At 42.5% G+C, this 72,089-nt stretch overlaps 2 long non-coding RNA genes across 2 annotated transcripts; one reads left to right on the forward strand and one right to left on the reverse strand.

Annotated features, from left to right (window-relative positions):
- Positions 1-45,623: 45,623 nt before the first annotated feature.
- LOC141774876 (uncharacterized) lies at positions 45,624-51,294 on the reverse strand. Its single transcript, XR_012595494.1, has 4 exons — positions 51,149-51,294; positions 47,564-47,658; positions 47,212-47,363; positions 45,624-45,862 (listed from the first exon to the last, which is right to left on the reverse strand). It is a non-coding gene; the product is annotated as an uncharacterized LOC141774876 (long non-coding RNA).
- A 17,304-nt stretch (positions 51,295-68,598) lies between these two features.
- Positions 68,599-70,002, forward strand: LOC141774877 (uncharacterized). Its single transcript, XR_012595495.1, has 3 exons — positions 68,599-68,649; positions 68,766-68,838; positions 68,973-70,002. It is a non-coding gene; the product is annotated as an uncharacterized LOC141774877 (long non-coding RNA).
- Positions 70,003-72,089: the final 2,087 nt, after the last annotated feature.

Here is a 72,089-nt window from a genome sequence, read left to right on the forward strand (position 1 = left end):
TCCTAGGCAGAATAACCAGACAGTCCTCTCTCTCACTCACATTAGTTTCAGCAAGTCACTGATGTCTGGTTTTACTGGTTGGAAAAAAACACATCCGAGCCAGTCGGCGTTTTGTCGATGGAGGGCAGAACCGTTTGCACGAAAAGGCGTATGAATACCACGATAATGCGCAAGGTGTCATTTGAAACACTGGACTTTTAACCAGGAGACCAGTGTGTAACGTGATGAATGTTCCGTGTCTTTTAGTAATATTTGTGAGTGTTTTCTATAGCTATGTTCGGTTGTTTCCGTCGTCTTTTAATTAGTTTAGTGCTTATTTTAAGTCCAACCATGACGTTTTCCCTAAACCTAACGAAGTGGTTTTGATGCCTAACTGTGGAAGTTACCATAGTTTAGTTGTGTGGTGTACAAATGACACGCGGAAAGGTTAAAATGCGTCATCACGACACACAGGATGTCTGTGGGACGTCGTGGTGTTTATACGCCTTCCTGTGAGACCGGGTTGCGGAAGGATTTGTCTTCCTGTGCCAACATGGCAATGAGCATGGATGAGATTGATGCAGTTGTACACCTCCAGAGATAAATCCATATATTTCTTTAAACAACAAAACAAGAAAGGTTAAGAGCTAACATCTCTTCTGTTAACAGCACAGATACGTCAGTCACTGCTGATTGGTCAGAGCAGAATAACACCCCATCCCAAGCAGAGAACAACTCACACAAACACGACGTCATACTGAGTAACGACATGACGGCTAAAAGCCAATTAATGTTAAAACATACTGTAAACACAGAGGGAGAGCCCGGCTTTAAACTACACTTCAATCTGCCAATCTCCTCCCGAACACATGGCCGACGGATTCCCAAGGTGTTCTTAGAAAAACCACTAATGAAAATCAGATAAAAAAAAGAACCAAACTCAACATGTTGTTGGATGAGCTCGCCAAAGAAAACAGATGCTGCAAAAATAGGATCAAAAAGAAACTGACATGAGAGATGAATCCTGTTCAATATTCACGGGAAACGTCCATTAGATAATTCCTGGTTGAACTTTGACCTGTTGAGAGTAGTCGTGTTTGAAACGAGTCCATTAATTTAGAAGAGAGAAAACAAAACGGCCGTGTTGCTGATGGCTCATGTTGTGATGCTCCGATGTAAATATGAGCTGTGGTGTCTCAGCAGCTGCACAATATATTGTTGATGTGATGCATAACACTATGACGGTGTATTGGGGCTGTATAATAATAATAAATAAAAAGCTGGAGGAGGGGGGCAATATTCAGAGAAAAACTCAGAATTTCCAAAATTAAAGTCGTAAATTTACAAGAAAAAACTTGGAGATTAAAGTAGAGAGAAATTTAGAGAGAAAACTCACAAATTTGCGAAATGAAAGTCATAAATTTATGAGAAAAGAAAATAATGGACTGCAAAACCGTGGTAACCAACGGCAACCAACGTCTGAATTCTGTTAGTGTTCTGTTTGTTTATCTTTATTTGTTTCACACAAATAAAACAAACGACAATAAAATACAATTCACATTAAAAAGAAGACGTGTGAGGGTAGAAACCTATAATGGCTTATATAAGAAACCACAAAATAATATCTAAAACTGTTAGGTAAATCTGCATCCATATATCTCGCCTTAAAGACAAATGTACAGGTTTGAACAATTTGTATGTCAAATATGGTCATTAACTGCAGGACGGCCTCTGAGCCGAAAGATACATATACACATTTATTTTCACGCTCTTTCTGTGTTCTTATATGAACATAAGTAAATACTAATATCGTAGAAGATACAGGAAAGTATACGCCGTTGTATAAAACTGATGATATAAGACAATGGGAATCTATTTGCTAGTGTCAAGGACCAGACCAGTCGCACAGCAGTTCGTGAAATAGTCACAAAATTAAATGTATTGATTCGTGTACGTAGACAAGAATTTCACTTTTGTTTCGGGATGGTGAGTACCGGATCAATTCGTATGAAATCCACGTAACTGTGAAACGGGGAGTATAGACAGCGGCGGATGGGTGGGTAAAAAAACACAGAACTTTCACCAGGAGCCCGCTATTCATGTCCCAAAACACAAGTCAAAGCTGATGTGTTTGTCACGTAACTTCCGTACTTAAATTACGACACTTCCGGAGTTATTTTAAACCAAACCACCATCTTTTCCTAAACTTACCTAAGTAGTTTTGTTGCCTAAAGCCTCGTCCACACCAGGAACGTCAGCAGCGCGTGGCGGCTGCATTACCTGTTGTTTTTTATTTTAGCGTCCGTGTTAACAAGTTAGAGCAGCCACACTGCCCGCCTAAGACACACGTCACATGCACATCTCAGCTGTGTCTCTTCTAGAGAATAGAGGTCCCGCATATTTTTGACGCGTGCTGCGAACGTTTTACGGCAGCAACAGACAGCGAAGGTGATCTATTGACTGTATATTAACATCATACCAGCTACATTACTACAGTTTCAATGTCTCTATCTGTAGAATATGTTACGAACATGAAAAAAAGTAAAGACTTATTTTTAAATCAACACTTCTTGGATTCATTTCAAAATAAAAGCCCTGAAGCGTTTTTTCTGTGGATAGAATTCCTTCATTTGTTAACATGAGGCTTTTATTCTGAAATATGTGCAGGACAGTCTGGTAGAACATGCAGTGACTTGGAGAGCTCCATAAATGAATAAAGTACGGGGATTAATAATGGATTATAAATGTTTCTTAACCTTTCTCTGTCTAAAATAAATATAAATGACATTTATAATGAAATGAAATGGTTATTATGAAAGGCAAACTCTATGTAGAAAGAAAGAGCTGACACGCGACGCAGCCGCCACACGCTCCTGACGTTCCCAGTGTGGATGAGGCCTAAGCCTAACCAAGTCGATCTATTCCTAAATCTAACAAAGTAGTTTATTTTGAAAAGACCGGAGCAGAAATTAGTAGGAAAAAGTTGGAAAAAGAAAGTTGTTGAAAGTCGTAAAGGGAAATTTGTACACAAATCAAATAGATTAAAATAAACAATGTGTATGTACAAAACCATTACATGTATGATTTGTAAGTATTTGTTCTTCAACGTGTGTCTTGCATTTATATTATTCCGTAGTTGTGTTGGCCAACCGCATCATCATCATCATCAGCAGCAGCAGCAGCAGCAGCAGCACCAGCAGCAGCAGCAGCAGCAGCACCAGCAGCACCAGCAGCAGCAGCAGCAGCAGCACCAGCAGCAGCAGCAGCAGCAGCACCAGCAGCAGCAGCAGCATGGGTCAGAGATGAGATATATGTGAAGATAAATCTCAATCCCAAGTTAAATTCCTTTTTTTTAGCAACCTGTCTGACACCTCTGACTTTAATGAACAACCCTTAGAGCAAAAATTCAACAATTGCTTGACTTTTAATTGGACAGAAACCAAGAAGATAACGTACTGTGGGTCACTGTTCTCGGTCCAGAAGAAGTCGTGTAAGTTTGAAAACTATTGAAAGTTTTACAAAGTGGTGACTTCTCGGAGTAACTCGGCGCTCTCCGCTGCCGTCTGCGGTCGTGTTGAAGCCCTCTGTGATATTTGTATCATGTCCGGACGCCTCGGCGGCAGACAACGAAATAATTACATCAAAAGAGTTGTCGGCTGTATAAATGGTGTTATAACTCAAATCTAACAGATACCAGATGCATTATTATTTTTTTTTGTTGCACTACACTGTAGCCTGAAACAGAGGCAACAGAGTTACAGACGGGTGGGTGATGCAATTTGGGGGATTTTATCTGGGCATGAGCAGACAAGACGGAGGAAAACAAGATAAATCAGAGGAAGGAAAATGAATTAGAGAGAGAGAGAGAGAGAGAGAGAGAGAGAGAGAGAGAGAGAGAGAGAGAGAGAGTGTTTTTATCTGGAGGCAGAGCGAGCGCTCACATCTCACACTCCATCTCAGACTCAATCTTCACCCAACACGCCGCTGCTTCCACGCAACAGAAATGACACACATACACACACACGCACACACACACTGCACAGAATCTTGACTGTAACTAGAGTGGAAGGTTTTCTTGTACTTTAAATGTTGTTATTTCTCTGGAAAATATTAATCTTTTCCCCTGAACACTGGGAATTCTTGTCAAAAATGAGTACTGAGTTTAGTAGCTATGACAGCATTAATGAGGTTTGCAGAGAGCATCTTCGGTTCAATGCATACCATAATATTCAGAACGCCAACTAGCACATTCATGCTACTAAAATCCCGGCTTCCAACGGGTATATTTCCTGGGAATAGGGAGGAGATTTGGTCAAATAAATTCCCTGGAAACAACGATCTCAATTCCTAGTATTCAACCACAATACCAAGCATACAAACTACAGGATGATGCTAAACATTTAAAAAATTACAAAATTAATGCTGCAAACAACTTACATTTTACGACTTCTTACTAAAAAAAGTACAATGGAACGCCACTCAAAGTCGGAGATCCTACTTGTAACCTTGAGACAATTCCATCTAACTCAACGTATGACGTCACATTGTAAATGGTAAACCGTCAACTAAAAGGCAACGTTTTAAATTAATTAATTAAAATTAAATTAATTAATTAATTAAATTAATTAATTAATGAAGTATTTAATTAAAATAATACATATGATCCTGTACGTAGAACCTGTTCTGCATGTAAACTGATGTCAAAATATGTTGCTAACGTTATTAGGTAGATGGTTACGGTAAATAATTGTGTTACTGATGAGAATCAACAATACAACATAAAGAAATCATGAACAACATTGCTGGTAAGAAACCCACAGTAAACTGCTCTATACTTAAAATCACACCTTAAAAAGAACCTAAAAGCTGTCTATAGTTGGAAACAAGACTAATCCAACACTATTAACTTCTTCCAATATTACAGCTGTCCCTCAACTCCTGCTTTGTGTTAAAGAGGCAACAACAATAGTTCGGTTTACATTCAGTGTTACTTACCAGAGCACATTGTGTATCCTTGAGGTCTAACGTGTGGAGTGAATTTCTGTCCCCATAAAACATTTGACACAAAAACTTGTATGTTGACATCCATGTTTCCTAGCGTGCAGCGTTCTTCCTGCATGTGACCGCCACCTGTAGATCAGTGGAATAGTGTGACGCCATCGGCAGAACCGTGCATCACGTCACCCACGTGCACAAACAAATCAGGGACCCGCTCATAGAAAACCAGCTCCACATCTAGAGGTCTAAATCAGCGATGCAAATGAAAAGTTTGGCTTACTTTGAAGAGAAACTGTTTTGTATAAAACCTTCTGCAGTGTTGTTGAACAAGTATTGTTTTGATACCAAACCTCAGGCATCATACTGGCACCGACACCCACAAATCTGAAATGATACCGGGCTTTACAAACAAATCACGCGGCTAAAAGCGTCTGAAAGCTGTCATGTAGCTGAGCTTTAAGTATGCTATGTAAGCACGGGGGGAAAGTTCTCAAGTGAGTTTCATCACTCCTCTCTTTTAGTTCTTATATATTTTCTTACTGACACACCAAGGACAGAGAACTCATTCTGTTGCTGCAGAATTCCCTCCGCTTTGGTTAAAAAGAGGTCAAAACATCCACATCAAGAATGTTTTTGCAAAACTAAAGAAAAAAACATGATTTTAGGACTCAGACTATCAGACTAAAAGACTAGCTGGGAGAAACGGAGATTTGTCTACAGTGTGTCTGCATGTGAGCGCGTACAAGTGGAGAGTTGGCCCTCATACATATGCAGGCATACATAGTGGTAGCATGAAACACAATGCATATAAGCTATGAAGACACACACACACACACACACTGAGCACATACAAACATATGCATGATAGCACATTAGCATGCAGTTTGCAGCGGCGCGCCCACAGAGCCACTCAGACGTGTCAATCTCCCCTCCGAGCTTTTCAAGCCGCTTCAATTTCGTCTGATCTCAAAGATTTATGAATTTGGAAGTCAGCAGATAACACATCCCCTCATATCACCGTTAAGCCTGTCACAGCGCAGCGTCGGAGGGGTGAGGGGGAGATGTTTTCCTCCCTTCATGAGCACGGATAAGCACGGCGGCTGGAGGACGGAGGGGGGGGGGGGGGGCGGCTGTCAGCCAATCAGACGCTGTTGTTGCCGCTGACTCTCTGGCTCAAGGCCACGGATTCTTTCAGCTTCTCAACGGCGATTTCCCGAAAGTGTCCACCTGACACCGAAGGAAAAAAAACTATCTGGATGTCTGCTGAAGTTGATGTGAGCTCGCCGATGGAGGTGAAAGTGAAAAACATAAATTCTATGGTTTAAATAAAAGCAATCCAATCTGAGGAGAGGACAGACGGAGACGGGAGGTCTGCAGAGGGAACTTTACACACAGTTCAACATTTGAATTTCAGCAAACACAAACGCGTATATTTATTTTACTTTACGGACATTTGCAGAATTGGCCAAAGGCGTAAGAAAAGTATACACCCAGTCAGGGCCTCATGGACACCATCATGGACACCATTATGGACACCATCATGGACCCCGAACCAGCAAGAAAACTAAACCTTGAAAACACTTTTCAACCATTTTCAAACCTTGTGCTTATGTACGTTGAAAAGAATGAATGAATAATGTAATTTAATGCAAACGTATGCTTGTCATTAACAGTTTTAGAGCCTTTTAAACAGAAAACCTGAACACCAACATAAAGCAGCCAGGAACACTGCAGTCAACATGAAGGATGCAAGGAGAGGAAGAGGAAGTGACGCATGAGCAGGTTATCTTAGTTTAGAATGATGCAGCCGTCTCATACTGGAGACGCTGATCTACTGATGAACATTCGACGTGAGTCTCCAGTCTGCGGTGTAGTTCATACACTGAATGGTCAGAATGCTTCCTACACTTCCCATAATGCAACTCAGTACGGTGTCTTCATTACATCCTCCCAGCCTGTTAAACCTGTCCGACCACCAACCCATCACCTCAGGTCTGGAACGCAGGCTTTCTGTTACACATCGTAGTCTGAACCAGAGATTTAGCCTCCAATCACAAATCTGATGACTTTAAACTCGACTGGACAAAAAACAAAAACTTGCAACTTGACTTGGACTTTAACTCCAATGACTCGTGACTTCACTTGGAGCCTTTTGACTTGGAAATACCTTTAGAACATCTAGCCCGTGACGGGAGACTTTGACCAATCACAGGTCATTTCAGAGAGAGGGAGCGTTCCTATTGGCTGAGCTCCGGCTGGTGGGCGGTGCTTGGTATTTACTCAACTTGATCTCAAAATGGCTGCCGGGTCACAAACTTTCTCATTTTCCAGCTAAACCGTGCTCTACAAGATGATTCTGAGAACATCTGAGGAGAGAAGACATTACAGTAACAGAATATTGATTCATATTTGATCAGCGCTGCCTAGTTTGACCGTTTGGTCGGAGTTCAGAGTGATGGACAGCTGCTCAGAGACGGCAGCTCTAATTGGTTGTTTTCCTCCAGTCTGTGAAATCTTGCAGATGCCGTTAGGAGCACCGGAGGACACCGGAGGACACCGGAGGACATCATGCACTACTGCCAGGATATAGTGACCGTTTTATAAGAATAACTTTTTTTAATCATGTTACTGCTGCTTTAATTCACCAGATCCACTTTGTTTGAACCACTCTGGTGTAATTGTTTTCATCAGTTCTTCGTGTTTCTCTCCTGCTTCTTGAATGGATGTTGTCAAAGATAATTTTGTCCACGTACAAAAGCAACGTGGTGGTCAACAAAAACAAAGTGCAGCATGTAAAACGTCTAAAGTTAAAGACGGACACAAAAATGGCACTAGATTTGGTGAAGAGTGCCATATGACTTGTTTAGGACTCAAACTCAAAGTTTAGGACTTGGGACTCTAGTGCAAAGTCTCGAGGCTCAAACGACGTCACTTGAGTAATTTTCTCAGACTTAAAGCTCTACCAGAACCACAAGAAGACACCAGTCCACTCTTTCTGAGATGACTTGTAAACTGACTTTGACATGTACATGTGATGCTGTGGCTCTTTTAACTTGGTGTAAACCCAGTGCAGATCTCCTCCTGAAGGCTGCTGCAGAGGATAGAAACTGTGGACACCAGTGTGAAAGCTTTATCTGTGTTTGGACTTCTCATATTGAGCAGTTTGTCTGAGCTAGTGTTAGAAAGCTATCTATTGCATTTATGGTCTCTTGCTTTTTATTCGGAGATCGTTACATTTATTTACTGTTTCTGTTTTATTCCTCTCATCTTTATGTTCTCTTTCATATCTCCATTTTACGGCTCTTAAAATGTGTGTACTGTTGTGAGCAGTAATGCAACGCTTGGTGCAAAATTAATCGTTTGTAATGGAGACAATAAAACTAAAAGTTTTTCATCCATTGTCTCAGTTGTAACCCCCCCAAGGCAAAGCTCGGAGTTAACAGTGTGTGGACGTGAATGTGAGTCGACCCTTCAGACAGACGGACAGCAGCTCCGTCCTGACAGATGTTTGAATCCTTCACCCGCTGCAGCTCTCAAACTGTCCATATCAACGTGTCTCTCCAGAGGTGACAGTTCACTTCTTTCTCCAGGACCTTCAGCTCAGAGCGGAGTGTGAATATCCAGCTGTTCGTGTCCCGCTGACGGACTCGCCGTCTGATCTGAGGCCTCGCCGCCGTCTGAGGGCTGACGCTGCACTTCCTCTCCAGCAGGAAGAAACACTTTAACGGGAGTTTTTCTGTTGGCTTCCATCTGCTCTGTAGCCCCGCAGACTCGCAGACTCGCAGCGAACCAGCTCAAAGCAAACCTCAACTTTTTCTCACGAAGATGAAATATGGCTCAACAACAAAAAGTTGTTACCTGCAGGAGCTTGTTTTCTCCTTGGTTAGATTTCAGTTTGAGGACTTTCAGCACCTTTACTTTTGCTTTTACCACACTCATATTTCTTGTAATATTTTCATCTCTCTCCGGTTGACAACTCGGAAAATGTAGTTTCTACTGTGTCAAGCACAAATAAGTAACAGCCGTGAATCCCAGAACGTTGAACGTGAACAGTGTGAGCAACTATTCTGGGATGTCGTGATGAGAGCTCACCTGCTGCAGCACGCTGGAGGAGTCCTGGATTAACAGTCAGGGGACAATTACAATAAAACCATCTTAGGTGTTGGTGAGACCTAAGAGACAGTGAGGACACAGTGAGGACACAGTGAGGACACAGTGACTTCTATCTGAACTAATCTGGTTTAGTTTGTTACTGTCCTAACAAGCTAACTAGCTAGCTGGTAATGTGCTGGTGCTACGGCAGCCGACATCCAGGTTTTCACTTCCTTATTCATTTATCCGTTTGGTTCATTTGGACTTTAATTAGTTTTTTGGACTTGCTGTTCATATATGATTGTTTTCTGGTTTGGTTTTTGGTTTTATTTTGAGAAATTCTTTCATGTGGTGGTTTAATTTTCAGTCATGGGATATTTTTCGTCAGCACCATTTAGGGTTCTTTCAATTTTGTATCACACGTAAATACTGTAGATTGATGAATGAGATGTTTGTGTATTTTTGATAATAAAAGATAATAAAAACTAGCCAGTTCAGTCACTCATGGGACAATAAGTTAACTGTTTATTTCAGAGGTTACATTAGTACATCAGACACTCCACTGGCTAGTTTGAAATGCATTGCATTTTTTTATAATCTTTTGGTATGGTTTGCTTGTCTCTTCTATTTTGCATCTTAATATTTCAAGTTCTTCTTCCTCCTGCAGAGTTATAATTATTCTGCTCAGTTTATTTTATGTATTCTGTTCAAATACATGCAGTATTTCATTTTCCTCTGAAAGCAAAGTATTAATTCTCCAACATGAGAATAGTTTATGGGAACAGTTTGTTACAGCATAACTGGAATACAATATTCATAACTATGTTTTCATTAGTTTATGATCACCTGAAACTAGAATATCTACATAGATATGAAGCCATGTTGCTCCTCCATGTTTCTACAGTAGCTCAGAACGGACAAACCAAACACCGTCTCCAGAGACAGACTAGCGTTTTTGCCACCGTAGTTCTCCGAGCCGCAAAACCGTGGTACCGCCAGCCGCCGTCTGACTTCTATTGTTCCTAAAGTAGTGTTACTATGGTATGGATGGCCTCTGAGCAAAGTGAAGGGCGTCACCGCGGTTTTGCACTCAGCGGCTCACGTTAATGCAGTCTTAGAAAGAGGAGGAGTGAGCGGAGGGGTGCTCAGTTGGTTGCAATCTGCAACCACACTGCTAGATACCGCCAAATCCTTCACACGGTACCTTTAAGATAATATAGCGGGCTTGTTAGCTGACAGTGGCTTAATTCCACATCCAGCAGTTACAGATGATTCATTAGGAGTCTTTGTGTTGGTGTCAGTCCAATATTCTCTCTCTTCTAGCTCTGTTTTTGGTCTCTACCAACTCCTGAGGGAAATCTGTTCACCAGCGAGGTGACAGAACTGAGTCTGTCTGCTGTTTGCTGCTGAACAGGAAGTGTTGCCCAGCTGCCTGATACAGGATCGGTGAGAGTGAACCAGGACAGTAAAGTTACGGACCGGAAAACCAAATCAATGAAAATGCTAAAAGACGCCATCTGTAATGAACTGCAGTCCGGTGATGATTATCTGTGGGTTTGCCACTACGAGGGACATCACACAGTCATTTTATACATTGCTAATTTAAACATGTTCATTAGTTGCTTTAACTAAAGATAAAAAACAAGAAACCCGTCTCTGGTAATAACAATTTAAAAACTCCCCACAGTCGCTTCTGTACTTTTCAACTCCGCCAACCTCTCAGTCAGAGATGATGTTGGATAATCTGAAGTAGATCTGTTCTGACTGCGTACCACCCAAACTGCAGAGTTTGACTGAGCTTTAGTGCTTTTTCACCGAGGCCCATCATGCACTGCTGCGGAGCTACAACACGCTCCCGCTCCTCCCGATCAAAAACAACTCAAGGTTTTCTCTTCAGTGTTCGCTGGATATAAACAGCCGTCTGATAGCGAAGGAGAAGTGTGAGGACCGGAGTGAAGTGAAGAAAACAGAGACTGTCAGCGCCTCGGAGCTGCACGCAGGTAACACCGAGCTTGAGCGTGCATCACGGCGGAGTTTACCCCCGCTGCTCTGACTGATGTCTCGACAGAAAGACGCTCCGCTCTACAATGACTGTTGACAAAGCAGCTGTTTGACCGGCCTCTGTTTTGACAGCGCTCACTGCTTTCAAAGAACAGCACTTCTTTTTCTTTTTTTCTCTTTCTGTGTTGAGGTAGATCTGTTTCTGCAGTGTCCTTCACCTTGTCTTGTCTTCCCCTCAGGTTCCCTTTGATTCCTGGGGCGGCGAGTGTTCGTATTACAGCTCCCCGACACGTCCATCGCCCTGAGCGAGCGTCCTGTTTGTCTACTGTACCTCTGAAACTCGGAGAAGCAGGCAGGTCCGGCCGGTACGCGGCATCAAATATATATAACCTGAGAGGTTCAAGGGGAGTTCAGGCCCAGACAAGCCTGTTCAAACATTTCCACATTGAAAAATATATGGTTGTTTACCTCCAGAAGAGTTATTACTGCTCAATTTATCGCCCCGGGTTAAAAAGGTTGCACAGTTATCACAACATGCTTTTCACCTCCATTCCTGCAGGGAGACTCTTTGTCAGAGCAGTTTCTCTCTGTTAGCTGACCACAAACCAGAGACTCATACCTGCTGCGTCTACATGCACAACGTAATCTGACAACGGACACAAACCACAAATAAACACATTTTTTATTGTTAACAAATCCAAAGAAAAAACACCAACAATGAACTGATAAAGAGTAAAGTCTGGTGTAGCTTATTCCTCTGTGGCTTCTAGACCTCCAGTGATGGTAGACTAAATAATGTCTAGCGTAGCTCCTGTACGTCAAATTGAATTATTGGATCCCACGTCAACAACAGACAGTGAAGGTGATCTATTGATGTCTCTATCTGTAGAAAATGTTACGGATATGAAAAAACGACACTTCCTGCTTTCATTTCAAAATAAAAGCCCTCAAGCATTTTTTATGTGGACAGAAATCCTTCATCTGTTAACACAAGGCTTTTATTCTGAAATATGTGCCGGACAGTGTTGTAGAACATGCAGTGACTTGCAGAGCTCCATGAATGAATAAAGTACGGGGTTTTAATGGTGGATTATTACTATTATTTACAGATTACCACACGTTTCTGAACCTTTCTCTGTCTAAAATAAATATAAATTACATTTATAATGAAATGGCCATCATGAAAGGCAAACTTTATGTAGAAAGAAAGAGCTGGCTGAAAATAAAGACAGATTTTGGTAAAGTTTTTATTTTTTTTAACTATTTTAGTCTCTTCTTTTTAGTCTCGTCTTAGTCATGTAAAAAAAGGTTGTTAAACATATTTAGTCATAGTTTTCGATAACGAAATGAACCCCTAGTTGGAAGAATGGAAGGTGTTAAAGCTCAGTTGAATCTGACACAAACAGAAAGAAACACACGGTGCATTCAACATCTGAAGTGTTCTCTGAATGATAAATATTTCACCGTGTAGTGGACTCCAAACCTCTCACAGAGCATCGAGTGAAACACTCACACAGAAAAGTGTCCATAATAAATATACAGTATATAAACATGTGTTTCATTTTGCTGTCTGACACTCGATGTCGTCCTCTACGGAGAGCTCTCTTTGGACTGAAGGAGTGAATGATTTCATACACAGGAAGTGTAATATGAAGGGCGGCCTGTTGTTTGTTTGTTGCTTCGCTGCTGAATAATTACAGTCCGACCCTGCACTGCTAATGGACACACACACACACACACACACACACTTTAGCAAACATATGCATGTGTTTACACGCACACACACACGCATGCAATTACAATAAGACAAGACACAAATGAGATGTCTGCCACACACATGAATAAATAAACAAACACACACAATTACAATAAGACAGGACGTAAATGAGACACACACACACACACACACACACGTATATCTGTATATAGATGCAGGCGCACACATCTCAATAAGAGGGAGGTTTAAATGAGATTCGTCTCTCTCTCTCCGTCTCTCACACACTCGCTCTCTTCCTGTCGGTGAGTGAAGTGTCAGGTTAAGCAGAATGAATGGACTCGCTCTGAAAACACAAATTGCAAAGTAAACAGATTAGAGTGAAAACAGACTCCTCCACTCCTCCGCCCCCCCCTCAAACCACTCCATCTCTCCATCATCCATCCTCCCCTGTCTCTCTCCATCTTCTCTCCATTTTTCTCTCACTCCATCTTTCTCTTTGTCTTTCCCTCTCTGCCTCCCTTTGTCTCTCTCTCTGCCTGTGTGTACAGTCACAGCAGCATTATAGCAGCAACATCTCACATGGAAATACATTTATTAATGTTTCAATGGAATCGCTGCAATCGGTGGATTCACTTCCAGAGGTGAACTCGAGCTTTCGGGGATCTTTGACACACAGATTTATGATGTTGACCAACAGTCAGAGATGCCAGAGAGCGAGGAAGCAGCATGCATGTATGTTTTAACGTTGTTTTTTTTATTTAAATAACGGTTTGTGTGCGTCCTCAACGATGTTTCACTGTTTGGGGGCCTGACAAGATGGATTCTCAGATGATATGTGATCACGCGATTCTTCCATGATATCTCGAGAATCCAGCTGCCGTGTGAGGTAACTACTGTTAGTGTGCATGAAGCAACCTTTTATTGTGAGTTTAATAAAAACTCAATGACGGATAACGTGGCAGCAGAAAAGAGGAGCGACAGAGAAAGCAGGAGTAACGAGGTTGGACCAAGTTTTGGATGCCAGAGGTCATTTCAATCGGGCCAAAGCTGTTGAGCCTCTGAAACGAAAGAAAATAAAGATATAGGAAGCAGCAAATGGTTGACATCGGGGTTCAAATGGAGCAGAACCTGAACCCTGAGGGGTGGGCTTTTTTATTTATTTTAAAACGGACAATAAACTGCTGCACAAAAGAGATGCAGCACCGTCTGCTGTCAGTCGTCTGCTGTCAGTCTAACATCTCTACAAGGGAACGACGTCGTCTACAGAAATACAGATAGCAGTTCACTTTATTGACAGACTGTACAGTGGTTTGTAATGTTTGACATGTATTAATAGTTGATTATTTGATTTGAATGTAGGATATCTACCCAGGACAAGGAAAGCAGTGATGATACTGAGTGGATTATCCTGGTGAAACAAATAAAAATAGGTAGCTCGCCAACTAGTTGTCACGACGTCACCAAGCCTCCATCATCACTGTCACATGATGAGGACATGCAGATTGTCTGAGCGGGGACTCTCTCGTTCTGTTACCGTCTGTCTTTTGCTTTGGATTGTTTCATTCAGGACTGTGGACGTTCAGGCCTGAAATGGGACGCTGTATCGTGGCCTTTAGTCCGTCTCTCCCCCCCTTATCTCACGCCAGATGTCTACTGAAGGAGCCACTCTTAGGTTGCACTTTAAACGTCTACTGGCAGCGTTTCAGAGGCGGAGCGTCTTCAAGCAGTCTGTTCTTCACCAAAGGCATTTCTAATATTGTTTGGAGTTGTTTCCCTGACATTGTGAATGTTTTAAATGCATATTGAGGACACGTTTGCAGCTCATTTAGTGGTGGTAACAGATGCTTTGTGGCCATCCTCAGTTTAATGACTGTACTGCTGCGTCTCTTTTATCTGCATTTCCTGTAAATCAGCAGCATGAAAGCCCTCTCTCTGCTTTTCCTCCCACCTCCTCTTTTTGTTTCTCTCCTTGGCTGTATCCAGCATCCCTCCCTGTTTACTGTAAAGTGCACTACTGTATATTTACTGGACGCCATTTTAGTGTCCGCATTCCCAGTGTGACATTTATTCTCTATATAGCGAATTCCCACAATGAAATGAAGAAAGTATAGAGTCAGTGGCATGTGTATTACTTACTGCCAACAGTCCCACAATGCAATGTGTCTCATTCTGTGCATGCGAAAATGACCATCGTGACAATACAAGTGGCGGTGTTGATGCCTGGAATCTCAATTTACTGCTCGCCAGAGAGTCTCTGTTATTTAGGGAGTAGTTTTGGGCTGCATGGACCTAAAGACAAAGTCAGAAATAAGCTTAACGATTCATGAAATATCAGGTAATATAGGAAGTTCTTTACACTCTCAAGGAAATTTAGCGCTTCAGATACGTGAGTTGCTCCAGGAAAAATAGACCTGAAGATAAACTACGTCCTCTCACAGACAGTCACATGATATGTTACGAAAAAGTCATTCCTATTTTTACGTTATTTTTCCTATGAATGTCCAGCAACACGTTACATTCACACAGTCTTTTCAAAATAAACTTCTGTCTTCACAGGAAACAATTTCCTTAAGTTTAGGCAACAAAATTACTTAGTTAGGTTGAGGAAAAGATCATGGTTTGGGTTGAAATAAGTAAGTTTGTTACATAATTTGCGTTAGTAAAGTACGTAAGTTACGTTAAAATACGTCAACATACGTAAATTACACGACAAATAAATCAGCGTTGACTTCTGGTTTCACACAGGACACGAACGGCGGTCTCCTGGTGAATGTAAGGTATCCACCCCGTCCTCCTCCCTACACGCCAGTCAATGCTGTTTTTAATTTTCCTGGTTCACCATTAGGAGAATTACACATGAATTGATTTCGTGGTATATACATGATTTACAGTGCATTACTTTTCGTAGCTATATAGCTATGAACGGTGTATGAGACCAGCCTGAGATAAAGAAGCATTAAGATGCCAGAGCAGAGAGAAGAGGCACGAACACGATGCTCTCTTCATGCATCTTGTGAACACTGACATATTGACTTGAGTGGACTGGACATTGGGGATTACTCTCTGTCTCTCAGCTCCAATTTTCCTCCCGTCTGTCTGTCTCCCTCCCTCCGTCTGTCTCTCTCTCTCTCTCTCTCTCTCTCTCTCTCTATCTCACTCTCTTTTTGGCTCGTCATCAAAACTGGCAACATGCTCCGACACCGGAAACACACACTTCTACACACACATGCCAGTAAACACACTCACAAACACGCACAGATTGCAATCAATATGCAATTTCCCCCTCCGTGTATAAAAGATGGACCTACTTGGAGGCTGTCCCGCCGCTTTTGAGTAACGACGCGTCCACATGAAGTGCCGCTATAATTCTCATAACTGCCCCGCTCGGCCACTAAATTGTGATAAAAAGGATTTCATCTTGTGGGCAGATGCAGACACATACGGCCGAGGGGAACGGCCGCTGATTTATCCTCGACTTCCTGTTTCATCTCTTCTCCTTCCGCAGCTAAAAACATGAAAGGAGAGAAACGGATTATTTGATGGAGCGCTTTCACAAAAAAGATAGTCGTTGCCCCCGACGCTTGAGACGCCGGAGCTGCTTTCTGGAGCTTTCCAGCTCTCATCTCGTCTCAGGGTTTTGAAGTGAAGACTTTGGGGTGCGACGATACCGAAGAGACGCCGTCTCACTCCTTTTCTCATTAGTCTCCAAGTTTGAATTCATGGAGGGGCGAGAACCGCTCGGCTGCGCTCTGAATGCAAATTCATTTTTATAGCTTTAAGATAGGCTTTTCTTGATTTTATAATGTATGTGAACAACAAACCATGGAAATACACACGAAGTTCACGACAAAAATGTCAGTTCTGAAGGGCATGTTAGGATTTTCATTGGCAAAGAAAAAGACAGAAAACTGTTAAAAACATTAAGAAATCTCAAAAGTCTGTTTCATTCAGGCCTGACAAACATGCTGATTATCTTTTATACCTCATAAAACACATGTTAGCTGCATTAGCATATGATCTTCTCCTCTTTTATTGGTGCATTGTGACCTTTTATGGCACATTACCACGACCAGCTGCCAGTATGTGGAACTACAGCTGTTAGTGACCCTTTAATCTGACATGTTTGGCCAGCAGCAAACCGCAGACAGACACAGTTAGAGAACATAGTGGAGCATTTAGCAGCTAAACAGACAGATGTTTCTCTCAGGAGTTGGTGGAGACCAAAGACAGAGCTTAAATGGAGAGAATATTGGACTTCCATTCATCAGGTGGACACAAACATAACTCCAATGGAGACGCCCCTATCGGCAGGAAAACGTCATTCGTGAGCACAAAAACACTTGGTCATGGTTAGAAGGTACCAACAATGCCTGTTGGTATGAGACGGCAACAAACAGGACTTTCATCTTTGACTTTGTGATGTCTTTTCTGTACTTCTGTTACGTTATTTCCCTCCGTATTTTACTTAGTTTACGTACTTAATTTAGGCCCAACCATGATGTTTCTCCCAAGCCTAACTTTTGCCGTTACCATATTTTTTTGCAAAAGGCTAAAATGTGTTCTCATGACACGCAAAATGTCCTGGTAATGTCGTGCTATTTATACGCCTTCCCGTGAGATCAGGTTGAGTATAAAGAAGGAGAAAGTGTGCGTAGGGAGGATGAGAGAGGAGGTTAGACGGGTCAAACAAACACAGGACTTTCACCCAGGAGACAGCGGCAAGTTAAGTCTATTTTACTGTAGTTTTGTTAAGTAACTCACGTAGACTACTTAACGGCAGTTGCATAACAAGCGTAATTATTTTACGTAACAAAGTCACTTATTTAAACCCAAACCACAACCTTTTCCTAAACATAACCAAGCAGTTTTGTAAACCTAAAAACGAAGGGGTGAGAATGTGTTGCATGAGACGGGATGTGAATAGAAGTATGACAGTAATTTATTCTATTATTTTTAATGTTTATTTTATAAGGAAAACCTGATTGAGATAAACACTCTTTTTCAAGAGTTCCCTGGCCAAGAATGGCAGCAATAACAATAATATAATAACAATAATAACAACGACTTACAGACTCACAAAGAATGCAAAAATGTGCCACAAAATCAGAATTATCCACAAATGTGATGATTACTTTGTGAAGAGCATTATTGATGCTGTGTCTAGAGCGTTGCATCAGAGTAAAGTTAAAATCTAAAGGGTTCATCCTCTGGGAAGCAGAAATGGGATCAGTGGAAATCTGTGTATTAGATTATGTCTTTTGTTTCTTATTTCTATTTTTCTTTTTTACTTATTTAGATTCTTCTTCAACCTCCAGCTGTGACAGTCAACACAATACAACACCACAGAGTTTCACTTATCACATAATGAACTGACTAAACACTAATGATCCGCTAACCTGTGAGGAGAAGGTGCGGACGGGTTCTGGATGTGAAAGTTGTGAAGTCGACTCTCAGCAGCAGAATCCAGTCGAAGCCTTTAAAATGAGACATTGAAACGACAGCAAAGCTCGCTCATTTGTGTGGCGCCCACAGGCAACATTTCAATTAAACCAAACAGCCCGACACACAGCGGCCCCCGTGCTTCCTGGCACCGCTCGCCTTCCACGATTTAGAGACGTCCTGCCTGGCTGGACGAGCCTCCGGGGCCGAGCTTTAGGAGCCCAAAAGTCCAGCACATTACATAATGGACCCGGCCGCGGGGAACGGTCCATTCTCATCTCCCAGGCAACAGGTGAATTTCAACAATGCACATTTGAGAGGCTCACAGATTTTCTGGAATACAATGCCCCCTCCTGCTGCCAAGCGTTTATGGTAATGCTCCATTCAGTGGAAGAATGGTGGATTAGTGCAGCGATGGAGCTGGATGAGCTCCACGTCCGTCCTGCTGCCGGAGGAGCCGCCCGGCCCCGAGGAGCCGCCGCCAAATCATGGCCCGGGGCCCAACCTGGCCGTGATGGGAGGGGCGGGGTCACAGGGTCATGTGGTGCTTTAAGATTTTTTATGTTTTTTCATTAACATAAATTTCTGCTTACTGTGTAGAAAACCTTTTGTGAGGTTTCTCCTGTAAATGTAATGCTCCTCTATATGAATGAATCGCTTCCTTTGACTTGTGTCTTGTCTTGTTTTAATTTAACATGTTGAACTGAAAGTAGAATATAAATTGCCCACTATCCTTATTCGGTTTAGTGATGAAGAACGTGTCATATTTAGGGTTATATTGGGTTTTACAGGGTCTATATACACATGGAGTGAAACCACACATGTGCACAGCTGCACCTCTAAACACCGTGTGCTCCTCGCTGTTCAGTGTCGACACAGTCGATAGAAACATGATTATTGTAATGAACGTGGCAGAGAACAGACTCGAACACACACACACACACACACACAGACACGTACACGCACGCACGCACGCACGCACGCACGCACGCATAACCCTAACTCTCAGTATTGTTGGACCAACTTTGAGGAAATGACAAATGAGTTTAGGAGAATGTTCACATCCATATATAAAGGTTAATCGTTTAACAAACTAAAAGAGAAACTGTATATGTACAAAAACCTGTAGGACCAACTTCAGTGGTCTCTGTGATGCGTGAACGATTGGAACCAAACATATCTGGCTAATGGGCATAGTGGAAGTGGAGCAGGCAGTCAGACCAGGTGAGCTGAATCCACCTGATGATCTGAGTCTGCAGGGAGACACTAAAGTCTGTGAACACGGACGGTTTTAACAGACAAGAGAGGACGAGCTGAGTTTTGGGGACCCAAATAGTTTTATGAATGAACGTATGACATTGATAAGAAAGGGTTTGGTTCTCAGATGATCCTCTCAGGTTGACCGCGCCCTCCTCCAGGTGGCAGCTATCACCTTGATTGGGGTATAAAGGAGGTTAGTCAGCTGTGTGTCTGCAGAGAGGAGCATGTTGATGAAAGCAGAGTGAGAGTGAATGTAGTTTGCAGGCGTTTGAGTTTGTTGTTCTCTAGTTTAGAGAAGAGTCACTGCAGCAGAGCTCTGACAACTGCAAACACATAATTAACCCATCAGAACAGTCTGTGTGTTTTCAACCTGTCTGGGGTGACCATGTTTTCAAGAAGCACACACATGTATGAGCTTATGCACGCACTAAAGGTGTTTACCAGGATGGGGACAGTTATTTCAGCAGTATGGACAGACAGCACCTCAGCAGACGGAACATTACGTTTTGTGTCCCTAAATCCACCAAAACAGTTTATTTGAAAACTATAAAAACACTAGTAAACACAACACAAGGATTGCATTGGTGTAATAATTATTGATTGTCACATGCTACCTAGAGGAAGAGAGTACGCAACATGGCACACTTTGTAACCTTGCTCAACACAGGCCAAGAAAACTAAAATACATTTAGTATTTGTCCGTGTGAACGAGCGCAGGCTGCCGCTAAACAGCCGACTGTGACACATCCTCTGCCAGCTGTTGTATGTTGTTATCTGGCCGTCTTAATATGATCTTTTATATTGATATTTCCACCATGTGCGACTGAAAATGTACTCTTGCAGTGTGCAGATAGCAGCATTTTTGTTGTCGGGTACTTCACAGAGGAAGGAGAAAGCCTCCTGGAGCTCTAGGTATACACACTACTCCATTACTCCAACCACACCAAATACCACTTTACAGCAACGAGATGTTAACCAACAAGTTTAGTGCCTCGCCTGCAGGGGTGCTGTGGTTGAAGTGCCTTACAAGCCTCCCAGCTGACACTATAACCCGATAATCAGCTGCAGAGTACGCGCCAAACAGGCAACTGAGTCCCCAGATCAGCAGCCCACCAGAGTTAGCATGCAGACACTTTAGTCTCCACTGCATCAATTAGTTTAGCTGCAAGACTGTCAGCTGTTTGCTTGGCATAATGTTAGCAAGTGTCCAGCCAAGAGAGAGAGTGAGAGCGTGTGTGTGATGACGAGTATCGAGTTAGCAGTAACGTTATAGCTGTTAAAGTAGCAGTGGAGTGTGTGTCTCCATTCTGGGCTCTTTGTTCCCTCAAAGGTCGGCACTGTCGAGACAGTTTGCAGTCGGTCAACAGCACAAAGTTCAACTCTTTGCAAACACAACCTCAAACCTCTGCTAGTGAGTCCAGTCACTGTGTTGATTCTACTGAAATGTGATTGAGTTTGTTTGAGGTGTTGCTGTTTCTAAATGTTGCTGTGACTGATGAACACCGATAAAGCAACAGGTTTCTACATATTCTTCAAGCACAAAGACATTTCCTTCACAACATGTAACCATTTTGAGTTAGTAAAAGCCCTCAGGCTGTGTGCATGTAGTCCACAGAGACCAGTAAATAAAGGATTCAGATGTAATATTTCCACATGCTCAAATAATAAGAGGCGTGACGCAGTTGGATATCCAGAGCTTTTTGTTTATGGAGACTAAAAGAAAGTTTAAACTTCTGTCATCTCTTCAGCAGTCTTCCCCTCGTGTTGTCATTCTGCGGTGCCCTTGGTATTTACTGTAGATGGATTTTGTCTATCAGAGCGGCTGAGTGATGGTCGAGACTTTTAACAAGTTAGTTTTCTGCTGTTATTGCTGCCAGGCGGGCGGCACACAGTCCTGGGAGAGTTGAGGCTCACTGTCTGTCTGGAGCGCTGCATCACACTGGAAATATAAAGAAGACGATTTAGATCTGATTCATTCCTTCAGCTCTTCATCCAGACGGAGGACGGAGATGGAGAACAGAAATGTAGCTGATAATCAGCTTCATCCCTGTGAAGTCTGAAGCACACCTGTCTGTCTACACCTGATGAGAAGTCATTCTCTAAACACTACAGCTGGCTCCAGATCCCAGAACTCACATGCTAAAGACTGGAGAACATACTAAAGACTGGAGAACATACTAAAGACTGGAGAACATGCTAAAGACTGGAGAACATGCTTAAGACTGGAGAACATGCTAAAGACTGGAGAACATACTAAAGACTGGAGAACATGCTAAAGACTGGAGAACATGCTTAAGACTGGAGAACATGCTAAAGACTGGAGAACATACTAAAGACTGGAGAACATGCTAAAGACTGGAGAACATGCTTAAGACTGGAGAACATGCTAAAGACTGGAGAACATACTAAAGACTGGAGAACATGCTAAAGACTGGAGAACATGCTTAAGACTGGAGAACATGCTAAAGACTGGAGAACATACTAAAGACTGGAGAACATGCTAAAGACTGGAGAACATACTAAAGACTGGAGAACATACTAAAGACTGGAGAACATGCTTAAGACTGGAGAACATGCTAAAGACTGGAGAACATACTAAAGACTGGAGAACATACTAAAGACTGGAGAACATGCTAAAGACTGGAGAACATACTAAAGACTGAAGAACATGCTAAAGACTGGAGAACATGCTTAAGACTGGAGAACATACTAAAGACTGGAGAACATACTAAAGACTGAAGAACATGCTAAAGACTGGAGAACATGCTAAAGACTGGAGAACATACTAAAGACTGAAGAACATGCTAAAGACTGGAGAACATGCTTAAGACTGGAGAACATGCTAAAGACTGGAGAACATACTAAAGACTGAAGAACATACTAAAGGCTGGAGAACATGCTTAAGACTGGAGAACATGCTAAAGACTGGAGAACAAACTAAAGACTGGAGAACATACTAAAGACTGGAGAACATGCTAAAGACTGGAGAACATGCTTAAGACTGGAGAACATGCTAAAGACTGGAGAACATACTAAAGACTGAAGAACATACTAAAGGCTGGAGAACATGCTTAAGACTGGAGAACATGCTAAAGACTGGAGAACAAACTAAAGACTGGAGAACATGCTAAAGACTGGAGAACATGCTAAAGACTGGAGAACATGCTAAAGACTGGAGAACATACTAAAGACTGAAGAACATGCTAAAGACTGGAGAACATACTAAAGACTGAAGAACATACTAAAGACTGGAGAACATGCTTAAGACTGGAGAACATGCTAAAGACTGGAGAACAAACTAAAGACTGGAGAACATGCTAAAGACTGGAGAACATACTAAAGACTGGAGAACATACTAAAGACTGGAGAACATGCTTAAGACTGGAGAACATACTAAAGACTGAAGAACATACTAAAGACTGGAGAACATGCTTAAGACTGGAGAACATGCTAAAGACTGGAGAACAAACTAAAGACTGGAGAACATGCTAAAGACTGGAGAACATACTAAAGACTGGAGAACATGCTAAAGACTGGAGAACAAACTAAAGACTAAAGACTGGAGAACATGCTAAAGACTGGAGAACAAACTAAAGACTAAAGACTGGAGAACATGCTAAAGAATGGAGAACATGCTTAAGACTGGAGAACATGCTAAAGACTGGAGAACAAACTAAAGACTGGAGAACATGCTAAAGACTGGAGAACATACTAAAGACTGGAGAACATACTAAAGACTGGAGAACATGCTAAAGACTGGAGAACAAACTAAAGACTAAAGACTGGAGAACATGCTAAAGACTGGAGAACAAACTAAAGACTAAAGACTGAAGAACATACTAAAGACTGGAGAACATGCTTAAGACTGGAGAACATGCTAAAGACTGGAGAACATGCTAAAGACTGGAGAACAAACTAAAGACTGGAGAACATACTAAAGACTGGAGAACATGCTAAAGACTGGAGAACAAACTAAAGACTAAAGACTGGAGAACATGCTAAAGACTGGAGAACAAACTAAAGACTAAAGACTGGAGAACATACTAAAGACTGGAGAACATGCTAAAGACTGGAGAACAAACTAAAGACTAAAGACTGGAGAACATGCTAAAGACTGGAGAACAAACTAAAGACTAAAGACTGAAGAACATACTAAAGACTGGAGAACATGCTTAAGACTGGAGAACATGCTAAAGACTGGAGAACAAACTAAAGACTGGAGAACATGCTAAAGACTGGAGAACATACTAAAGACTGGAGAACATACTAAAGACTGGAGAACATGCTTAAGACTGGAGAACATACTAAAGACTGCAGAACATACTAAAGACTGGAGAACATGCTTAAGACTGGAGAACATGCTTAAGACTGGAGAACATGCTAAAGACTGGAGAACAAACTAAAGACTGGAGAACATGCTAAAGACTGGAGAACATACTAAAGACTGGAGAACATACTAAAGACTGGAGAACATGCTAAAGACTGGAGAACAAACTAAAGACTAAAGACTGGAGAACATGCTAAAGACTGGAGAACAAACTAAAGACTAAAGACTGGAGAACATGCTAAAGAATGGAGAACATGCTAAAGAATGGAGAACATACAGACCAGTTTAGATGGTGATGTGAAAGACGATCACACGGGAAAGAAGCAATACATCTACATACGTTTGTATTAGCCATTGGGTTCTCGTTTATGGAGCTTCTCCATATTCCAGCCAGAATCACAGCCAATCTTCAGACAGCAGAGTGTCAGCGGCGAGGCTGTCGAGGCTGTCGAGGCTGTCGAGGCCGCCGCCGCTGTTCGTCGAGCCTGTCTTCGAGCCTCTCTTCGAGCCTCTCGTCGAACCTGGCAGCAGAATATCTTCGTTTGGTTCTTTTCCTCGGAGAAGCTGGCGGCTGTCAGCGCTGCAGACCGGACGGCTCTGCTGGCTGTCACCTCCGTTCTGTACAGGAAACTATCACTGACAGCTGTCAACCCCCCCTCCTCCTCCTCCTCCTCCTCCTCCTCCTGGCATCGCTCCTACCAGCTGACACTGCCCCGGCCACGATGCTGTTCTTGCACCTAACTTGCATGCAAAAAGTCTGAGGATTCATTTCCCCCCCTCTCCAACGCCCACGGAGAGTATTCTTGGAGGAACTCGGTCAGCGGATAAATGGTGAAAAAGTGCAGATTCAGGTGAGGGAGGACCGTCAGCGCTTTCTCCATGTCAGCAGTGATAAGGAGGCGTCAGGGCTTCAGGGCTGAGGTGTCACCTGCGGGGGGAGACTCTCTCTGCTGTCACCTGCTGCCAACCATCTCCCATCACCGGGTTTGTGTCTCCACCGGCTGTGATGGCGGCGGGAGGGGGTGAGGCGAGAGCCGGTGGCTGATGGCTTTATCACAGCAGGAAGTGGCCAAAGGGAGGCTTCGCCGCTGGAGTCACATGGACTCTGAACTGATTGGTCAGAGCTCGAGTTGGCTTATTGGATGATAAACCCGAGCAGGGCTGTTTCTAAAGTCTTCCAGGCCTTGGGCAACATTCTCTTTGGCGGCCCCATGGTGAGTTAATATTTACTCAGCATGGAGCTTAAAGGAGAAAGTCAAGTGAAAACTTAGTTCACTGAATAATCTCCATGTGTTTCTGCTTCCTTTGTGACAATATGAATCTTGTTTTTATTCCTCTAATGCTCTTTTATTGGCTGCCTTTTTAGTCTAGATTACTTTTTTCACCTGGTTTTCTAAAGTTTTGATGAAAAAGCAACATCTCAGATCTCCGGACTTCTAATCCAGCGCCATAATCAGGTCAATGTTTGGCCAATACTTTGATCTAATGACGTTCCTGTATGCTGGAGTTGTGTTTCATTGCAAATTAGTAAATGTTAGCATGCTAACACACTAAGCATTTAGCTCAGAGTAGTGGTGTGTCTCGCTGCGGCCTCACAGAGCTGCTACTGTTTCCTGTAGACTCTTCTTCTTCTTATTGCTGTGTCAGATTTATGTAGAGATGATGGCGGTATGATGGTGTGGGACAGAGGGCAGAAGGACCGGTTGGCTTTGGGCCTCGGGGCTCCTGAACACATCATATCTGTAACCTACCTGGAGTTCCTGTTCGCCGTCTGCAGGTTTACCGCCATCACTAAATCACCAGACGTCATAAATAAGCACCGCGGGCTCATTTGTTCCGAACGAAGCGGTGCAAACGGTTACTGCGTTGCGACGTGTCATGTTTATGACAGCATTACACCGACTTTATGATGTCAGGAGTGGCGGGGGGTGGGGGGGTGGGAGTTGTTTCCAGCGCCTCGGTTTATTTACCAGGGATAACAGACACATCTCAGACGCCGCTCCTCTGGGATAACACATTCATGGATGAGACACTCGGCTCATTTCACGGGAGAGGCGGATAGATTGCTGCTCTCCCTCCTAACTATCCAATCGCTCTTTGTTAAACAAGGCACAAACCCAATTACAAAGTGCCACACGCTGACAGTTTATTAACATCATCGCCGCAAGAGAGAGGCCGGGGCCGCTCGGCGGCGGCGGCGGTGGGGGCGTACTCCGCTCTCTCTGTTTGAAGTGCAGGGATGAAAGATTGTCCTTTTATTCAGAGAAGAAGGTTTGTGTTTGGAGAGGCCGGACAGGTAATCAGTTACACTTCATATTCATCTTCGCTGTTTTTCAGACAATGTGAGGGAAAACAAGCCTAATGCCTCGGGTCAGTGTTTCCTGTTTTGCAGAAAGCTGGGAAAGGCTAATGGAGTAATATTTCTGGGCTGCGTCTGATCTCAGCCTCTGATCACTTCATTAAACTGATGTTGATGAATGCACAAAGCGGGCTGTGGCGCGGGCAGACGCAGCAGATGCATCTTAATCAAGGAGAACAGGAGAGGAAGGTGGGATGCATGTAATCCCTCACTCACTTCCTCCCCTCCTTTCCGCCTTCATCCTCGCCGTAATGAACTCATTCATGACTGAGCAGATCTGACACAACCAGAAAAATGAGGATCAACAGGGTGCAGACCTGAGCTGAGACCACCACCGCTCTTTCACTGAACATCTGGGGCTTCCCACCCGTTCAACCAGGGGCCCTATGACTGAACCAAAGACGATTTACAGCTTCTCTGCTTTACTGTACACAGAACCTCAAACAGCCTGATCAATCAGGTTAAATGGGCTGAAACTGTTGGTTCTTTCCTAACAGTAGTCCCAGGAATTAAACCTAGAGGAACTAAAAGGCAGAGGCTGTCTGGAAGTCTTTTGGGACATGTCTAAATCAAGTCAATTAATAATTATATAGTCAACATTCAGAGACTGAATCAGTCTGTTGACTATAAAATGACTGGGGATCGTAATCTCCTTCTATTCAAACCTGTTACTTGCTTTTCTTCCTACAGAACTGAAACATGTTGACATCTTTGCCTCAGTTTCAGTCTCTCAAAGCTTCTTTTATTCTTGTTCCAGGGTGTTACCTTGTCCTAGGTTTTGCTGTCGTGTCGTGAATCAAATGTTTTGACTTGACTTCGTTAAGATCCGACTCCCTAAAGCCATCTAGAAGACATCTAGAATATTTCCATTTGATTGAATCATGCAGCCTTTAGATTATTGTCTTGGATTCAAATACTTCCATATTACTAAAAGGAACTTTAAACAGTTTCAGTTTAATCCTGACGCCTCTATATGACCTACATAAGTAAACAAGACCATCAGCGAGACGATTGGCTATTTCTATATAGTTATTTTGCATGCTCGTCATCGGTGCCACCGGGTCAGATCCTGCAGGTTCACTAGAAACTCCTTCAGCTCAGACTCCAGCAGCGACCGGCCCACCACGGACAGACCCAGATCCGGCTTTGCTGCCGCCTTTGACCTGCAGTCGGAGCTCCGGCAGGAGATGGAGAGCTCCTCCAGCCGGGAGCAGAGCTTTACCTCCCCGCTGGGAGCCAACACCGACTCCTCGCTGCTGGAGGCCCAGGCCGTATTGCTGGTTCTGCTGGAGGGAAGGGGGCATGGGAGAACCAGAACCAGGACTGAGCCGGGAAGACTGTCGGACCCTGCTGCAGTAAAATGAGATGTTTTCTAAAGGAAATCTGGTGCTTGTAAAAACTACCGCTTTTGTCCACAGGGATCGCCAAAATCTACACAAAATGAAGTCTCCAGATTTCTCATTAATAACTTTAATAACTAACACAAAAATATGCAGATTCTTGTTTGCATTTCACGTGAAGATTAAACAAATTACACCGACAACAGATTAAAATTTAGCCGCTTTGAGATGCAAGTGTTTTTTTTAAAGTGACAAGACAACGCAGCAACAGGAAATAAACTTGGATCCATTTACAGTGAAACGGTGAAATGGTTTACAGGCTTCATGGTTCACTAAACGGGGCAGAGGTCGGCTACAAGTGGAGAGAAACTGGGTCCCACGTGGGATATTTGCTGGTTACAGCTTCTATTTTATAGATTTAAGAGTAGATCAGAAGGTTGTAAACGCTCCATCATGCTGTCAGGTCATCTGAAACACTCTTTTTGTCTGCAAATATCAAACCATGTTTTTCTTGGTCTCTTATGTTTTGATATTATTGGAATAAAAGACCTCCTCCTCTCAGTCTCTGTATGTTAGCACACATGGACGCAGCCCCCCCGAGCGTCACCCCGCGGCGGGCAGCTCGTTTGGGAGACTCACCGTATCGCGGCCGGAGCTCCTGCTGCTTTCTGCTGCGGCGGGCAGAAACAAATGTAAACCATAAATCTGGCATATGGCTCGCCTGGGGCCGCCGGCGGGTTTACAGCCACTCTGGGGGGCCGCGGGAGAGGAGGGGGGCGGGGGGGCGGCACTTGGTGGGCTGGTCTAGCTATTAAAATAGGCCACATGCCATTAGAGTGGACACACTACGGCATAATGTTGCATCGTTTCCTTCTACTTAAGAGCGATTGATTATTCATTCTCTCTCCCGCAGGAGACGAGTCCTGGCCACGTCCACCAGGGAGGACAGACAGGAAGAAGCCCTAATAGGCTAGTGCGTATGCGTATGCGTGTGCGCGTGCGCGTGTGTGTGTGCACTTTAGTTACGTATACTCATGGTCTAAGTTGAAAACCACTTATATGTAAAACAGAATAATCAAAACACTGTTCTTTTAGAGTTCAGGGAACTCGTGACGAGAGCAACTCGTGGCTTTTTGCAGCTTAATTCCAGGTTTGTAATGTTTCTTTTAAACCTACAAAGGAGGTCATTTCACTCTTTAATTGATTTCAAGCTCACAGTTCCTCCCTGGAAAGAAGCTGAAACTCAACAAATCTAGTTTTAATTACTGTTTATGGACAAAAGTCAGAAACACTGAAACACAAACAGAACAATTCACAAATGGACGTCGGCATGAAACAGAGAAGGAAATGTTTGTTTGTTGTTGTTTTTATATATTTATATATGTATATATTAAAGCAGCAAGAGGTCACTATTCTTTACTAAGAAACGAGCCATTAAAAGAAAACGGTCTGGATCACAGCACATATGTGAGCATTATAATGAAGGTAACAGAGCCTATTAAGTGTAATGCAGAGGAGCAAATGAGAGGCAGGACACTGAAGAGAGGAGTTGGCTGGAAGCTCCTGCAGTGTGAGTGATCTGGAAATGTCTTTCAATACTTTGTTTGTTGTTGAATCTGTCCGCGCACAATTAAATTCTCTATTTTCCTCTGAGACTTTTCTTCTTTTGGGATTTTGAATCCATAGATTGACGATTACGCTATTGAGGTTCCACAAAATCAGAGGAGAAGTCGCCGGGCCGTAGACGTACGTAGGCTATGATGCACTTTTTAGTTAACTGATGAAATCATTTTCCTTAATTTTGGTGTATAGAATACATATTTTTAAAATCAGTTATTCATTACCATATCATTTTTTGATAATTAATTAGTAATTTAAGTTTATTAGCTACCAGCATGTTAGCTTAAACCCTGAAATCATGTTTGAAATGGAGAAACTTAAAAGCGTTTTGAAAGACAACCTTGTGAATCTTTTCAGATCAGAACAGTAAAATGTTTGGTATCATGGCGGCCTGTCGATCCCTCTGGGAGGTCAGAGGTCACAGTCAGCGGGGGGGCTCAGTGCCTTGCTCAAGGACACTCCAGCAGGTCGGAGGGCAGCCAGCTGCCGTCAGCTCAGAGCCATTCGTGTCTCAACAGTTTTATTCATTTACAATTATTATATCTGGCAGCTGAGCAGACTCTTGTTTTTTTAGATAATGTTGCCAGTTTGCCGTCATTAGTCTTCTGTTAGTGAAGAGAGACAATCAAATGAGACAGAGGACATTCAAGTAAGAACTTCCATCCATCACATCATAACAGGATGCAAACCTCCAAGAGAAGAAGGCTGCAGAAACTCAACAGGCCATTCGGTCTATATGTATTCTACTTGTTTCATGAAATATGTTCTACATCATCTTATACGTCCCCACAAACTTATGAACAGATCACACACATATTCTCTCTCACACACATTATATTCAGTTTGCTTATGGTTACTCAGTCTACGTGGCAATCACCAGCGGACAGTCCTGGCCAATCAAAGTCGAAGACGGCCGGACACCGAGGAAACATCGTCTTCATCAGACGAAGCCGGCGTCTCGGTAGGAATGGCCGGAGGCAGCGGCGGCGAGTCGGTGGCCGTAGCGGGGATCTTGGCAGCGTCTGACTCAGACTAGGAAGAGGCATAGGAAGCAAACATCCTGAAGATCCACCCTGGCGTGAGGCTGGGGCACGATGGTAGCAGCAACTCCATCCGATGGAGATGTAGCCGTCAGGGGGCAATCACCGACCGCTGTAGAGGAAAAAAGTATGCAGGCAGCGCTGGACGCCGCCTTATACACCGTGGTGACGCACGTATTTCGGTTGGCACGTCCTGATTGGCCGGTTACATTTATGCAAATCCCAGCGGGGAAACGCGTGCGTGTGATTGGAGAGTGTTACCAGTAGAGTCCAGTAGAGGACGGAGCCTTTGTGAGTTACAACTGTAATGTTGGACGTCTATACTGAATGTCAGCAGCATCTTTACATACTAATATACTTATAATTTCAGATTCAGGGGCTCAACCTCTGTCCTATTTCATATTTTGTTGTGCACCAATAAATGTGCAAAAATGAAACTAAAATGAAACTAAAATGAAACTAAACTGTAGAGTGGTTTGGACATAGTTTGAGATGATGGAGCTGTGTGAAGGTCCAGCAGGTATTAAAGGTGTAAAGTAAGATCATTATAACGAGCTGAAATCAGAAAGCTTGAATGTTATTTGTCAGTTTGGAGACTGGGAGGCCGGAGCTTTGCTATCAAAAGGCCTTTCTTCTTCTCACTTGGCCGGTAAGAGGAGGAAAATAAGTCCTGAGAGAAGCGATTGTTTGCGGCCTCGCCATCCAATCCCCAGGACCGCGGCGAGCGATCTGCCGCCGCTTTAAACCTGTAAGACGTTCAGCGTTCCTCCTTTAATCCTCCTGAGAAGACGGCCTGAGAGGGGAGGAATGTGCCGGATCAAACGACCCCTCCTCTCCTCCCACCTGAAGACCAGAACAAGGAGCGCTCTGTCTTCAGGGGGATTCACAGGTAACAGGAGCCTCCGCCCCCCCGCAGCCGCCCAGACACTTTCCCCCGCCGCCGGATCACTTTTCCCACCTGAAGCCTGGCCTTGTTCCGCGCTAAACGACCACGATGTAATTAGTCTCAGGGACACAAAGACTTCAACGGACCCCTCCTCGGCCTGCGCAGAGGGGACAGACATCTCAATGACTCATTAGGAGACAACAGATTAGATAACGGAGGGCTAGGATGTCCTCCGCCCCGCCGTCCACCTGCCGACAGGTGAGCTGGACGCAACTCCGCCCCCCCACTTCTCTACAACTCTCATTACCTGTCGGGAGCAGAGGTCGTGATCCCTCCCACGGGACCTGCTAATGGATGTAAGGAGTGGGGCGGCGGCTTGTCGAGTTTCAGAGGCGAAGAGGGCGAAGCAGGCTGCCCACCTCGAGGCCTGCGAGGGAAGGAAGAGGAAAGGAAAGAAAAGGAAACAAGCTCAGGATGAAAGAGGAGATGAGAGATGTAATTGGATGGTGATGGATACCGACCACACACACACACACACACACACCCTGACCACTGCCCTCTGAAAATAGACACTGATGTATAAATGATAGTTGATCCAGGATTTGACTTTCTGGAGGATTATGATCCTCAAACCACACACTCACTATGAGAAGAGTTGATTTCAGTGTTTACCTTGAACATATAATCTGGCGTGAACACCAGAGTTGGCCTCTATGTTTCTTCCATATCTAACACTTGGCGGGTGTATTAGTGTGGACCCGAGGACGTTCAGTGTCAAAGGTGGTTCAATGTGGACGTGTTCGTCTTCGTCTGTCCTCTGCACTAGTCAGTATGAAGTATTTGACATCTGATAACGATGAGGATTACAATGATTGCTTTTTTCACTAAAGAAGTCCACGACGGCACGACGGTAAGGATGCTTCAATTGGATACAAATAAACTTTAGTAGGTTTCTATGGCAACAAACAAACATGGCCCACAGTGGTAAAGGTCACGGAGGAATCTCACATCAATAAACTGTAAATAAGACCGAGAACAGAAACACAACCGAACGGCTTCACCAAGTTTAACCTGGCAAGAAACCAAATAAAAGGTTTGTTTGTGCTGAACTCTGATGGAGCATCAATGACCCAAATATCAATAACCCAGACTAATAACAACCAAACACTCCCATCCAGATGAAGAGAAGCCAGGTACCGATTAGTTTTTGTGCCGATTAATGACGACCTTACACTAAATGATCGAGATCCTGAGAAAAACTCTCGTATTCCGACATTGGTATTGCGATGGTGAAATCTCTTAAAAAGTCATTTGCGTAAGGTCGGCATAAGCTGCAAACATCATACGGTCATATGACGTATAAATACTGTTTTTATTTTATTCGTGCAAAACAAAGACACATCAATAAATAACAGATTTGACAACTGCAGAGTTACAAGATGTGAAATAAAATCAGGTGATAGGAAACAACTTCTTGGGTTTTATTCATCATTTCTTTCTTTTTCTAAATGTATTTATTAATATTCCTCCATTTGTAACTGTGAAGCACTTTGTAATCCATATTAATGAATAACAAATAATAAAGTTTACTTTACTTTCAGTGACGGCCCTGTAGTCCATCAACCATCTCTTTTACTTTGTGATCAGTCTAAAGAAGCTTTTAGAAGTCTCAAGTAACTGGGAACAAATCAAATAAATCAGTAATTACATTTAAAAATAAATATGAAAGAACTAAAAAGTAAATGCATAAATACATACCATTAAGATAAATAAAAAATAAGTAAATAAATAAAAAGAATAATACAAATAAATAAATAAATAAAAGGGAAAATGAAAACAGAAATATCAATTTCATCACTTTATTAATGGCTACATTTATTATTATTGTTATTATTTGTGCTACATTTAATGAAATATTTATTTATTTATTGAGTAATTTATTTATTTTGTTTTTAATTTTGGCAGGTTCCGTCCTGTAGAAAAATCTAAATGATATTCTCCTCCTCGTGTTCAGCATCTCAGTCTGGTGAGGCAAACTGAAACGAGTATCCTGGTTCTGCTAGAACAGCCAACAGAAATCATTAGACTCTCTTGTTTAACATTGATTAATCCTCTCCACTATAAATGGGAGATAATTCCTTCTGGATGATGCTATTGAACACCTGCGTGATGAAATATCTCCATGTGGTTTTCTCTCTGTGCACGTGTGCTGCTAATGATTTGTTGTGCATGTTGGTTATTATAGTTTTTACTGTTTCATATTGTCTTTAATGGTGAGACTAAAACATATTTCATGTCCTGGTGGGACAATAAAGTTCTACTATATTATATTTCAGTCGCTTCACTGCAGAGACAACACAGAGTCCTCCCAGCTGGAGAGACAACACAGAGTCCTCCCAGCTGGAGAGACAACACAGAGTCCTCCCAGCTGGACTGGAGAGTGTCTTTGGGTTCAAGCTAGTTTTAAAATCTATAAATAAATTCATCCAACAGTGCGTGGCGTTGTAAAGGGTAACAAGCCTTTATTCAAGCGTGACTGACACCCACCTGTTAGAAACAAGTGACAGTGACATGTCAGGAACCATCAACATGTAGAAAAGAAAAGGAAATTGAACTCAGAGGATTTCACAACTTTTCAATTTGAAAGTAAAAACGAAAGTGAGCGCAGCCAACTTTTGTTTCCTTAAATGACCCTCTCTTCTCTTCAGGCCTCCATAATGTATGTTAATGTATGTAAACTGAATCAATTTATTCTATCAGCATAAAAAAGAGACAAAGTCTAAATTTGGTGGCTTTTCCTCTCCGCTGCGTCTGTGAGACGAGGACCCGTTGATGGCTCCGCACTTAAAATATGGAGTCTAATCCGTCTCCAAAACGCCGTCCAGGTCGACGAGCTCATTTAAAACTTCCTGACAGACAGGACTGACGGCTGATCCTTCGAATAAATGGAGCGGCTCGTCAAAAGAAACAGGAGGGCGAAGACTGCGGCGGCCGCGACTCTGAAACCCTTCCGTCTGTCAGTGGCCGCGGGCTGTGATGAAAAAATGAGTTTTTGAATATGGAGTGAGTCCTTTTTAAACCTAATTCCTCCTGGTCCTGCCCCAGAAATACAGATCTGACATGTTGTAGAGAGAGAGAGAGAGAGAGAGAGAGAGAGAGAGAGAATAGAAATGAAGGGCAATCCAATCAACTCCTGTCAGAGAGGAAGAGGGCGGGGCCGTGACACAGAAGAGACTCTGGTTGTGTCCTTAATCTTCAGCTTTGACTATTTCTTTTGTTAATTAGCATCGACTAATGTGTTGCAGTGTTTGCATGACGCCATCCGAGCATGAAAAAAGACAAAGAAATCAATCTGCTCTCTGATGGAGCCAGCAGGCGCCTCGCTACGTGGTCGCCACCGAGCCTCGGAGAGTGTTGGCAGAAGCAGCGTTGATATCAAACTGTTAACTTCCTGTCTGATATCAGAACGCGCTGCTGAGTGCTCGTTATCAGAATGAAACAGGAGCTTCAGCCTCGTTCCCACTCGACCAGCGAACAGACTCTCCAGACAGGAAGCAGCCAATTAGGACGGGGGAGGCTTTAAAGGACCGTTCTGGTCTTTTCTGTGGCTCAGACTGTTTGTGTTCTACCGTCCATCACTGGTTTGAAGTCAAGTTAATTTAATTTGTATAGCCCAATATCACAAATCACAAATTAATCAAACTCCCCCCAGAAAAAAAACTTTTAACGGGAAAAAAACGGGTCTATTCTAGATCTAGTCTTGAAACGTTGCAATTAAATGTACTTTTGCCAGATAGACGGTGCAGGATTCTGTTTGTAACTTTTGAACGTACTATCTGGACATACTAACATGCTTAATATTACGTCTTTGGTTAGATGTATTTTGTTATAAACAGCCCAGAGTCCAGTGACTCTTACCTTAACATCTCCTTTGATTTCCCCGTATACGTAGCTTTAAGACTGGAAGATCACCTTATTCCGCTCCGTGACAGTGTCACACACATATACAGTATATATAGTAATAGGCTTTACACTGAGGGAAATATTCAAACCCAACACTCTGTGTTTTTTATGGTTGCAGCGTTCCATCAAATGGAGATATTATAGCTGTTTTGTGCATCATCAGCCTGACAGATTTGATGTGCTTTGGAGGCTTTGGGATCTCCACTGGACCTTAAAATAAAGTTACGTCGGTTTGAACAAAGCTTGGCTGCACAGTGTGAGTTTGTACCGACTGACACAGCAGCAGGTCGGTGAGGTTTGAGAGGATAAGACTCCGATCATCACGGCCGAGCTAAGACGCTACAGATCAGACAGGTAAAGAAACAGAAATAATATCTCCTTCTGAGCATGACTAACTGAACCAACACCAGTCTTCTGTTCCCTGATATGTTAGATGAATAAAGCAGTAATATCTTAGTATGCAGTGATTTGTTGATATAAGATATAAACTTTAAACAACTCCAACATGTAGTTAGAATACCGTTAATTCTCAAATAGTGAGAAGGAGGCCTTTATTTCTATTTCTATATTAGAGTCAGGCCTTAAGTAAATGTCATTATTCTCCATGTTAACTGATAAATATAAATTCAATATAATGTCCATATCCACAGCACTAGAGTCATGTCATGTGTTCCACTTGGCCTTTTTTCCCTGAACGATGTTAACCGAATGAAACTCAACACTGCCTCCAAAATGTTCACATTAAAAGTCTTGCAGCCTTCCTTTTAAAAAAAAAATAAGAAACAACTTGAATTGAGTATGAACAATATCACAATTAAAACGGATAAAGTCGGAGCAGCAGAGTAAAACAGGCCTCTGTTGTTGTACTGATGGAGTTAATGAACAGTATGTACCATGTGAGCTGTCGTGTAGGCTCCACTGCACCAACTCAAACTGCAAAACAACAATGTGGGATAAAATCGATGATATTCTTGTTCTCTATCTTCCTCTTCTTTATACAGCCTCTATCTCCATCTCTCCAGCCCTCCCTCTCTATTCCACTTTGCATTAAATCCACCATTAGATCCGCTTGGTACCACCAGAGCTTGTAGGCAATAAAACACATTGTTAAAGTGACATGTAATTACCCAGCCTCTCTTTTGACTAATTAAGTCAGTGCTGCCTATTATGTGGAAATGTATAAGGAAGTCAGGTGATCAATAACGGTGGAGGAGAGAGAGAGACAAGCTAATTTCTCAGCGCTCGGATCGCTGATTCTTGCAATATCCCGGCCTGTTTATTATGGCTGCGGGCGGCCGCCGCCGCCGCTCGGCCCGCTCTGACATCATCATGATACGCCGCTCCACGCCAAGCGGCTCGGAGACGAGCATACGGATCGGAGAGTGATGTTCCCTCTGCAATAAAACAAGGTCCTTTTTAATTTGGCGCTGCCATAAAGTGCCAGTCATGTTGATGATTGGAGCAGGGTTCGCTCAATATGCAGCGTAAGCCAATATACAGTATTTCACAGTTTCATGGCTGACGCTGTAGAACGGGACACGTCTCTAATGGATGGAGGGATGTGTCCGAGATGAGGAGAGATGCAGCGACTCCACCCTTCTGGTGCTCCCAGCAGATTAAAACAAACTAACCTCACAAAGACCCCGACTAAGTCAGTTGTTCCCACGGGGCGGACTCCTGGAACACATAATGAATCACATGACTGAGGACTAAATCTGTGCAACCAAACCATCTAAACTCTCTGGACAAACACACAGCCTAACTCAACCATTTGTAGCCTTCTAAACCATCCCAAACCATTTCACATTACACTTAATGTGTGCCAAATAATCCAGGATTTATTCTCTGTAGATATGTGGCGAGACTTTCCGGGTTCAGGGTGTTGGACAGCACTAACGTTCAGTCTGGTTATTGTACGTTGTGGTTAGTAATAGTTCTCGTTCCCATGGCGTCAGATACCGAGGCTTTGTCACGACCGTCAGCGTTTGATACCATTGCACAAAGTACACTTTAGAGCCGGTATGAGCCGCACCGGACGTTCCATGAACTGTAATGTAAACCCGTCCGTGGCAACAGTAAACACTCCGAGAAAGTGCGCCGGGAGTGTGCAGGTGATGTGGTTTAAAGGCGTTTGGTGTCAAACGTTCAGCGTCATTATCACTTCACAAACATACTCGTTTCATGCCCAACCGTGCAACTATATCTGGATTTGTTGTCAAATCCTAAAGTGACATCAAGGGGCGTGACAAAGCGGCGGTATGTGACGAGTTGAGATGAGATCATGTTGGGCAGAATGGTCATAAGGTTGCATGAGAGAAATGTGTAACCGCGGTTGATTCATTGCATTGGAATCACGGCAATCTGAGGTTTTTTCTTGCGGAGGCGAAGTTAACCCACATCAACTTTGCTGAACTTTGACACAAGATTTAGTGTTGTTGACCAACAGCAGACCATCCTGCCAGTGTTTCCTATTTAGTGACTAGATGATGGGACTTTAAAGCCTTCTTTAGGGGCAGCTAGTTTATCTAAATAACCTTTTTGAGACGTCAGCTCCTCTGCATGGAAGAGAGTCGCCTTTATTCTAGTGTCCGTGTCTCTGTGGCCGTGACTGTGATCAGTGACCGGAGGAGAGCAGCAGCACGTTCAGTCGACCAATCAGCAGCCAGACAGAACCATGAATGAGCTGTGGATGTGCGTACCTAACGACCAATCACTGATCAGTGTTAGTTTGTCCGAGGAACTCTTTCTCCTTTTTGTATTTGGAGAGAAAATAGAATTTAAACTTGTTCATCGAGGGAGAGACAAACCCATTTGGTAGAAATGATGGAATTTCAAATGTACTTACGGTAATTTATTAGAACAATATGATGAAACATTTTCTTGTCAGACACCACGAGTGAACAGAAAATGTGGATATTGAATAAAGACACTTCGGTACATCGGTAAATGAAATCTATTGAAAGGGAAATATCTCCCTCTATTATGTAGTGTAGGAAAGGTAGACGGTGGAAATACTCAAGTACATAATTCTGTTCTTAAGTAGAGTACTTGAATAAAAACAAGTACTTTCCACCTGGAGGCTTTACGAGATGGTCAGTTTATCTTTTCATCTCACGGAGCCTGTCTGCCGTACTAGAGTAGTATATTATAATATTATGTATGGATCCGTGTGACAGCAAAAAACTGATATTATTAAATATTTGTTTTAATAGAAAGCAGAGTCTCTTGTCGGTGTGCAGATCTTTGTGTAGAAGTTAGAACAAGGTCAGAGCGTCCTGTACCGTCAGCAGACGACAGAGCATCAGGAACACTGTCTGCCCGATCAGGATCTCCTCAGCTTCTCCTCTCAACGTGCTCCAATCCAAACCGCTGAACGCTTTCTTTTCCTTTACTTTTTTTTCTTTATAAGCTTCCGTCAGAAGGAAAATGGAGCTCCTGTCCGAGCCGGACTGAGAGGAGATAATTCACAGGAGGAGATAGAGGAGAGAACGGCCTGAAATGAAGTGAAGAAAAGAGAAAGGAAAATTGATGGGAGGAAGGCCGCATAAACACGACGGGCGATCCTGGTCCATCTCAAATGAAAATCCAATTTCAAAAAAGGGCTTGTGGAGTTAAAGGGGGAAGAGAGAGAGAGAGAGAGGAGAAGAAGAAGAAGAAGAAGAAGAAGAGGAGAAAAAACAGCAAACAAAAAGAGGGCCAAAAAATCATCTGGTGAAGATGAGCTGCAGCGAGACGCATTGCAAATCCTGAGGGCCTGAGGAGAGACAATGATCTTCAATTACCAGCTGTTCTGTTCTCAATTTTAGACAAGAGCAAAGGAAATGAAGAAAAGGAAGAAGAAGAAGGGGTGGGAGGAGAAGAGGGAGGATGTAGGGGGAGATATTAGAGAGGAGGAGAATGGGGGAAGAAGGGGGAGCAGCGAGGAAGTCTAGAAGAAGAAGAAGGAGAAGGAGAGATAAACAGAGAGACAGAAGGTTATAATTTTATTCATCTTATCCCGCTGGAGCAGACACTTCTTCTGCCTGGACTCCCTCTCGTCCTGAGAGCCTCGCCGCCGACGCTCCATTTGCAGATCGTATCGTTTGTAAACACGCTTTCTTCTCGCCGCGTTCCGCCCGTCTGGCAGAAGGAGAGTTTTGTCATCAACCCCCTCCTCCTCCTCCCCCCCGATCGCTCCCTCGGCGTCGATCGTTTGCAATTCAAAACGGCTTTTCCCCGACAGATTTGTGTACACAAGACCGAGCAGAGACAGTAGCGGAGCGGAGTGGAGTCGGGGAAACAGACAGGAGGCCTGATTCAACATCCTGTTCCTCAGCGGCGAGCGTTGACGCGGCCGTCAGGAGAGCAAACACGAAACGGCTCGCTGGGTTCGCCACCTTCACTCACAGTCCATCAGATAAACACAAGTACTGCTTTCCTGTTGATGCTCTTTCTCCTCCTGTTGGAGAGGGAGTGAGATGAGAATTAAAGGGAAATTCCACCAAGTTATTCATCACGTTAGCTGATGATGGATTGTTTTCCCTTTTAACTCTGAAATGTTTGAGTTTTAATCTCAGGATTACCGTCATCAAAACCATTCTGATGCCGTCTCTCCCCGGCCTATAGCAGCTGGACGAGTTTAGTTTTACCCCTCGAGCCCGGTTGATGCAGCTGCATCACGTTCACGTTGAGCCTCAGCTCCGTCTCGTCTCCATCCTGGCTCAAATGTCTGCAAGAAGGGTTTTACAGTTGGACTTTTTTTTCAGATCTTTTTTGTCAGATTTTTTTAGGGTCTTTTTTTCGGACATTTTTTTCAGACATTTTTCTGATCTTTTTTTTCAGATCTTTTTTTCAGACTTTTTTCTGATCTTTTTTTTCAGATCTTTTTTTTCGGACGTTTTTTAGATCTTTTTTTTCAGACTTTTTTTTCGGACATTTTTTCAGACTTTTTTTCCAGACCTTTTTCAGACCTTTTTTTTTAGACTGTTTTTGTGCGACATTTCTCATATATCTTTTTTCAGATATTTTTTTTTAGACTGTTTTTCAGATATTTTTTCGGACATTTTTTAGACTTTTTTTTTTCAGATTTGTTTTCAGAATTTTTTTCAGATATTTTTTTTCGGACATTTTTTCAGACTTTTTTTCCAGACCTTTTTCAGACCTTTTTTTTAGACTGTTTTTGTCCGACATTTTTCAGATATTTTTTTCCGGTTGATGCAGCTGCATCACGTTCAGGTTGAGCCTCAGCTCCGTCTCGTCTCCATCCTGGCTCAAATGTCTGCAAGAAGGGTTTTACAGTTGGACTTTTTTTTCAGAAATTTTGTCCGACATTTTTCAGATCTTTTTTTTAGGACATTTTTTTCAGACTTTTTTTCAGATCTTTTTTTTAGACTGTTTTTCAGATTTTTTTTTCAGACATTTTTCAGATTCTTTTTTTCGGACTTTTTTAAGATATTTTTTTTAGACTGTTTTTCAGATTTTTTTTTCAGATTTGTTTTTCAGAAATTTTTTCAGATTTTTTTTTTTAGACTGTTTTTGTCCGACATTATTCAGATATTTTTTTTCAGGCTTTTTTTTCAGACATTTAGAGCTCTTTTGTCTGTATTTTATGTTTTACAGCTTAAAAACGTTTGCATGATCAATGTGGCAACAGATACTTGTGTCTGTACTTTACTTATTCTAGTTACTGTATTTTCTACAGAAAAGGTGAATACTGGAGGAGGAAAACTAGCATCTCTTCTCCTGTAGTTCATCCTGTAATAACTGCCCTGCCTTGAAGGAGAACAAAACACTCGAAAACCCCCAAAACTCAAAATGTTTAATATATTCAACACTAGACCTTCCCAGCACTAATATGATAATAATCATAAAGACAAAAGGCAAAGTACTAGAGGAAAAAGACTCACTCCATGAAGATAAAGAGCGAAGAATAGAGCTACAAGTCAAACGCACCGCTCACATGTACAGTATATATAATGTAATGTAGACCATTGAGCATACCTGCTACAGTTACATATCATATATTGCTGGATTCAGTAGATCCAGACCATTCCAGCAAACCTTGATTGGTGTTTCTGGGACAATCCCAACCAAAGCTACCTTAAAGTACATGAATACATTCATCATAGGCCTTCATATTTGATATTTCCGCTTATTGTACTTATGTGTTTGTAGTACTGTATTTCCTCAATGCATCAATATATTCACATTCTGTTTGTTCACACATGTAGAGGAACCCTCTGGCCACTATCACACCAAATATGGGATCAATCAAAGCTTGAATTATGAAATTACATGAGTTTATGTATATCATCTCCCATTCGGCCTGGCTTTAATTGGCATTTCTTTTATTTATGGGGGTGCGTCGCAATATCTGTCAATTTAACCACTTTTGCAGTAAAACCGAAGATAATATAAAAAAACATTGTAGTGCTTTGTTGTAGGGGGATCTCAAAAACTAAAGCACTTTTAGGTGTCTTCCCTTTAGCCTAGTACAGTGAATGCCCGGATGAATGTTGGAAAATAGTTATTTATATCTGCAATAAGTTTTTTTTTTTTATGTTTTTGGCCACTTGGGGGCATTGATAATTTAAGTTTATAAGGTGTTAGTGTTAGCAAACAGTTTCTTATTTCCACATCCTGCAGCTGTAGAGCAACTTGATGATTCATTCGGAGTAATTTGTGTCCAATGTTCTCTCTCTTTTAGCTCTGATTTTGGTCGCCACCAACTCCTGAATGAAATATCTGTCTGTTTAGCTGCTAAATGCTCCACTATGTTCCCCAGCTAGTGTCTAACTGAGTCTGTGTGCTGTGTGCTGCTGAGCAGGTAGTGTACTGTGGCTTTTTTTCAGAGAAATCTCTGGTCCGGAGAGAAAAAAAATGTTCAGTATTTTTTTAAATATGTGTAATCATCAAATCAATACTGAAGAAAGGAAGATAAAACAAAATAACAAAAGAATCATTCAGGGTGCAGGAGGGATGTTCTGTTTAAACCTCGACATTTAGACGTAAATCACCAAATCATTGCTCAGTGGAATGTGTAGTTATTATCTTCTTCATCCTTTGAATAAATGTTTGTTTTACTTCCGCAAGTAGAAGCTGAAGAAGCCTACGAGAGACGAGGATTACTTTTCCAGCGGCGGCGACGCTACATATCTTCCTCTTTGTCTTTTAACGTGACGTATACCTCCAGAGACTGCGGCTAATCATCCTCCCTGTAAGCAGCTCTGCATCGTGGCTGATTAGTTTCTCCCATCATCTCAGCATCTTGTTTCTCTCTGAGCTGGTCTCTCTGTTTCTCTTGTCATGTTTATTTTTTGCATCGCTTTGCATTCTCCCTGTCGTCTTTATGTTGCTAATGTATTCGCTGATTGAGTCACGCAGAACGCGGGCCGGAGCGGGAGCATTTGCCATGCTAATTGCTGGCAGATAAACAGCAGCGGTGCCCTTCCACCACAACAAGAAAGCTTTTTTTTGTTGTGGTGGAAGTGACTCCCGAGGTTCTGGCAGCTTCGTTACCTGAGAAAAGGTGGCACTGCATCCAAACAACAACAACAAAAGGCAGGAGGCATGAAAGCGGCTGTTTACCCCCCTGAAAGCTCACCGGGTCATCGGCGGTATTTTTAGATTTCTGAGATCCTGTCAGATTCGAAAGCCTCTGTTTGTTTATCTGCGCAGGAACAAATAAAAGTGTTTTAAGATTTATTGCCAACTGTCATGTTAGCTCTCCTCCTGTCCGCGGTGTGAAAGCGAGTCCTGCTGGGAAGCTTTACATCAAACGGCCCCTTTAGAAACACCTTTAATTACTCTCTGTCTCTCGCCCTCTGAAGTCCTCGCTGCGTTTGGCTGTCGGCTCGTCTCACTTTCTGTGGAGCCATCTGGATCTGATTCAAGCTCCTTCCTCCTGCCTCCACATCATCCTTCAGCACCGCATCCCGATCCGTCTCTCAAATTCAAATGAGCTTTAACTGGCACGACTGCTAAAGTTTATTTATATATCACCAAGTGCTTTCATAAGTCAATGAACACAGAGAGAGTACAGAGACCAGAAACAAACACAACATCAAGAAGGAGCTGTCTGGTGTTCAGATGCTGTTTAAACAGGTCACCTTCCTACCAGACCTGATGTCTGCAGGCCACATGCTTCAGTTAGCTCACATATAGGGAGAAGATGACCTCAGGGTTCAGCCTGGTCCGGTGCTGTGCTCACTGACAGCTGTTTACCTGGTTGGAGAAGTCAACAGGCCAATCAGAGCCTTGTAGGCGGGATTAAGAACGGGGACATCACCTTCCTGTGCTGGAGCCAGAATCAAAAAATGGTGTCAAACATGGATGAGATGGACGCAGCTGTACAGGTTCTGTTGACAGACGGCGATCGACAGTAATCCACTGACTGTCGACTGATCGGCGGGCGTATTGTGGATCTGGCTCCACGTTGGTAAAGGCCCTGACACACCAAGCTGACGGTCGGGCCGTCGGTGAGCGTCTGTTGCTCTAGTTTTTGCGGAGTGTCCCGCACCGTCGGCTCTAGTCTGTTGAATCGCCGGCGGAGCTCGTCCACTTCCTGTTACCCTTTTTGAATGATGAATACAGACTAGCACCGCCTGCTGGTGTGGAGAGTTATTTCCTCTGAAATAGTGGTGGCATCCCGAGGGTGTCGCCAACATGTTGAGGTTCACCGCTGTGCTGCTTCCCACGTCACCACGAGAGAGAGCACGTCAGCTCTCCAGAAATACAGGTACTTTTATCACATTCACTTCCCTTAAATGAGGAATCTGGATAAACTGTCGGTTTGGCTCCAATCTAACTGCTTCCAATGTTATTACTGATTGGGCGCCATCGGTGGTAATCATAGATATGGGTTTGAAGGGGCCTACTACCCCTACTAGTAGGTTCAGAAGGCCGTTATCATCTATTCACATCATAGACTATATATAAGAAGTGGACGTAGTCATTATGATGTCGATCTGTAAAGACTTGAGTTTGTCATTTTGGCCGTCTGCATCTTGGTATTTGGTCTGCTTTATGGTCTATCTGACTCTAAACCGGACCATAATTTACTAAATGAACATCATGCTGTATTGAAGAAGACTTGAAACTAGCGATTTTAAAATGACTTTTACAACGTGGTAGGAGCAGTTTGTGTTTTCAGAGAATATTTTTTTTTCCGAAAATATCTTTATTTTAATCAACAAAATAAAATCTGAATTTCTCCTCAGAAGATCCGAACCGCCCACAGTCTCGTTAGTTTGGTTGAGATTTTCCAATTCTTTCTAATCGGTTTGTATCATATTATTATTTTTCTATTGACTAAAGTCTTCATGGTTTAACATCCCTCCTGCACCCTGAATGATTCTTTTGTTATTTTGTTTTATCTTCCTTCCTTCAGCATTGATTTGATGATTATACACATTTAAAAAAATACTGAACCTTTTTTTTCTCCCTGCAGTTATTACCAGATGTTGTTTTCCAAACCAAGGAAAGGTTATTAAGACATTTTTTAATTTTATTATTATAATCTTCATACCACTGGGAGATATTTAATATTTTTTTCTCCTCTTGGTTAAATAGTTTTTTTCCCTCATTAAACTATTTTCACATTAAGCCTTTTAGATATTATTTTGTTCCCATTTGGAGATAAACGTTACAGATCACTTGAACCAAACACAGACGACGCTAATTAAGTATACTTTAATTTTCTCTTATTTCCTTGTAACATGGCAGGTTTTCCCATAATTATTTCTCCCTGTTTCCCTTTGTCGGTGCGTTTTATCTCTCTATCCCCCCCCCGCCTCCCTCTCTCTCTCTCTGTCATCTCCACTGCTCGCTCCACCAGGTGACCCGGGAGACCCAGATACTTTAAATTGATTCTTTCTTTTTTATGTCGCCGCATTAAATTGAAACCAATCCCCAAATGCTTAAAAGCTCAAACTGCAACCTGACTTCCTGCCTGTCCTCCCCCCCTCCCCCATCTGTACTGAGAGGGAGAGGAGAAGCAGCGGGGGGGATGGAGGATGGAGGGGGGGACCAGGAGGGAGGGTGGGGGTTGTTTGACGGCAGCTCTCACACAATGAAGCGACAGGGTTCGTTTCGTCTTCGGAGGATTTGGTAAATCCGGAACTGTGTCGAGCAGCTTTAGACAGAAAGGGAAGGCCCGCCGGAGCAGAACCGCCGAGCATGACAACCAGCTTTATTTTATGTCATTGTATTCAAATTTACTACATCCCCAACACTTATCACCCCCCTCCTCAGCACACACAGGCCCACTTTGAAGACGGATCACCGTGGAGAAAGAACATATTTTCCCCTTTTTCCCAAAGTCAGATTGGCACAAATTGAAGCAGAGAAACTTTTTATGTGTGTCAGCGCAGCACAATGGGGAGCACGCTGTAAGAAATGGACACCTTAAGCCGGCAGAGTCTACGACAGAGAGCGGCAAAACCTTTCTCTCTATGTTTAATACGTACTAGGAAGTTGCAAATGAAGCAATTAAAGAGGATCTCTCACTAATTTTAATCATCAAGACCAGTTTGCCTGCCATGTTTGTTGCTACTCAGCTTTTAAAAAACCTCAATTCATAAGAGAAAGTCGGCTTTACAGACTGGAGGTGCGGAGTTTGAAAAATGTGGCTCTAAGGGTTTAATTAAATGAATGAAAAGTTGCATTATGGGAAATGCAGGATCCAGTGTTTGAGGAGCTTTGACTGTACGAGAGATCTCAGCCTCGGCTGCATCAACTTCATTTCTCTGCCTCCGCGCCGGCGACAGTCGTGGCCAGAGGTTCATGTTTTTGGGTTGTCCGTCTGTACGTCCCCTTCACGGGAATTTTCTGATTCGATTTTGGTGCTCAAAGGTCAGAGGTCACTGTGACGTCACACTAAACACATTTTATCCACAACTCAAGAATTCATCTGATTATTAAGACTATTTCATACAAAATAGGATCCAATTATGAAGTGATGACATTTTGGACAAACATGGATGTAAACTGTAACTTGACTGGTTGGCGGAGGCGTACAATAATAATACTACTAATAATAATAAACTTTATTTCTATAGCACCTTTCAAAACTACAGTTACACGCTGCTTCACAAACTGTATTTAAAAGAACATCATACACAGAAAATGCAATAAAAACAGGGATTTTAAGAGGTGGTCAAACATAGAGAAATAAAAGTAAAATGTAGAAGAACAACATTAAAAACATTTGTTTTTAAAAAGATATGCAGATGTGTGTACAGGTGAGTTTTTAAAAGCTTCCATAGCGTTGGAGCTAAAAGGGTAAAAGCATGGAACCCCCTTTGTTTTAACAACCATGAGGCAATAATCTAGTTTTTAATCTGTCGCTCCCACATCCCAATACTAAACAAGACAAAACAAGAAGACACAAATGTCCATCTTAGAGCTGCAGTTATCAGTATTTGTATATTAATTTTGGATCAAATGTGAGAGAGGATTCCTGAAAACACAGAAGCTGCACCGGAAACAGATCATCTTTAATGCATTGAATATTTTTTCCTGAAGTTATTTTAAAGTTAATATAATCATGTCATGTTTTTTTACAGTGTGTAGTGTTGCCCTTTGGAACAGCTCAGTGGGCTCTTTCTGCCCACACAGACGCCTCAGTGTGATTCATACATGTTCAACACATATTCACCACAGCTAGCGTAGCTGGAGTTGAGTGGGATAGAAAGGCCACATCGACACCCCCACCTCCCCTTTAAACACCCTCTGGGATGTGGTCCAACACGTTTAATTAAAGCGTCCAGCATCCATGTCCGCCACGCTGGGCCCAAAAACAATAAAGGTGTCCAATAAAATCAGGTGGAGGCAGACGCCAGCGACGCGACGGCGTTGAGATCCGCTGACACTCCGAGAGTTTCTCTGCAAACACACGAGCGATGAGTGAGAGTCTGTCTTTACGGGGAGAGCGAGGCGATGAGGACGACCCTGCAGGAATGCTTTTAGCTGCCAGACTTTTCTCTTGTTACCACCCTCTCTAACACAGGCGAGGACAATGGAGCCGAGTCCTGCAGGACACACTCAAAGGAGACATTTTTATCTCTCCCTGAAAAAAAGAAAACCCTTCAACAACGCCTCCTGGTAAAAGCACCCTTCAGGCTTTGTGTTGCTGTGAGGACAGAAAAGCCTGTAATCTAAAAAAAACTGCACTCATGATTACAGTGTTTGAGTTGTGCTGTGTGGAAGTTACCTGCTGAGCTCCACCTCCCCCGTATTTAAGTCCAGGTGGGAGGGATCTGACCCGTCACCTCCGCCTGGAGCTGCAGGACTGGATGAGGGAAAAAACAAACACGCGTCCTCGTCTTTGTCCTCATCTTTGTCCTCATCTCGTCGGAGGACGAGCTGTGAGAAATCATGATGGTGCAAATAATGAAGTAACATTAACATCTTCTCTCCAAGCTGTTTGGTATTCAGTCACTTGTTTTTCTTCAAATGAGAACAAACCGAGGACCAGCGACCAATCTCACAATATAAACTGAGCTCTTTATTGCAGGAAATGACTCATTCAGGTGTTAATTAAATGACAAAATGTCCTGTCATACCTCCAACCTATGTCACTAATCTTGCACCCCGATTTTTGACTGTAACTAGGCGCCCATTCCTCTTGGTTGGAAAGACGTGATGCATGAATTACTTCCTAAAAAAGTACAAAAAAATACATGATCTGAAGTTTAAAGGGATAATTAGACTCAATCCAAACAAACCCAAGCAGACACCAACACTGACAGCAGCACAATGATTCTGGACATCTGGACATCTGGACATGTGGACATGTGGACATCTGTCCCTGGAGTTGGGGATGTAGAGAGAAAGTCACTTCATCCATGTTTTTTTGCAGAATGGCCAGGATTTATATCTAACAATAATAACATTTTACACTCACTTCAGAACTTTTACAGACAGAAAACTTGAACAGAAACGAAGCAGCGACAGTAACTCCACTGGACTGGAGTCTGTGGGTCTGTCTGACGGGGGGATCGGAGCCCAGACAGGTTTGGTTACTTTGGTCAAGCTGCTCTCAAACACTGTTCGTAGTTATACCTACGGAGAGTGATGCACTGTAATTGTGGACCAGGGAGTATTAATAGCGGCGTGTAGGTTTCACACGTGTGAAACCACAAGTCAACATGGACTTATTTTAACCCAAACCACCATCTTTTCCTAAACCTAACTAAGTATTTTGGTGCCTAAACTTTGGCAAAAGAAAGTTGTTTCCTGTGAAGACGGAAGTTTATACGTGTTGTTGGACATTCGTAGGAAAACAAACTGAAAAAGGAGGAATAACTTTTTCGTAAGATATCATTCGACCGTCGTATGAGGATACGATGCTTTGGTTCAGTGGGAAACTTCAAAGACCATCGTGCTGCACATATCAATCCCAGTTAAAAATGGGGAAAAGACATTATAAGTTTAAACTTGTTATGACCTGATGGCGTTGCAAAATGAGTCTACTTCTCTCTTGATGTATGACCTCAGTAAACATTGTAAACATGAGTTTATGTTTCAAGTCTTCTTCAGTACAGCATGATGTTCATTTAGTAAATGATGGTCCCATTTAGAGTCAGAGAGACCATAAAGCAGGGGATGCTTTAGGGCGGGGCTACCTGCTGATTGACAGGTCGCTACCAGGCGTTGTCCGGTCTGGGAGTTGTCTTACAACTTTAACCCTTTCACAGCATGTTTTCACTTCATCAAAGTTAATTATAACCTTTTGTGGTCACCTAAAAATGTCTTCAGTTGTACTTAGCTCCACCCTCTCGTGCCCTTTCTGAAAACCAAGCTGGCGACAGACTAAAACTAAGATCACCTTGAATTTTGCACTAAAGGTTGAACTTTAAGACTCAACTAACACCAAACTGTCCGCTGATGTTTCTGTATGTTCTGTTTGTGCATTAAAGGAAATAAATCAGCTGTTTTTATTCGTATTATTGTAAAGAAATGAAGGTTTTCTATTGCATGACGTCGCCCTGCTGGTGAATGAGGGCGCTGCATCCTGACAGGAATCAGCCACTATGACCAGACGAGACTTTAACTTCTGATAATTGGTAAATGTTACTGAAACTTCTTCTTCTTGGTAAAAGAACATTTTGAATGCAGGACTTTCACTTTTAATGGAGCTCTATATCCCAAAGTGGTATTGATGCTTTACCTGAAGGATTTAAATTCCTCTTCCACCTCTGCTCCTTATTACCGTCACCCAGTCAGCGGCTCCATCTGGCCTCCCGGAGACGGTGTACGGGACGGAGAAACCTCCACGGGTCTGATTTCACTGTTAGCTGGAGCTTTAATGATCCCCGCGGGGAATTAGAGAGGAGAGAGAGAGAGAGAGAGAGAGAGGAACCGAGCTGTGGGAAGTCGATGTTGGATTCAACCTGCAGCGGGTGGTCCATCCAGCGAGCAGCCAGAGAGGACGAGTTACAGCGGAGAGGTTGTCGGTTCAACGCCAGACTGTGACGAGAGGCGGCGCGCTGCCAGTGGCGACGGTGATATTCAACATCGATTTCTACTGGTGTTTAACATTTCTTAATACGTTGGATTTAGTATTTATTTAAAGGATTAAAACCAAAACAAACCTGTTTCAGTGAACATATGAACACGTCACCTACGAACCCTTTACTAATAAATTATAAAACTATTTATATAGCACTTTTCAAAAACAAGTGATTAAATGATTTACACTAAACACAAAGCCAAGAAAAGCTGACATCATTTCTGGTTTTTATCTTAATGCTTCAAAATATTATATATATCATTATTATTTATATATATATATATACTGTATATATATATATAATTTTTATAATGTATACATCTCTTCTGTGTATATTTGATGTATATTATATCAATTACTCAAAGTATAAAACATATATACAAATATATAATAAAAATATATGAAATTATATTATAATAAAAAATACACAAAAATCAAAAGTTTTATTTTCAAATCTTCACAATTATATTTGTTATGATAATATTTGTAGTAGTAGTAGTATTAGTGGTTATGGCACATATTTCACAACATTATATTGTAAATATCAAATATTACAATAATATTTACATTAACTTCTATAATTACATCACATATTCCCTTTATTCTACTGTATATGTATGTATTAATTAATTTAACAACATTTTATTGGGGTTTTCCAATTATAACAAACATTACATATTAATGAAATGTCGGTCTCGGCAGCAAATACAGTACACCGTCAAATAACATCAAATACCATCAAATAATCATGCAAGTAATTAAAAACCATAGTAATTAAAACAGAGGGGAATATACAGATATTACAGTAATTACAACGTAGAGATATCTTATAAAGGACACATGGACGACTACACTTAATAATCTTATTCCAGTTGACCCACCCCCACCCCCCGGTAGTAGATGTATTTATTACCCAGACCTCTATTTATATTTATTATTTAAAGCAAATATATTATTCTACTTCAAAACGGCTTTCAGAGTTGCACCGCTGGACTAATTATTATTGCACGTACATATTTGCTCGGTTCCATATCATTATCCTGATCCCAGTCTCTACACTGTTTATGTGCTTTTAGTGACATGTGAGGTGCTTATAAGGTGAGTCATTAAAACCTAAACAAACACACACAGCTATGTCACTGTGTGTGTGTGTGTGTGTGTGTGTGTGTGTGTGTGTGTGTGTGTGTGTGTGTGTAATTAGTCCTCGTGGATTCACTGTTTCCGTGTCGGAGTCGTCCACATAAAGCCACCTTAATCTCCCGCTGAGTGTTGACTGATGTCTGAATCATGATGGAGCTCTCTAAGCCGTCCTGTCAGCACAAGAGGAAGAGGTGTGTGTGTGTGTGCGTGCGTTTGTGTGCATGTGTGCATGTGTGCCTGTGTGTGTGTGTAACACCTCGACATAAAGCCTCCTCTCCATGATGGTGTGAAGATACACTCTGTTAATCTCTAGCAGCTTGTTTTCAAGACTTCAGCAAATAGCACCCAAACACAGGGTGAATGCACACACACACACACACACACACACACACATGCACAGCACGTGCACGCTCAGACAGACAATTATGTAAATGTGTTCATGAGTGTAAAAAGAGCACAAAAAGGCAGATATGCTGACACATGACAAAACACAAACACTCCTCATCCATCTTCACTTCCTCTTCCTCCTCCGGTGCGTTCAGGTGATGCTCGTCGACTTGTAAATCCAAACACCATCGGTACATTTCATAATTCAAAAGTTCAAATGAATATTTTTTTATCACATTATTAACAACTGGTAAATACAAAGCTAAGAATGTTAATTAATAAATAAACAAGCCAACTAGTCTCTCTCTCTCTTTAATTCAATTTAACTCCAGTTGTGATCAATTTAAAGACTGTTACGGGTGTTGTAGTCATGGTAACCGTTGTGGTGACTGTGGTTCATTTTAATTTAAACTTGATGCAATTTTCTTATTTAATGCAGCTGAAAACATGACAGAAGCATCCCCCCCCGCCCCCCATCTTCTCTCCTGACGGCTGGACGGAGAAGTCAGCATCAACTTCAGCCCTGCAGGCAAAACTAACTCCTCCCGACCACGAAGCAGAAAGTTAAACACGTGTTTATCATGTGATTATCTGTGCATGATTAAACTCCATGCCTGTTAAAGGCATTCATTTCATCATTACCGAGATTAACAATGAACATTCATGCTCAACATACCAACTGTTTTGCTCCTCTCAGTAATGTTGTCTGCTGGACACCACGAATGTCACTCTGTCAATTAGATTTCAGGGCAAACATCAATATTCACAGGAAATTGGAACAATTATTGATATCTATAAGACTTCTCATGGAAACCCGGCCTGTAGTTTCGGACATACTTTGTCCTGAACACATTCTCACTACCAACTCATTCAGACAGACTACACTTCCAACCATGACACTCTACGTACCCGTTTAGTGTCAGTTTTGGACGTGTCGGGGACAATGTGTCTCGTTACATGCATAGTGTCTTTTCAAAATAAACTTCCAACGTAGGTTTACTAAGTTTTTAGGTTTACTCACAAAACAAAACTACTTGGTTAGGTTGAGGAAGATATGGTGGTTTGGGTTCAAATAAGTAGGTTTGCTACGTTAATAAAGTACGGAAGTTCACTTAACTTCACTCATCTTCAACCTCTTCTCCGGGGTCGGGTCACGGGGTCAACAGCTCCAGCAGGGGACCCCAAACTTCCCTTTCCCGGGCCACATTAGGCAGCTCTGACTGGGGGATACCGAGGCGTTCCCAGGCCAGTGTGGAGATATTATCTCTTATAATAATAATAATAATGTAATTTAATGATGGTAAATGTGGTGATTAAACAGCTTTAATGTACAGATGTTGGTATCAGCTTCTAGAGAACTGTACTGGTGGAGCTGCGACAGCATGAAGGAACGCTCCCAGTGTCTGCGGTGATACCGGTAATAGAGTCTCCTCGTCGGACAGACAGGACGGGATAATGGTTCGATAAAGATTACAAAGAGGAGGGGAGTCGGAGGACACCCCCGTCTCGCTCCACAGCTGAGCACAAAAGGATATTTGGCCGAGAGTGATTACAGAAGCTCATGGAAAGTCACGGAGGGTTTGAATTCAGCAGGTGAAGCCCAGTCCGAACGCCGCCGTCCAGTAAATCTTTATTATCTCCGAAAGGCAATTTGTTTTACAGCCGCTGGTCAATTAAGATCAAAAGCAGCAACATAAGGACCGGGGCAGCCAGCGGCATGCTCACAGAGGATCAGCAGCTCATGGTCACACATACTTTTTTGAACATTGGTGAACTTTCAGGTGAATATCGCCGCAGGTGAATGAGTGACCGTGCCCTGAGGAAGAGGACGAGGAAGCCTGCTTCTACTCAGTTTGCTCAAGTAGCTCCCGGGTGCTTCACAGCAGCCCACTGCTCCTAATGCTGAGGATGGGTTAAATGCAGAGGTCACATTGTATGTATGTACCTGACCGATATGATGATTCTAATAAAGTTTAATATTTTGCACTCTCATTTTAAATTTGAATAATAAATGCCAAGAGCAAGGTGATAGGTCTCTTAGGCACATGGACTTTGTGGACTTCTCCATGCGCACCTTCTGTCTCGGTTCATGTATGAGCTGCAGCGCAGCGTGCAAAACGTCTGGGTGAAGGCGATATAGATCAGCGGGTGGTGATTAATAAATACTCGCCATACTCGCCTGTCACATTACTCGTCTCATAGTTGAAAAAGAGGCTACGATGCACCTCGGTAACCGGATGTCTCCTTTGTAAAAAAAAAGCAGAATATTGAGTTATAACCGACCAGTTTGGTGCAAAACGAGTAACGTAACTTATTACTTTTGATACCAATAAGTAACCAATATTATGACTTTTCAAAGGAGTAATAAGTAAAACATGTCTTATTATTGCTTATAATCCCTACTCTTCCACCCGGACGACAATAGAGATACACCAACTGTCGTTTCCCGGCGGAAGAGAGCAGTCTATGCTCGCGACACAGCGCAGTTTGAGCTCATGTTGAGGCTGCGCTCGCCACAGCGTGCAGCGCCCAAAGTTGGGCTTTGCCCGGTGCAGCGAAAAAGCCGTCGTGGCGCCGCGCAAGCCGTTAGAAATAACGTGTTTCAGAGCGTAGTGGTGGCGTTGTTGCGTTGTGTCTGAAAGGACCTTCAGTGAAAGAGAGACGGAGAGAACTAAGAGAAAGAAATCCTCAAGCAGGAGCAAAAACTGAATAAAAACTGATCAATATTAGTTTATGCCAGAGATTCACACCAGAGGGGAGAGTAGTCCGTTTTCTTTCCTGGGAGTTAAAGGTAAAATCAAAAGTGTAACATGCTGCGGGTTCTCGGACTGAAGTACATAATTTGTCCGCGTGATCGAAGGTTGCAGCTGCTGATGGTTTTAGGAGTCAGTAGAGAGCAGAGAAAAGGAGCTGGTTGGTGTAATACGGCCTTATAAAGAAACATTTACCATTTTACGGTTGTATAAAGACAAACCGACTTTCTCATTCAATCTACAATGACGTGTGCAGAAACCTGAGTCAAAGCACGATGTATTGAATCCAACATTTTCAAAGAAGATGAATAATTACATTTTTTTTTTTTTTCTAGCAAAAGAAAAACTGATTCTTTAATAGAAAGTTAACTTTTTCTGTAAGACACTCAGTATGATGTTTAAAAGACAGATTGTCAGGTAGACTCATTATTTAAAGTAGCAATCGATAAACACCATCAGCTGTCTCATTTGACCTTGAGAAACACATCCTGTCAACATTTAGTCTCCTCAACTCACAGAAAGCACATCTCCCTTACTGTTTCTTTTATTCTAATTTCTTTGTCTGAATGATAAGATGTCTGTGAAGCCGTGTCTCATTGTGCAATAAACCTTGAACCGTACAAAACTCACAAATTACAAGTGTAAAAGATGAGAGTATTTGTGCGTGTTGCATGTCGTCACGGCTGTGTGCAGTTTGTGGTGCTCAAACATCAGCAGGGAAGTTTTGGGTGCTAATAAGAAAGTAAAAAGTATATCTTAGAAGTTGCAGAGCAGAAACGTCTCACCTGTCAACAAACTAATGTACACCTGCAACATCAATATCACTTCACAGAGACACAATAAGTGACTTTATTATATGTCTATTCCCACCTGTGCTGTGGCAGACTTTGCTCTATAGAGTAAACGGTATATACTGCAGAACAATGCGTCATCTCCTTCCTCCTCTGTTCTCTCTCTGTGTTCGTCTATTGTTCTGCTGATCAGTGGCGTCTTTCACCACGCTGATTTCGTTTTTCTGCATCAAGGCTATTCTCATTTATTCCTTTGCTTTGTCATTTACTGCATGCTTCTCTCCTCTCTCTTCCACCACGCTGCGTTCTCTTGTCATTTGGCTTCCTTATCAGGCTCGGCAGCGGCCGTCGCTTGTCATCAGAGTTTTGAAGTTTCTCTCGCTTTCATTTATAGTGCGAGGCGTGATGTTGTTTTCATATCTCTCCTGCGCAAATTTGTAATTTTCTTCTCTCAGTTTGTCATCACGTTTTATCACTTCTTTTTTCTTATCACTGTACAAATCAACTCAACCAATTTCAAATGGATCAGTGGGTTGTGTTTTTTTTCCTTCCTCCCCATCAGAGAATCTGAAGGCACCTGGTGATAAGGTTTGACTAAAATACTCACTCATTACTACAGCGAAGTTAAATGAGCTGATCACAGAAAAACATCGCAGCGTGTCACATCCAGTCTGTGAGCGGCAGGAGGACTTTCAGTTCAACCACTGATTCAGAACCAAACATTACAATTGTGCCAAATTAGCTATTAGGAGTTCCTGTAAGCAATCTCTTCGTGGATGTACAGACAACTATCAGTGGAAGACTGTGGTGGGGAAGAAAACAGAAAAACGTGATGATACTCTGGCAAGTTCTGGATTTACAAACGGGGACTGACCATTACTACGAAACCATTCGTCCATTTGTCCAGCAGCCCGTTATCCCGCCCGTTGTTCCTGAGGCCCATTGCTTCCAAAATACACACACATCAAACCTTCCCGATTTTATCTTTCTTACTGGAGGAGGCATGACATCGCCACTCTGCCTCTTGTTACTGGGTGAGCTCCTTTTGAGAAGTGCTGATGAGCGGCGAGGGAGGAGCATGCCTCTTGAATGGAGGGAAAACATTCGCTGGCAGGAGGAGGACTTTAAACAAAAGCCAGGATCTGTCAGAGCGATCCATGTTTAGTGATTCATTAATCATTGACGAGAGAACGATGCCACAGAGAAACAAAATTATGCCAAAAATCACCTGCCGACTGCTCGGCTGTGCTTTATTCAGTCATGGAGCTCTCCAAGTCACTGCATGTTCTACAACACTGTCCGGCAAATTTTTCAGAATAAAAGCCTCATGTTAACAAATGAAGGAGTTCTACATGTCAGCAGCGCGTGGCGGCTGTGTTACCTGTTGTTTTTTATTTCAGCGTCCGTGTTAACAGATAAGAGCAGCCACACTGCCCGCATTTCAGCTGCGTCTCTTCTAGAGATTCGAGGTCTCGCCTATTTTATTTTTACCGCGAGCCACGCGGTTCACAGCAACAATAGACAGTGAAGGTGATCTATTGACTGTATATTAACATCATATTAGCAACATTAGTACAGTTTCACTGTCTAGACATCTATAGAATATGTTACGGACATGGAAAAAAGTAAAGAATTATTTTTAAATCAACACTTCCTGATTTTATTTCAAAATAAAAGTCCTCAAGGTTTTTTTTTCTGTGGACAGAATTCCTTCATTTGTTAACACAAGGCTTTTAATGGTGGATTATTATGCAGCTCACAGGGGCAGTGTGTCCCCGCCGTAAAGCAGTCAGAGGCAGAGTAGGACGGGTCATGCCTTCACCATGTTGGGAAGAAAAGTATTGAGACCGGGAAGGTCCGATGGCGTCATCCATATCCACAGAATAATGAGCCATGTGTTTCTGTTTGTTGCAGGGAATGTGTGTATTTTTGGAGCGATGGGCCTTTGGGATAAGGAGCGTTTGTTTTCGGGATAACGGGCCGTCAGACAAATGGGCTTTCAGTCCAATGGGACAATTTTCGGACTATTGGGTTTCGCATTAATGAGCCTTCTGACTAATGGCATGACACCTTAGAGGGAGCATCTCTTTATTGTGACTACTATGCAGATTTATAGACATTTATTTTGAATGGACATTGGAGGTAATTATATGCTATTGACTGCTGGACTGTTCTCGTTCACTTATCTTTGGCCATGAAGTGTAAGTCCACCTAAACCACTTTGACGAAGCCCAACTAAACTGATGCAAGTAAAGACTACAAAAATTAGTTTATCAATAAAGACATTGATGCCTTTTCTTTGGCGTTTACTGTTAAAATCTGATGTCCATATGAGCCTGGAGCTGCTGCAGATACACAATAGGAAGAGTTCAGACTCTTCAGTCCCGTCTTTAATATTTTCCTATCAGAGCCTGTTCTGTGTGTGTGTGTGTGTGTGTGTGTGTGTGTGTGTGTGTGTGTGTGTGTGCGTGTGCGTGTGTATGCGTGTGTGTGTGTGTGTGTGTGTGTGTGTGTGTGGATGCCGACATGTGAAATTAAAAGGATTCGGCGAGCGCTGCACCAAATGAAATGACACACATGAGGAATCTGGAAAAGAAAGAAAGAAATGAGCTGATGCACCAGAAAAGAATAAAAGGGTGAGCCGACGCCGCTCGGCCTCGAACAGAGGAGATGTTTGAGAGACCCGGCTCTCATTTAGAACAAATTTAACAGAGTCATCCCGGGAGGTTGTCATGGTGAAGCCTTTGTTCGTTAGAGTTTGTCTCTCTGTCTATTGTGTCAGCGAAAAAATGCTTGACGTCCTTCCAGGTCGCTGTGTTTTCTGTCTTATTACGTTTTTTTTAAGCACCAACTTTCTCTCTTAGTTTTGGATTCTGCAGCGTGGAGTCGGCCCTGCTCTCGTTTCTGCACAGCGGTCGGCGAACGCGGCGCTGCGGGATGATTCTGGGATATTTTGGGGATGTGTTAGGGCGGCGGACGCCCCGAGAGGATGTGACATGTTTGTTCCTGAGGCCTTCAAAGACAACAGGTCATCATAAAGAGAACACGCCGGTCCTGAGTTTACTGTGCACTTTGCTGCGCGTCCTACACTGTCCCCTATTACATGTGTGTCAGCACAAGGGCGGGACTTTAACTGGGGATGGTGACAACTTTGAAAGTTCCAGTTTTTGTCCCGTTGACTTTTTAAAGTTTTAAAGTTTAGCTCAGTAGTGACCCCTCGCTGTAGAGCCGTCATAATCCAGAGGACACACAACCCTGAACTGATAGAAATACAGATACACTGACTTCATTGTATTTCCTTCTCATGCTACATCTTTGGCAGCTCCGCCTCTCTTACTGTCATCGGCAGACCAAGGCCTCATCCTGAACCTTTACTATCTAACCTGAACCTTAACAGAGACATCTGATTGGAGGAAGATGTTCTCTGCACCAACTGATACTGTTCAGGGTAAAAAACAAAAAGTGACAAAATGATGTAAACTCGTCTCACATGCTATGAAATGTTGATTAGATTGTGCTGTTGATGGACACTATTGTCCCACAATGCACAAAGCAGCAATACTGTGAAACTAATGTTGTTGAAAAAGCTTTACGGTCTGTAGTACAAAGAAAAGCTTTCTCTTTGTTGAATTGAATCGGTGTTGTCACTCTAAAACCACGCGTTTCTTGTATAATAATTACTAATCCGATTATAGTATACAATTAGTATGTAGTGTGGAATTGAGACACAGCAAAAAATATCATCGACTGTATATAAGAAGTGGACGTAGTCACCGTGACATCACCCGTTTGTGGACTACGGTTTTGAAGCTTTGAGTTCGGCATTTTGGCCGTCGCCATCTTGGTTTCTTTGGAACCAGAAGTGACGGGGGAGAGGGCGGAGCTTAACACAACTGAACGCTGAGTAAAACATCTTTAGGTGAATGAATGAGAATGAAAATGTATAGGCCCCGACACAGCAAGACAACGGTCGGCCGTCGGACAGTTTGGGGCCGTCGGTGAGCGTCTGTCGGCTCTAGTTCGTTGGCTCTAGTCTGCCCGTCTCGGGGGCTTTTGGCCCGATTCAGTATGTTGACGTGTCGACATGTCGACGGCGGACCTCGTCGGTGAGAGAAATCACTCTGATTGGCTGTTCGGCTTAAACGAATCAGTGCACGAGAAGAGAAATGGAAGAAAGGAAAGCAAGCCAACGAGTAAAGTCAAGAACACAGAAGACTCTTCTCATCGTTCATCTTCATCTCATCTGATCGGTCCAGATATTTTCACAACAACATGAACATCTGGAATGAAGCTAAGTGGTGAGTGAGAGTGCTGTGAAAACGCTGCTTTGTTTCATGTACGCATCATAACAACGGCTTGTATATCCGCCGTCTTCCGGTTTCTCCTATTGAATGATGGATACAGACTACCACCACCTGCTGATGTGGAGAGTTATTTCCTCTCACGCAGGCGCAGAACGTACGTGCTAACTGGCCGTCGGCTGTCGTCTTTGCAGTGTCCTGCAACTTGTCAGCCAAGACAAAGGCAACGTGAGGCGATACAACAGTCGGCCTCCATCGCCGCTAGTTCTCTGATGTGGGCTTGGTGTGTCTGGTCCAGCCTCGCCGGCAGCTGTAGCTCAGTGGGTTCCTTTAACCGCAAGATTGGTGTTTCGATCCCCGTCGATCCTCCTGCTGTCTGCCTCTCAAAGTGTCCTCGAACGAGACGCTGAACCCTAAGTTGCTCTCCGGGCGCTTCACAGCAGCTCACTGCTCCTAAAATCCTTAGGATGGGTTCAATGCAGAGGTCACATTTCATGTATGTTACCGTATGTATGTATATGACGAAGCTAATGAAGTTTAAGAATGAAAGTTTAAGGCCCTTCTGCATCGGCTTCACTTTTCAGACTGATGTGACATCATGTTAATGTCTGATGACATCATGTTGATGTCTGATGACATCATGTTAATGTCTGATGACATCATGTTAAAGTCTGATGACATCATGTTAATGTCTGATGACATCATGTTAATGTCTGATGACATCATGTTAAAGTCTGATGACATCATGTTAATGTCTGATGACATCATGTTAAAGTCTGATGACATCATGTTGATGTCTGATGACATCATGTTAAAGTCTGATGACATCATGTTGATGTCTGATGACATCATGTTAAAGTCTGATGACATCATGTTGATGTCTGATGACATCATGTTGATGTCTGATGACATCATGTTAATGTCTGATGACATCATGTTAATGTCTGATGACATCATGTTAATGTCTGATGACATCATGTTGATGTCTGATGACATCATGTTGATGTCTGATGACATCATGTTAATGTCTGATGACATCATGTTAATGTCTGATGACATCATGTTAAAGTCTGATGACATCATGTTAATGTCTGATGACATCATGTTAAAGTCTGATGACATCATGTTAATGTCTGATGACCGGCTGGATGAAATAAGTTGCTCCTACATTTCCATGTGCTGACTCAGCAGCGACTACTACAGATTGTTCCTGACATCTTGTTAAGATTACGCTTTGTTCATTGACAAGCACTTTTTCATGTAAATTGTTGCACATGATTATTGGGAGTTGTTTTTCCTTTTTAAATGTGATTTTTAAAGTTTCTTTAGAAGCATTTCTATCCTGAAAACAGGCAGTTCGGTGTGCATGTCAATCATCTGGATGGTCTGGCCAAGTTGAAATCTCAAGCTGATTGAATCTGTTGTGAGATGGCAACAGAATAAAAGATAATGAGGAGTTTTATTTATTCTTCTGTTGGTGTTCTATTCCTCCTGTCATTGATTCTTTAGTACATTCTAGTTTCAGGCACTGCAGCGTCTTCTTTCATCAGAGAGAACATGCTCTTATAAAGCAGATATTCCTCTGGGTTTGCAGCTGGTTGGTTGTTTGTTTAGCAGTAAATTCATGGTAACCAGCTGAGGAGAATCTAACGCTGCCCCCCCCCCCCCCACATCCTGCTGAGCTAATGTCTGTCTATCCTGGTCTGAAATTTACTGTGCTCACCGTCCTATACTGCGAAAAGAAAAGTCGTGCGAGCCGAGAGAATTGAGGTATCCATTCCGACGACAGTTTTACAGCGGCTAAGTTCACTTAGCATTAAATCCTCCTCCTCCTGACTGAAGACTAACCTTGTTTTCAGACCAAAAGCAGGCAGGAGAGAGGCAAAAAGGCACGCTTAAATTTAGTGTTTAATTTGGTTAATATCGTCGGCTCACTCTGTAAATTTACTGCAGCCCTCAATTTGAATTAGACTGCGGTGAACAGTCAGTGAGGAGTGGACACTAATGCAAATGCACGAGCGCCGGTCGATACTGCTGTGTTTGCTTTTCTGCCCTGTTTACCCAGAGAGAGAGTGTGTGTGTGTGTGTGTGTGTGTGTGTGTGTGTGTGTGTGTGTGTGTGTGCATGCTAATGGATCACAGTGAAATATAAAAGAAAATGTAGAAAGCTATTCGACACATTCCACATGCCGCACGCAGCTCGTTTACAAAAGCAAATGAATACAAGACACACGGCTCATTTGGGAGAGAACATGAATACCAGAGCGCCGGAGTGTTCAGTCAATAAAGAAACTTTTAGTCGATGTGTCCGTCGATGTGCTGCACATTCCTCCTCTGGAATGCACGGCGTTTCTGTTGGAGTCAATGTGTGATATAACAGGTGACTGTATACTGTTGTGATTTCTCTGTGCGGGTGAACCTTGAAGCATTCATCCAATATGAATATCAATGTGAATGAATAACTGTCAGGGCCGGAGCTGCAGTGTTAAACACAAGCAGACCAGACTGGACGTGTTATTATGTCCTCTTATAAAGGTGGACGTTAAAACACGCCAACCGTGAAATCTCTCTCATTTGAAGAGTCTGTGATTGATCCGTCTCACTTCTCAAATTCAACGTTAAATATTTGTCAGTTATAAAAACACATTGATGATTGTAGCTCCTCCGTCTTCAGAGTCGACTGAGACAAAGAGTCCATTAATCAGCCGGTCAACAGGAAGTAGACAGCAGCTATGATAATCAATTAATTATTGATCTGGTTCCAGCTTCTCATTTGTGAGGATTTCCTTGTTTTCTTTAGTTTCTTGACTGTTAATCATTACAACTAAAACTATTTGATCATCTCAAGTTGAGCTCCAGGAACTGGTGGCGACTGTTTTCACTTTGTTTTTCCATTTTCTAAATTAGGGCTGTCGTGATATACCCAGCCCGTTAGCACGGAAAGATAGAGACAGATAGATAGATAGATAGATAGATAAATAAATAGATAGATAGATAGACAGACAGACAGACAGACAGACAGACAGACAGACAGACAGACAGACAGACAGACAGACAGACAGACAGACAGATAGATAGATAGATAGTAACTTTATTGATCCCGAGGGAAATTCAAGTTTCCAGCATCACAGTTCAATAGTGCAAACATATTAGTAAAAAGGTTAGTAATACAGAGTATATATAAAATAATATCATAAAATATAGGAGATATAGATATTAAGAAATGTCAAATATGGAATATAATGCGGGATAAAAACTGAGGTAGAGAGATATTTTTAAAAATAGACTAAAGTACAGATAAGGCGTATAAATGCCACTATAATGTGAAAGGTGTTGAGCGTACGATAAGTACGCCTTTCTTGATTCCCACATGTCATTTGTTCGCCATGTATCCTGTTCTGACTGCATGTCAACACATCTGCATATAAATGTCACGGTAAGAGTTAGTGACGTAGAATAAAAAGAGAGAAAGACTTATGGAGATATATATATCTATATATAGATTAATGAGTATTTACGTCTACTTTAAAGGAAGAAGGCCGTTTACAGAGACCTCTCCTCACTTCCAGTGAAGCTGACGGTTTCTGGCAGAGATTAGCATGTTTTACTTTCAGAAACTAATCAAAGCTGTGATCAGGATCCAGAGAGAGAGAGAGAGAGAAACAACACTAATGTGCTTCTGATTGGAATGAATGGGAACTATGTGTCACAAACACCTGAAATCCTGAAAAATAAAACCCTGATGAATCACCTCTCTGATTAAAGGAAGACATCATCAATCACCCACAAACCCTCTAATACTGAGCCCCAGAGTCTGAAACCAATAAGCAGTCGACCGGGCGGATTTCTCTTCGATACAGAATCACTTCATTACAAACGTCCGTCCGGCTTCCACCCAGACTTTTTCTGCAGTTTGGAGATTAAAAGACGAGTTTCTCAGAGAGCTCAGAGCTGCTTTCACATCGGGACGGATCCAGTTATATTGGAGCCATGTTGTGTTATTTTCTTCATCACATAGTGTTTTATTATTTCCATCCCATATCGGAGCATCTATTCCCAACAGTCAACCTCCGTTCTGCAGCAGAGGAAGCTGTCAGTCTGTCTGGGCTTGTTGGCTGAACACAGAGTAGTGATTCTCCTTTTAAAGGGACAGGCCCACATTTCTTTACTTTCTTACCCGGAGACAGATGAGAAGATGCTGCTTTAGCTATTTTCCTTTGTTATATTTATTTATATAAGTTCTTCATTGTCATCGTGGTCATCATCTTCTTCTTCATCGTCGTGGTCTTGTTCTTCTTCTTCTTCTTCTACTGTATTGGGGGTTGCGTGGCTCCATCGTCAGAAACAAAGAAAACACCTTCTGAAGTTGTTCAGCTGATTGGTACTGTAGTGTACGTCACCTCCGGGAGGTCAAGGGTTAACCGGACATGTGATGTGGTGCCTGTATGTTACCGTTAGAGTGGGGGAAATAAAGAGCAGTGTGTAAAGTGTGCAGGAGGTGAGATGTCCTCGCTGTTAGAAACACCACGACACAGACTCAGCAGTTAAGCTGCTGCAGAGTCAGTAACGTCTCCACCTCGGTGCTGACAGCTGACGCAGTTTCACTTCCTGTAGTTTCACATAACCAATCATCACCTGATCCAGACACCCACTCAGTCTAACAGCTCAGTTTAACTCTTTAGACTGGGAGAATGAAACTCCAGATGTTCACAACTGGAAAAAAAAACTAATTATACTTTTATTTTACTGCCAGTTACTTTTATTTTACTGCCAGTCAATCATCGTAACAACACATGAATATTGTCTTACAGCCTGTTGTGAGTAAAAAAGCTCATCAGCAGATGTATTTTAAACTTTGTAGTTTTTAGTTGGACAACACTTTTATGAAAATGTTTTATTCTTGTTTTATCGAGTCTGTCTTGACTTTCTCTTTTATCAGCTGGTACGGGTTGCTTACCCTCAAAAAACAGGAACAGGTTGCAGGGTATAGTCAAAGTGCGCCACCCTCAATGACTTCACTCCTCTGTTCCAAAGCAGGACCTTGAAGAAGGCTCAGTCGGTCCCCGCTGATCCTAGCTGATCCTCGCTGATCCTAGCCGTCTCATTGAGTTCAGGTTGCTGCCGTCAGGCCGCAGATACAGTCTGCCTACATGTCGGACCGACAGGCTCAGAAATTATTTTGTTCCGACTGCGATTGGTTTCCCTTAATGCTGTATGTTGTAAGCCTTTTTTTATTAATCGCCTTTAATAAGCTATTTAGTGTGTTTATTGTTGTTGTGTGACGGCTGTGTGGTCTCGCAGGGGTCAGCAACCTGCGGCTCCGGAGCCACATGCGTCTCTTCAGCTCCTCTCCAGCGGCTCCCTGTGGATTTATAAAAAAATTAGTGGAAATGAATAACTGTATTTTTGTTTACATTTTCAATTTTATTGATCATTGTTGTAGGTCTATGGTACGACGGTACGACGGAGTATTAGGGCCACATTGAGGAAAAAAAAGAAATCTGAGATTTCGAGAATAAAGTCATAATATTATGCGAAAAAAATCGAAATTTTCGTGTTATTTTCTTTTTTTCTCGTAATATTATGACTTTATTGTGTAAATCTCAGATGTTTTTTCCCTCAATGTGGCCCTAATACTCCGTAGTACATTGTCTCTTTGGCCCTCGCTGCATTAGACTTATATACTATATACTTAGACTATAAACTGTGTTACCTTCATCACAATGATCACATGTTTTGTGGCTCCAGACAGATTTTTGATTTAGTTTTTTTTGCCTAAAATGTCTCTTTGGATAGTAAAGGCTGCTGACCCCTGCCCTAGGGGATAATAAAGTTTCCCTTGACCTTGACCTTGACCTGCTGTGAATGCTCAAGTTACACTGATATGTGGTAATAACCCAACATGGATGAGAAGTAGCTGAACGTCCGTTCTACTTCCCGTTGTGCGGATGTAAATCTGCTCTATAGATGTTCAGCATCAGTCAGCGGCTCACAGCACCTCGGCTCATCTGGAAGTTTCCAAACTCACTAACTCTTCTTCTGAAACTTTCACTTATATATTTTTGGCTTCAGGGTCATCAATATTTTCATCAGAAGGGTCCACCTCCCCCTCTCCTCTGGGCTCCTGCCACAGTAATATCCAGTATAATGAGTCTTTGCCAAGCAAACAGACCCGCAACAATATTGAGAGCTTCTTTTCTGTCCACAGACATTATTTCCCAGAGGAAAATTGGAAATTAAAAAAAAGAGAAAAGAAATTCATCCATTCCATCCATCAACATTGACCCATATCAGCAACCGAACCAACAGCCACAGCTGCTCCCCAACCCCCTCACCGCCACCCCCAGGTCTCATAACCCTCCATTACGTTCTCCCAATCTGCCTTTAAGCAACGACACACTTCACACACAGCGGAGGATTAATCCTACATGAGCGCAGTGACATCACATCGCTCTCCGCGGGGATGAATCATGGAAACCCGGGGCAACACGTCGCGTGGGATCTTGTCGACGACGTCTTGTGTCGACGTTGCCGGGAGCCTTTTCAAGCATCTCGCTAATTAAGCGGCAATGTGACCTCGGGCCTCCAGGCAGCGACCTAAGGAAGAGAAGAAGAAGAAGAAGAAGAAGAAGAAGAAGAAGAAGAAGAAGAAGAAGAAGAAGAAGAGAGAGAAATGGAGTTCAACTTTCTCCTTTTGACAAAGAGAGAAATATTTCTCCCAATTTTTAATCATTCATTCCAAAAATTCTTGTTGCTGCCAAACTGAAAGAGAATGTCCTAATGGTGCCATTACATAAGAGAGGAATGTGAATGATCATTGCTTCGTCTTGTTTATAATGGAGCTTAGAAATAAATAGTTTGACTTGAATGCAGTTCTGCAGAGAACACCAGTTAGATTTTAGACTTTGTTTTTCTCTTACACTGCCTTTCACAAGGAAATATTTTACTTTTTACTTTGTTTTATTGGACTAATTCCACAAATATCAGTAATAAATATAACAAACTTTTTAAAATATCATTTAAAATAAAGTATTTTCTGATATAGATTTTATTTGACAGCGTATTCTTAATATAGAAACGTGCCATGTTTTGACAATAAGAGGTCTTGAATCAAAGACACCGACTGAGTTGCACGTCGACTCCGGTGAAAGAATACAACGCTCTCCACTTAACACGTCATCCAACAACATGCAATCTGACTCAGTGTCCTCGGCGTGACTCACATGCATGTTTCCACACTTTGCACATACAGCTGTCACACGGGATAAACACACACTCACACTCGGGGTGAAATAAGAGCATTATGGTGTTTGAGTTGGAGCTAAACATGCGAGGAGACTGATGAGCTGCGAGAGAATAAACAGCAACGAAACAGATCAACACGCACTCGGCCTGACGGTCGTGTTTGAAACAAGCTGGAGGCTCGATTAGTGGTGGAATAGCTGAGGGAGTCAAAGAGGATCAGCCCTGAAAAGACACATACCCTATATATATATATATATATATATATATATATATATATATATATATAAACTGGTTAGTGATTCCCAGGCAGGTTCTGGAGCTACGAGCATCTTTTTCTAAGCAGATTTATGGATGTTTATCTGTGATGGTCATCCGGCCTCAGAAAGTATCACACTGAATCTACAAATCTGCGTGTCCGATGCTGTATCATGTTCAGATTTTGACTGATTTATGAGGGTGATTTTTGATGCAAATTGCCTCCATAATACCTTAATTGCCTCAGTGAGCCGTGTGTCACAGCCGGCGCTGCAGCTCCAACTTCCTGCCGTGTTGGAGAGAAGGTCAAACCAGCGGGACAAACCACAATAGCCGACTTCCTCTTGTTGTTTTTTAGAACACCTGCATGCACATCTTCCTTTCACCACAACACACGTTTATTATTTTATTCTACTTTATGAAACTGTTCAGATCTCCTGTTACAAAATAAGCATCTGTTGTGAGGAGGGGTTGCAAAGGAAGATTGACATTTATGGAACATTTTTGTACATTTTCCAACGGAAGTGGGAATTTTGCACAATTTCCCGCACACTTCCATCACATGTTGGCTTCAGAGTCTGACACCGAGGAGGTTCATGGAGAGGAGATGGAGGTCTGAAAGGAACATGATTGGAGAGAAGTCTTTTATTTTGTTTCATATGAAATATAAAAGGTCAATATAATGTTAAATGAATCATCTCATTTAAGTAAAGTTTGAAACCACTGAATTGTTGAAGGCATATAGGCGATCGCCTCTGGATCGCCTCTGGGTGCCATCTTCTGGGGACCCTGGTCCATCTGAATGAAATGAATAGAAAATAAATAAATAAGTAAATAAATGAATAAATAAATAAATACATACATAAATGAATAAATAAAATGCGGCTGGGCGCCCTTCCTCATTTTCTGCATCGAGGTATCAAATGAACAAATAAAGAAATAAAGAATGAAATATACTTTTCACCCCTGTAACTCTCTTTCTCACACTTTGTCATCTGCCCGGCTGCATGTATTTGTTAATATAAGTAAAACTGACTAAACACCTTTAAGTCGACAATATCAGGGACCAATTGTTTATTTATATTATAATAAATACAGTAAGTTATGAATATAAAAAGGGCACTAAAAGGGCTAGAGCCAGCCTTATTAGAAGTTCAGTCTGCTTATGATCTGGTTTGTTTCTATCTCCATATGACATGAGAATATAGTCCGTGCAAATACATCATTATATATTTCATTCCTGTTATTTCTTCTTAATTCTCATGCAAAGTTTCCAGCTTGAATATTCCAGAGATGTTGCCTCCCGGGTTGTGACGCTGTTACGGCTCCGGACAGGTATTGAAATGTATTTGTATTTTGTGTCAGAGTGAGTGCCCTTCATCTTTTGAGGATCTTTGTGTGACTTTGTTTTGTGTCAGAGTGAGTGTCTTTGTGTGGTGAGGATCTTTGTTTTCCTATTTAGGTCCTCGCTCTCTGATTGGCTGGAGGTGTGGGTTCGGTCTGGGCTGTGTCGGCTGTTGATTGGTCCAACAATCATCCCGGTAGTTTAAAATGCTCTGGTGCCCAGCAGTCTGACAGCAGTCCGGTGACAGATGACTGACAGCAGCATCATTCTGTCCTCGGCCTCCTAACCTTTGAGGTTAATTTATGAATTAGTGTGGATTTAGTAGCCTTAGTGCTCGAGTAGTTTAGTTGGATTAGTAGTTTAGTTGGATTGTATAATTTGAAATCGTCTTTTTTCTTTGTTTCAGAATTAGTAAAATGTTTGGTAGGGGTGAACTGCCGTTTCTCTTTTATTAACTTGTTCTCCTGTTCGTCTGCTGGATCCCAGGGAGACACACTTAGTCATTGTATTTAGTTAGTTTGATATTTTAGATTAAGGTTAGTCAGGGTGTTTAAAAGATAGATTTAGTTTGTTATTTGGGTCTTAGTTCACAATGAGTTCATTTGTCTCATTGTTTGTGTTTGTTGAATTGAGTTTGGTAATAAACCTTTTTACTTAACTCAAACATCTAGTCCTGAGATGTGGTTTTTGGACCGGGGAGAGAATATTCTTCATATTTTAATGTTGCGTCTGACCTCCCCTAGACAGAGACGGAACACACACTGATGTTGGATATTCATCAAAGATCACAGAAAGACTTCTGCAGCTTTAACAACAATATGGCGGTCCGGCGCCTCCAAGTAGGTTACGCACGCCCCCTGCGTCACGCGTCACGCCCCCTGCGTCACGCACCCACCAATCAGCTGAAGGAATACCTGCAAGGTAGTTCAAACCAAGATGGTGCACACAGGTCTACTCACATTGTGTGACTACCGGTTTTGCCAACGAGCCAAAATAAAGTCCGTCATTCATACAGTATTTCAGCTGTTCTGCTGCAGAACCGGATTGTTCTCCGACTTCATCCGGATCCCCGAACCTCCATCCAGCTCAACGGAAACCGGGTATTGAGAGGTAGGTCCGGTGTTTACCGGAGATTCGCTGAGCTGTATATTAGACGCACGATGCGTCACTTGGTTTCATCTGTGTAGTTCTCAAACTGAGTATGTTTATTATTATTATTATTATTATTATTATTATTCTGATAGTTTGCTTGTTGATCCTGAGGAGGAGTTTTCTGCTGAGAGTTTTCAGGTTGTGATTGAGCTGACTGAAGGACTCAGTGATTGTTGTCTGATCTGATGGTTTCATGTTGAGCTCTGACTGTAGAGATCTACTCTGTGATGGTGTGTTTGTTGTCTGCTGGTTGTTATTCCAGGGTTCATGCAGTGTTTCTTGCTTTAGTAGCCTGATGAGAAACAGATGCAGACATTATTAAATATGCACATAGTGGACAGGAGGAGTACAGTATGGGGGGGGAGGGGCGGGGCTCATTAAACCAGCTGTTATAAAACCTATCAACTGTTTACAAAGATTAAAGTTAGTGGTTAAACTCCAGAGTTCCCTCTCTCTCTCTGGGACGCAGGCTGCCTCTTATCATACAGTATGTATTAGTCCTTCTTTAAGTGTCCCAGTGACTCTGAGGAAGAGACATCAGACGGACCTCTGGAGAGAGTTCAGTCCAGTCTAGATTATAAAATAGACCTGAGCAGCTAGAGGTTGCTCTACAATGTGAAGGTCTGGCACAATATTAATATAATATTAATATAACAATGTTTAAACATACTGTACTACAGAAGTGTAGACGTGATAGTAAATCTTTCTCTGGGTCCTCTGTGGTTTACTTTACTGGTTCAAGGATAAACTGGTAAAGTTCCAGACGTTTAGTATTACTGTTTCAAACAAGGATGGGCAACTCCAAACTTTCTTTTAATTTGATTTTTATTGTGATAATGTTACTGATATCGATACTGAACATTACTTAAATGGGTATTTAGGAAAAGAGAAGATGTATTACAAAAGCAAATATGAGAACAATTAAATCACAATGTTTGTGCCAGAAGGTGTGAAAAATACTCAGATTAAATACGTCTCCTTATCACTCTCAGGGTGTTTTGTTGTTAAATGTTTGAAGAGTTTGTGTGTATCACAAAAGTGCTTTGCTCGTTATAGCTGTGAACGTAGCGGTGCAGTGTGTGTGTGAACAGTTTAGTTGAATAAATGCTACAACCCCTCAAGACCCAAGCCAAGTTCCCGTGTCTTGCTTGTGAAGGAGGTTAGCCATGAAGTTAGCGATAATTTAGCCTTAAGGTGGATCAGCTATCCTACAGCATGTGTTGGCTCCTGTACCAGACTCTGTACTGCGTATTTATGTCAGTACAATGAACAATACCGCGTTAACACTGATAATACCGTGATCATTTCGGTCACTATAATATGAATTATCATAGCGTTTCATCTCTAGTACCTGACGACATCATGATCTCTGTCAGACGCTGACTCTGCCAGTCAAACAGCGACAGTATAACTGAGTGAGGATCCAACCAGATGGCGTCCCAGGAAGGTAACGAGCTCCTGTATTCGGCCCGCTGCTTGTTAGCGGAGACTCAGAGTTCCTCCAGACTATAGACAAATAAAATGAAATGGCAGACTAATGACTAAACTGCCCTGTAAGATTGCTTAATTCACTCCCTCAACCTAAAGAGCTCTCACCTTCACTCCATCTCGTCTCCTCACAACGATCACTCTGGATTAAACAGTTTGATCTGAATCTCCACCTGAATGATGAGGGATTAGAGATGAGGGATTAGGGATAGAGATGAGAGATTAGAGATGAGGGATTAGAGATGAGAGATAGAGATGAGAGATGAGGGATTAGGGATAGAGATGAGAGATGAGGGATTAGAGATGAGAGATGAGGGATAGAGATGAGAGATGAGGAATTAGAGATGATGGATTAGAGATGAGGGATTAGAGATGAGGGATTAGGGATGAAGGATTAGAGATGAGGGATTAGAGATGAGGGATTAGGGATGAAGGATTAGAGAAGAGAGATTAGGAATGAGAGATTAGGGATGAAGGCCATTTCTCACTACATTTTTATTAATTTGAATAATTAAGTGATTAAATGAGAAACTAATCAGCGGTGCACGTTAACATGAATTAATCATTTAAATTTCTCCTTTGACACATAAAATATCTGTATTTTTAAAATGAATTCCAACTTTGATTTACAGCATGTTTTTAATTCTTCACCTACTGTGGTTTCATCTCCTCCTCCTCTCCCCATCTCCTCCTCCTCCTCTCCCCATCTCCTCTGTCTTTATCTTCTTTTTCATCTGATGTTCATCCTATGCTTCATCCTCCTCCTCCTCCTCCTCCTGTCCTCTATCTATGATGATGGAAAGACTCGGCTGTAAATAAATGATGGAGTGATAAAATATCTTTGTGGTCGTGTGAATGGATGGAAGATTCTCTGGCAGAGTGAGTCGAACATCCTCGGGTTTCCTGCTGATGAGCAGAAAAGTGTCTCGGAAGCCAAAACGCAGAGCGGAGCCTCAGCCGGATCAAACTCTGCAGGACTTGGCCAACTTTCAAACGCCCGTCTGCGATCGATCGAGGCGGTCTGTCGCTCTAATTGAGCGCTCCCACAGGTCGAACCCGAAACCGTGGAAACCCAAACACGTGAACCGAGACGACTCGGGCGCAAAGGAACGCCGCCGCTGGCTGGAGTCCAGTCGACGCTGAACCCTTTCCACAGCAGAAGGATCTGAACTGGCAGCGCTCAGTCCTGCAGGAGCAGCAGCAGCAGCGTGTTCCTCCTTTAATCCTCCCTTTAACTATTCAGGTTCTGTCTGCTCGTGTTCCAGAGGAGATCCCCGACTTCTCGCGTCTGAAAATCTCTTCAGAGGATCCCAGGAAACTTGTACAGCCTCCAGGAAACCAGCCTGTGTGATAAACACTTTGTTCGCTCTGCAGCAGCTCATCTTTGCCTCTCTTCATGCTGCTGCTGAGCTTCTGAATTCATTTTCAAATCCTGCTGCTCACCCCCAGGTGTTACACGGTGAAGGCCTTGAATATATTCCTGAATTACCGTCCCCCCTTATCGGAACGTGAGACCTGTACGCTCTTCTTATCGGGTGCAGGTGCTTGTCCCTGGGTGAGGCTGATTCCACAGGCGTGTTGTTGGGGGGGTATTTCCATATGTTTGGGAGTAAAGGTGGTGTGACTGCTGAGTGTCTATGAAGCCTGGTAGTGAACATGTTTCACCTACAGCTGCCTAAAGCCATCTGGATTCTAGAGCTCACCACCGACCTCTACGCTAA

The sequence above is a fragment of the Sebastes fasciatus genome, chromosome 10, assembly GCF_043250625.1.
Source record: "Sebastes fasciatus isolate fSebFas1 chromosome 10, fSebFas1.pri, whole genome shotgun sequence".
Taxonomy (NCBI): domain Eukaryota; kingdom Metazoa; phylum Chordata; class Actinopteri; order Perciformes; family Sebastidae; genus Sebastes; species Sebastes fasciatus.